Here is a 72,089-nt window from a genome sequence, read left to right on the forward strand (position 1 = left end):
TGACATGGATCGAGAACTGGTTGGCAGACAGGACACAAAGAGTAGGAATAAATGGGTCCTTTTCAGAATGGCAGGCAGTGACTAGTGGGGTACTGCAAGGTTCAGTGCTGGGACCCCAGCTATTTACAATATACATTAATGGTTTAGACAAAGGATTTGAATGTAATATCTCCAAGTTTGCAGATGACACTAAGCTGGGTGGCAGTGTGAGCTGTGAGGAGGATGCTAAGAGGCTGCAGGATGACTTGGACAGGTTAGGTGACTGGGCAAATGCATGGCAGATGCAGTATAATGTCGATACATGTGAGGTTATCCAAGTTGGTGGCAAAAACAGGAAGGCAGAATATTATCTGAATGGTGACAGATTACGTAAAGGGGAGGGGCAACGAGACCTGGGTGTCATGGTACATCAGTTATTGAAAGTTGGCATGCAAGTACAGCAGGCGGTGAAGAAGGCAAATAGCATGTTGGCGTTCATAGTGAGAGGATTTGAGTATAGGAGCAGGGAGGTCTTATTGCAGTTGTACAGGGCCTTGGTTAGGCCACACCTGGAATATTGTGTACAGTTTTGGTCTCCTAATCTGAGGAAGGACATTCTTGCCATTGAGGGAGTGCAGCGAAGGTTCACCAGACTGATTCCCGGGATGGCAGGACTGACATATGAAGAAAGATTGGGTTGAGTAAGCTTATATTCACTGGAATTTAGAAGAATGAAAGGGGATCTCATAGAAATATATAAAATTCTGACGGGACTGGACAGGTTAGATGCAGGAAGAATGTTCCCAATGTTGGAGAAGTCCAGAACCAGGGGTCACAGTTTAAGGATAAGGGGTAGGCCATTTAGGACTGAGATGAGGAGAAACGTCTTCACTCAGAGGATTGTGAACCTGTGGAATTCTCTACCACAGAAAGCTGTTGAGGCCAGTTCGTTAGATATATTCAAAAGGGAGATAGATATGGCCCTTACAGCTAAAGGGATCAAGGGGTATGGAGAGAAAGCAGGAATGGGGTACTGAAGTTGCATGATCAGCCATGATCATATTGAATGGCGGTGCAGCCTGGAAGGGCCGAATGGCCTACTCCTGCTCCTATGCTTCTATGTTTCTACGAGATGCAGAGAGGGGCGGTGATTGTTGGCCCCTGGCACAATTCAGGGGGTCACCGCTGGGACGGATGACTGGGACATGAAGGAGTTTAGAAAGGTCAGCCTACAGCAGGCATGTTGGGGGCGGGGGATGTTGGCGAGGGAGAAGGATGAGTCTGTTGGAATTGTTCCTTTTGTGGCTATATAATTATGAGGTTCAAATCCAGTGCGTCAGGGTCAGCAATGTTTTCTGAAGGAATTCTAAACCAATATTATAGGTTATTGTTTGGAACATCCCATAACACAGACTGTGTGACATAATAAAGCTTTGGGGAGAACAGTTGATTAAATCAGTTTGTTTAACTGACTGTAACTAATATCTCTGATGGTCCCAGCGGCGGTTCCCCTTTGGTATAAGTATGAGCTCCTTTGACCGAATTTATACTTGTCATTAAGAGCCTGCTTGCCAGCGCCAAATAGAACGCTCCCACACACAGAACATGAGCTATGCAGTCATCTTTGAGATAGAACGTATTTACTACCCTCTCCTTGCAGCCGTTGGCATCACGGGTAAGGAAATGGAACCAGTTCCTGTGTAAATGGGTCTAACTGCTGTTGCTGTTGTCCTTGTGCGATAATCGTCTATTTAATTGAATCAGTTCATTGCCTGGTATTTTTCCGTTTATTTAACAGCAATGTTTTATTGAAATTATAAACTGTGTTAAAATTTCGACCCAGGAAATCATGTCTCATTGTAGTTTTTTTTACCGTCTGCTGGAACGGACGTGTGCATTACATGGAGTATACATATTAGTCGGATTGTGACAAAGTGTAATGTTTAGAAATGTATGGAATTATGAACATGACCTTTGTATTACCAGTTACAGCTAGTAAGGGGTCAGCACTCAAGGTCAGGAAATGCTCAGCTCAGCTCCGCTCCGCTTGGTCATGAATTACCGCAAGTTGCCAGTTTCTGGATCAGACACAGTATCGCTCTGGGCTGTTGGATGGTGAATTCAACACATTGATTCACAGCCGCCTGTGCCATTGACAGCTGCGGTTCAGCAGAAGCACTGTCGCTTCTGAGTCAGAAGTTCGTGGGACAAGTCCCACTCCAATTAATTGAGCACAAAAACTATGCAGCACTCCAAGTTCAGTACACCGTCAGAAGTGCCGTCTTTGGATGGATAGGAAGGTTAGCAGGATACTATTCTGTGAAGATTGATGTAAAGTTCTGATTTAATACCTCAGGCATGCCCTCTGCATCCGCAAAATAATCGCCTTTTTGTTCATAATGGGTCCAGCCTTCCTCGAACTAGCGTTTTACTGCATATATTCTTAATGTTGACTGTGGGGTCCCTTTTATGTTGGCCGACTCCTTATCCTGAGACTATTCTATTTGCTCGTCTTATTACCGTTTGTAATGCTGCAGTAGTCTCTTTGGTCAATACTGCCAGCCACAGCCCTATCTTCTGTGAATATCTTGTAGCCAAGGCAATACGTGGACAACCTCCCCCTCCTTGAGCCAGGTCTCCGTTATTGCCGCTATATATGAATCACATGGAGAAAGTTGTGCCCGCAGCTCAGTCGCCCTGTTTACCAGGTTCGGTGCATTAATGTGGATATCTGGCCTCTGCACATAAGTCGGATCCGAAACACCTTGAAACGTGAACCAGGTCCATGGGCACATGCTGTTATTCTGCCCCGTGTCACCGAGAAACTGACCAGGATTGTTGTCACATAAGCACCTGTGACACGCCTTGGGACGTTTTACTACGTCACAGGCGCTATATAAACACAAGTTGTTGTTGTTGTTGATTTCCTTCAATGTGAGAAACTGCTGTTTATCCTCTTCCAATCATAATCACTAACCACCTCCCATCACTCGGAGCCGGGCTGTATCGGGTGGACACACTCAGTATTCAGCCCGTCTGTCGCTCAGCAATCGCCCGCTCACCAGGAAGTCGGCGGAAACAGCCGTGGGTTCCCCAGAACACCACCGTCCGTCTCAAGGAGCGGATTTGGGTCAAATGTGAAAGCCTTGTTCTACACTGCGACCCAACCGGGAAATCCCCCGAGTTGCAGGACTGGACGTTTGTGGGTGATGAACACCAAGGGGGAGGCGCAAACTCCGGGGTCTGTTGGATCTCAGCATCTCCGAGAGCAGGGAACTCAGACAAAGAGAGACAGGGAGCAGTGAACTCAAACAGAGAGAGACAGAAGTCGAGAGCAGGGAACTGAGACACAGAGACAGAGAGCAGGGAACTGAGACAGCGAGAGGCAGGGAGCAGGGAACTCAAACAGAGAGAGGCAGAAGACGAGAGCAGGGAACTGAGACACAGAGAGAGACAGAGAGCAGGGAACCGAGACAGCGAGAGGCAGAGACCGAGGGTACCGGTAAGCTGAGTGGAGGAGCTTGAAGACGAATCAAAAAAGAGAATAAAATGCGGCTTGGAAACATTGTGAGAAAGTTACCTGATTGAACCTTTGTCCCGCTGTTTAATCGCCTCTTTAATTAAAATTCGGATTCTGCCTCAAACTGGAGTTATCGGCCCTCTGCTCCTCACCGCTTCCCCTCTCCTCACTTCCTCACCCCTTCCCCTCCTCTCTCCCCTCCATCACTCTCCCCTCCATCACTCTCTCATCCACCACTCTCCCCTCCTCTTCCTCATCCCGTCACCTCCAGATCCTCGTCCTTCTCTGCATTCCTCTACACCTCCCCTGCCCCTTCCATCGCGCTCCCTATCCCTCTCCATCCAATTCTTCTTCCCCTCATCCTCTCATACTTTACCCCCTCCCTTTATCTGGATTTGCATCCTGATCTACATTTACCCTCAGGCTCTCTGCTTTGCAAAGTGCTTCTGGGTAGACATCTATTTGCTGAATATTATTTTCTTTTTTACCCTCCGATATCCCGATTAATTCTGGATCTCGATAAGGTACCACATAAAAAGTTGTTGCATAGAAACATAGAAACATAGAGAATAGGTGCAGGGGTAGACCATTCGGCCCTTCCTGCACCACCATTCAATATGATCATTGCTGATCATGCAACGTCAGTACCCATTTCCCGCTTTCTCTCCATACCCCTTGATCCTTTTAGCCATAAGGGCCACATCTAACTCGCTTTCGAATATATCTAGCAAACTGGTTTCAACAACTTTCTGTGGTAGCGAATTCCACAGGTTCACAATTCTCTGAGTGAAGAAGTTTCTCCTCATCTCAGTCCTAAATGGCTTACCCCTTATCCTTAGACTGTAACCCCTGGTTCTGGACTTCCCCAACATCAGGAACATTCTTCCTGCATCTAACCAGTCCAATCCCGTCAGATATTTAAATGTTTCTATGAGATCTCATTCTTCTAAATTCCAGTCAATATAAACCTAGCCGACACAGCCTTTGTTCATCTGTCAGTCCTGCCATCCCGGGAATCAGTCTGGTGAACCTTCGCTGCGCTCCCTCAATAGCAAGAATATCCTTCCTCAGATTAGGAGACCAAAACTGCACACAATGTCCTCACCAAGGCCCTTTACAACTGCAGTAAGATCTCCCTGCTCCTATACTCAAATCCTCTCGCTATGAAGGCCAACATGCTATTTTCCTTCTTCACCGTCTGCTGTACCTGCATGCCGACCTTCAATGACTGATGAACCATGACACCCAGGTCTCGTTGCACCTCCCCTTTTCTTAATCTGTCACCATTCAGATAATATTCTGCCTTCCTGTTTTTGCCACTAACGTGGATAACCTCACATTTATCTACATTATACTGCATCTGTCATGCATTTGCCCACTCACCTAACCTGTCCAATTCACCCTGCAGCCTCTTAGCATCCTCCTCACAGCTCACACTGTCACCCAGTTTAGTGTCATCTGCAAACTTGGAGATATTACATTCAATTCCTTTGTCTAAACCATTAATGTATACTGTAAATAGCTGGGGTCTCAGCACTGAACCTTGCGGTACCCCACTAGTGACTGCCTGCCATTCTGAAAAGGACCCATTTATTCGTACTCTTTGCTTCCTGTCTGCCAACCAGTTCTGTATCCACGTCAGTACATTACCCCCAACACCATGTGCTTTAATTTTGCACACTAATCTCTTGTGTGGGACCTTGTCAAAAGCCTTTTGCAAGTCCAAATACACCACATCCACTGGTTCTCCCTTGACCACTCTACTAGTTACATCCTCAAAAAATTCCAAAAGATTTGTCAAGCATGATTTACCTTTCATAAATCCATGCTGACTTGGACTGATCCTGTCACTCCTTTCCAAATGTGCTGCTATTATATCTTTAATAATTGATTCCAACATTTTCCCCACTCCCGATGTCAGGCTAAACAGATTATAATTCCCTGTTTTCCCTATCCCTCCTTTTTAAAAAAGTGGGGTTAAATTAGCGACCTTCCATTCCATGGGAACTGATCCAGAGTTCATGGAATGTTGGAAAATGTTGCAGAACTCACTCATTCACTCACCCACCCACTCACTCACTCACCCACCCACTCACCCACCCACTCACCAACTCATTCACCCACCAACTCACACTCATTCACTCACTCATCCACCCACTCACTCACTCACCCACCCACTCACCCACCCACTCACCAACTCACTCACCCACCAACACACACTCATTCACTCACCCACCCACTCACGCACCCACTCACCAACTCACTCACCCACCAACTCACACTAATTCACTCACTCACCCACCCACTCACTCAAACTCACTCACTCACTCACCCACCCACTCACTCACTCACACACCCACTCACTCACTCACTCACTAACTCACTCACCCACCCACTCACACCCATTCACTCACTTATCCACCCACCCACTCACTCACTCACTCACCCACTCACCCTCCCACTCACACCCATTCACTCACTCACTCACCCATTCACTCAAACTCACTCACTCACTCACCCACCCACTCACACCCATTCACTCACTCACCTACCCACTCACTTAAACTCACTTACTCACTCACCCACTCACCCACACACTCACACTCATTCACTCACTCATCCACCCACCCACTCACTCACTCACTCACCCACTCACCAACTCACTCACCCACCCACATACTCATTCACCAACCCACTTACTCACTCACTCACCCACCCACTCACTCTCACTCATTCACTCACTCCCACTCACTCACCCACCCACCCACTCACTCGCACCCACTCACTCACTCACTCTCCCACTCACTCACTCACTCACTCACACCCACTCATTCATTCACTCACTCACCCACCCACTCAATCACCCACTCACTCATTCACTCACTCTCCCACTCATGCACACTCACTCCGATGTTGTGGAAGTCCAGAACACAGTCTAAGGATAAGGAGTAAGCCATTTAGGACTGAGATGAGGAGAAACTTCTTCACTCTGAGAGTTGTTGACCTGTGGAATTCCCTACCGCAGAGAGTTATTGATGCCAGTTCATTGGATATATTCAAGAGGGAGTTAGATATGGCTAAAGGGGTCAAGGGGTGTGGAGAGAAAGCAGGAAAGGGGTACTGAGGTGAATGATCAGCCATGATCTTATTGAATGGTGGTGCAGGCTCGAAGGGCCGAAGGGCCTACTCCTGCACCTATTTTCTATGTTTCTATATTTCTAAGATAAAGGCTCATGGAGTTGGGGGTAATATGTTAGCATGGATAGAGGCTAGGGGAAGGACAGAAAACAGAGAGTCGGGATCAATGGGTCATGTTCAGTTTGGCAAGCAGTAAGAAGTGTGTTTGCCGTGTTTTCTGAAGAAATTCTAAACCAATATTATAGGTTATTGTTTGGAACATCCCATAACACAGACTGTGTGACATAATAAAGCTTTGGGGAGAACAGTTGATTAAATCAGTTTGTTTAACTGACTGTAACTAATATCTCTGATGGTCCCAGCGGCGGTTCCCCTTTGGTATAAGTATGAGCTCCTTTGACCGAATTTATACTTGTCATTAAGAGCCTGGTTGCCAGCGCTACATAGAACACTCCCACACACAGAACATGAGCTACGCAGTCATCTTTCAGATAGAACGTATTTACTACCCTCTCCTTGCAGCAGTTGGCATCACGGGTAAGGAAATGGAACCAGTTCCTGTGTAAATGGGTCGAACGGCTGTTGATGTTGTCCTTGTGCGATAATCCTCTATTTAATTGTATCAGTCCAGTGTCTGGTATTTTTCCATTTATTTAACCGCAATGTTTTATTGAAATTATAAACTGTGTTAAAATTTCGACCCGAAATCATGTCTCATTGTTGTTTTTCCTGCTGGAACGGACGTGTGCATTACATGGAGTATACATATTAGTCGGATTGTGAAAAAGTGTAATGTTTAGAAATGTATAGAATTATGAACATGACCTTTGTATTACCAGTTACAGCTAGTAAGAGGTTAGCACTCAAGGTCAGGAAATGCTCAGCTCAGCTCCACTCCGCTTGGTCATGAATTACCGCAAGTTGCCAGTTTCTGGATCAGACACAGTATCGCTCTGGGCTGTTGGATGGTGAATTCAACACATTGATTCACAGCCGCCTGTGCCATTGACAGCTGTGGTTCAGCAGAAGCACTGTCGCTTCTGAGTCAGAAGTTCGTGGGACAAGTCCCACTCCAGTTAATTGAGCACTCCAAGTTCAGTACACCGTCAGAAGTGCCGTCATTGGATGGATAGGAAGGTTAGCAGGATACTATTCTGTGAAGATTGATGTAAAGTTCTGATTTAATACCTCAGGCATGCCCTCTGCATCCACAAAATAATCGCTTTTGGTCCATAATGGGTCCAGCCTTCCTCGAACTACTGTTTTACTATTTATATTCTTAATATTGATTGTGGGGTCCTTTTTATGTTGGCCAACACATCCTGAGACTATGCCCCCTATTCTATTTGCTTGTCTTACTACCTTTTTAAAGAACTTTCTATCATCAGTTTGGTTCTCTGGTGTATTATGGACCTTATATTTGATATAAGCCTCCTTTTCCAATCTGCTGTCCAATTTGAATCTCTATATGTATCTTTGGTTGTCTTTCCTTCCACCCTCATGGGAATGTGTCTATTCTTTATAGGAACATAAGAATTAGGAGCAGGAGTAGGTCATATGCCCTTCGAGCCTGCTCCGCCATTGACTAAGATCATGGCTGATCATTGACCTCAACTCCACTTTCCTGCCCGATCTCCATTTCCCTGGATTCCCCTCGGGCCCAAAAATCTATCGATCTCAGCATTGAATATGTTCAGAGTCTCAGCATCCACAGCATTTTGGGGCACAGAATACCAAACATTCACAACCCTCTGGGTGAAGACATTTCTCCTCATCTCAGTCTTAAATGGCCAACCCCTTACCCTGAGACGGTGCCCCCAAGCCCTAGACTCACCAGACATGGGGAAACAGACTCTTAGCCTCTACCCTGTCAATCTCCTTCAGAATCTTATATCGTTATCCGAACCATAAACTCTTTGAAGGCCTCCGTTGTTCAATTTCTGTTATTCCGACCATTTTTTTGATTCCAATCCATCTGTCCAAAACCCATTTTCAACTTACTGAAGTCTACCCTCCTCCAGTTAATTAATTTTACGTTTGATTGTTCCTTGTCCTTTTCCATAACTGTTCTGAATAATATTATGATCACTGTTCTCCAAATGTTCTCGCACTGAATCATGTTCCACTGCCCCACTCCACAGAATTAGATCAGCACTGCTTCCTTTCTCATTGGGCTGAAACACACTGATCAACAAAGTTCTCTTGTACACATTTCAGGAATTCCTCCCGCTCTTTACCCTTTGCACTGTTACTATCCCATCTACATCAGGATAACTGAGATCACCCATTATCACGACTCTGTAGTTCTTGCATGATTCTGCAATTTGCCTGAACATTTTCTCCTCTATCTCCTTCCCACTATCTGGTGGCCTATAGTACACACCAGTAGTGTAACAGCTTCTCTATTGTTACTTTATTCTAAATACATAGATTACGTTTTTGACCCCTCAATTACATCACCCCTCTCCAGTGCTACAGTAGTCTCTTTGGTCAATACTGCCAGCCACAGCCTTTCATTTTCTACCCTATCTTCCGTGAATATCTTGTAGCCAAGGCAATAAGTGGACAACCTCCCCCTCCTTGAGCCAGGTCTCCGTTATTGCCGCTATATATGAATCACATGGAGCAAGTTGTGCCCGCAGCTCAGTCGCCCTGTTTACCAGGTTCGGTGCATTAATGTGGATGGATATCTGGCCTCTGCACATAAGTCGGATCCGAAACACCTTGAAACGTGAACCAGGTCCATGGGCACATGCTGTTATTCTGCCCCGTGTCACCGAGAAACTGACCAGGATTGTTGTCACATAAGCACCTGTGACGCGCCTTGGGACGTTTTACTACGTCACAGGCGCTATATAAACACAAGTTGTTGTTATTGATTTCCTTCAATGTGAGAAACTGCTGTTTATCCTCTTCCAATCATAATCACTAACCACCTCCCATCACTCGGAGCCGGGCTGTATCGGGTGGACACACTCAGTATTCAGCCCGTCTGTCGCTCAGCAATCGTCCGCTCACCAGGAAGTCGGCGGAAACAGCCGTGGGTTCCCCAGAACACCACCGTCCGTCTCAAGGAGCGGATTTAGGTCAAATATGAAAGCCTTGTTCTACACTGCGCTGGAACTGCGACCCAACCGGGAAATCCCCCGAGTTGCAGGACTGGACGTTTGTGGGTGATGAACACCAAGGGGGTGGCGCAAACTCCGGGGTCTGTTGGATCTCAGCATCTCCGAGAGCAGGGAACTGAGACAGAGAGAGACAGGGAGCAGGGAACTCAAACAGAGAGAGGCAGAAGACGAGAGCAGGGAACTGAGACACAGAGAAACAGGGAGCAGGGAACTCAGACAGAGAGAGGCAGAAGACGAGAGCAGGGAACTGAGACACAGAGACAGAGAGCAGGGAACTCAATCAGAGAGAGGCAGAAGACGAGAGCAGGGAACTGAGACACAGAGAGACAAGGAGCAGGGAACTCAAACAGAGAGAGGCAGGGAGCAAGAAACTGAGACAGCGAGAGGCAGGGAGCAGGGAACTCAAACAGAGAGAGGCAGAAGACGAGAGCAGGGAACTGAGACACAGAGAGACAGGGAGCAGGGAACTCAAACAGAGAGAGGCAGAAGACGAGAGCAGGGAACTGAGACACAGAGAGAGACAGGGAGCAGGGAACTCAAACAGAGAGAGGCAGAAGACGAGAGCAGGGAACTGAGACACAGAGAGACAAGGAGCAGGGAACTCAAACAGCGAGAGGCAGGGAGCAAGAAACTGAGACAGCGAGAGGCAGAGAGCAGGGAACTCAAACAGCGAGAGGCAGTGACCGAGGGTACTGGTATGCTGAGTTGAGGAGTTTGAAGTCGAACCAAAAAAGAGAATAAAATGCAGCTTGGAACATTGTGAGAAAGTTACTGATTGAACCTTTGTCCGTTATGTATTGATGCTTGGGGTCACTAGACACCAGGGGGCGCCACTGTCGGAGGTCATTGGCCTGTACGCGCTTGTGCTCGGGACCTGGTATATAAGAGCAAGTACCATGTCATGTGTATGATTTGGGCGCGAATACAGTTGTACCAGGTTGACACCTGAGTGAGCAGTAACAAGTCTTTCGAGTTATTATATACGTAACATTTGTCGACGAGGTAACTTAAGAACCTTTGCATGCACAATGGGCACCATTGGAATTTTAGAGAGATTCATGGATGGTGAGGATTGGACGGATATTATCGACTGCCTGGATCAATGCTTTGTGGTCAGCAAAATGGAGGAAGCTCGTGACACAGTTAGGCGCAGGGCAGTTTTCCTCACTCTTTGTGGTCCAATAATTCATGGCCTTATAAAGAGTCTTTTCTCACCTCCACGTCCAACGGACAAAGACTACGAAGAGTTGTGCACTCTAGTGCGTAAACATCTCAAGCCAAAAGAGGGGATCATCATCTCACGCTATCGCTTCGACACACATGTTTGTGCTGAGGGCCAGGATGTGTCGGGATTTGTCGCCGACCTAAGATGTCTGGCTGAGCCGTGTATGTTTGGAAATGCATTGGAAGACATGCTTGGAGATTTCTTCATCACAGACATCAACCATGATGTGATCCTTCGACAATTATTGGCTGCAGAAACACTGGATTTGAGCCCAGGCATGCATGGCGACTGAAGATAATTTAAGGCAGATATCATCGAGATTCGGAGCTCCATGGCAAGCACTGTAAACAAGAATGTGTCGTCGCCTGGCAGAGCAGTTTGTGGCAGGGCCTACTTGACTGCTTATGTGAAACCTGTAGCTGCTCAAAGTCCACCAACTGGTACGAATCCGATTTCACCCTGTTGGCATTGTGGGGGCAATCATCGGCCTCATCAGTGTTGGTTTAAAAAGTACATCTGTAACAGCTGTTCGAAAGTGGGCCATCTTTAGCGAATGTGCCCACAACTGAGCAAGGATGCTGCTGGTCATCACATTGGTGACAAAGGCCTGTCTAGTGCTGGCCCGGATATGCAATCCGAAATATCCGAGGAGGAAGTGTATGGTCTGTATTCGTTCCTGACAAAGAGCCAACCAATAATGGCTAATGTAAAGCTAAATGGCGTGCCTGTATCAATGGAGCTGGACACGGGAGCGAGTCAATCGATAATGAGCCAAAGAACATTCAACAAGCTGTGGGACACTGAGGCTGTGAAGCATAAGCTGAGTCCAGTCAATGCCAAGTTGGGTATTTACATTAAGGAACTCATACTGCTGATTGGCAGTGCAGTAATCAAGGTGTCGTATGATGGTGTGGTTCATAATTTACCATTATTGATCATCCCAGGCAATGGTCCAACACTGTTCGGCAGGAATTGGCTCAAAAAATCAAATGGGACTGGAATGATATCAATACATTGTCTTAGGTGGATGGCACTTTGTGTGTTCAAGTGCTGAAGAAGTTTCCTTCTTTGCTTGAACTGGACTTTGGCAATTTTGCTGGTTTCACCTGGATTCTGATGCAAGACCGGTCTATCACAAAGCTCGGTCTCTTCCGTACATAATGAGGGAGAAGGTTGAAATTGAGCTTGACAGACTCCAATGTGAAGGGGTCATATCACCGACAGAATTTAATGAATGGGCCAGTCATTTGTTCCTGTGATAAAGAATGATGGCACTGTTAGGATCTGTGGAGACTATAAGGTTACGATCAACCAATTTTTGAAACAGGATCAGTATCCACTACTGAAGGTTGATGACCTGTTTGCAATGCTAGCTGGTGGAAAGTCGTTCTGGATCTGATGTCGGCCTATATGACACAGGAGCTTGTTGACACTTCGAAGAAACTCACTTGCATCAACACCCATAAAGGACTGTTTGTCTACAAGAGGTGTCCTTTTGGAATCCGTTTGGCTGCTGCCATATTTCAGAGGAACATGAAGAGTCTACTGATGTCCGTTCCTAGAACCGTCGTGTTTCAAGATGACATTCTGGTCAAAGGTGGCAACACTGCTGAACATCTGAACAATCTTGAAAAAGCCCTACATCGTTTGGACAAAGTGGGACTCAGGATGAAACGATCGAAGTGTGTCTTCATGGCAACTGAAGTTGAATTCCTGGGAAGGATGATTGCTGCTGATGGTATCAGGCCCACCGATTCGAAAACCAAGGCCATAAAAATTGCACCCAGAACTCAGTATGTGATGAAGCTGTGTTCATTCCTTGGGCTACCCAACTACTTCAATAATGTTTTACCCGGATTAAGCACCTTACTAGAGCCACTGCACATGCTGCTCAGACAACTGGGTCTGGGGTGTATCTCAAGATAGAACTTTTGAGAAAGCTAAGAATCTGCTCTGTTCAAACAAACTGCTTGTTCACTGTGATCTGTGTAAGCGTCTTGTATTGGCCTGTGGTACTTCATCATATGGGGTTGGCTGTGTACTCATTCCAACAAACAAATGAGTCGGGTAAGCTACAACCTGTTGCGTGTGTTTCGAGCAGTTTGTCAAAAACGGAAAGAGCTTACAGCATGGTAGAAAAAGAAGCTTTGGCCTGTGTATATGGGGTCAAAACGATGCATCAGTACCTGCTTGGTCTTCATTTTGAAATTGAAATGGATCACAAGCCACTCATTTCATTGTTTACGGAAAACAAAAGTATCAATACCAATGCATCGTCCCATATTCAGACGTTGTCTGCCTATGATTATGTCATTCGCCACAGACTGGACACTGAGAATTGTGCCGATGCACTGAGTCATCTGCCTTTGCCCACACCAGATATGGAGATGCCTCAACCTGCAGATCTACTGCTAAGAATGGATGCTTTTGAGAAAGAAGGTACCCCTGTCACTGCTCAACAAGTTAGGATCTGGACCAGCCATGACCTTATTTTATCGGTTGTGAAACGGTGTGTCCTCAGTGGTGATTGGTCTGCAATAACTATGGAGTTGTGTGATGAGATCAAAGCTTACAACCGTCGCAAAGATGAACTGTCCATTCAGTCAGATTGTCTACTGTGGGGCAATCGTGTTGTTATGCCTAAGAAAGGCAGAGAAAAATTTGTAGATGAACTAAGTAGCACTCATCCAGGCATTGTCATGATGAAAACCATTGCTAGGGCTCATTTTTGGTGGCCTGGAATTGACTCTGATCTGGAATCATGTGTGCATCATTGCAATGCCTGCATGCAGCTAAGTAAAGTACCAGCAGAATTTCCGCTGAGTCTTTGGTCGTGGCCATCTAAACCATGGTCGAGGATACACATCAATTTTGCAGGCCCTTTCCTAGGAAATATGTTTTTTGTTGTGGTGAATGCACATTCAAAGTGGGTAGAGTGTATTATTATGTCATCCAGTATGTCTGCAGCTACTATTGAGAGCCTTGGTGTCATGTTTGCTACTCATGGTTTGCCTGACATTGTTGTGAGCGATAACAGATCATGCTTCACAAGTCTGGAGTTTCAGGAGTTCAGGAAACTCAATGGTATCAGACATATAAGGTCTGCTCTATTCAAACCTGCTTCTAATGGTCAAGCAGAGCTAGCAGTTCAAACGATCAAGCAAAGCATGAAACACGTGACCCAGGGTTCATTGCAGACTCATTTGTCACGTATATTGCTTAGTTACAGGACAAGTCACCACACACTTACCGAGGTCTCCCCTGCTGAACTACTGATGAAGTGAAGTCTCAAGAACAAGCTTTCTCTTGTCCATCCTGATTTGAATGATCATGTTGAAAACAGACATCAAAATCAGCAATGATATCATGATCATGCTGCAATGTCATGTGACATCTTGGTCAACGATCCAGTTTATGTGCTGAATTATGGGCAAGGTCCAAAGTGGATCGCTGGTACTGTTACGGCCAAGGAGGGTAACAGAGTGTTTATTGTCGTGCTCAACAATGGGCATATATGCAAGAAACATGTTGATCAGATAAAACTGCGGCACACAATGAATTGAAACCATTTGCGGAAAATGCAGTCAGTGACCAGCCAGCCAATGTTCCTTGATCAGAATACTCTGCTGTCACTACTGAATCTGGACTTTCAGTCTCTGACATGGTCATCACCACTCCCATCAGACCTCCAGTCATAACTGACTCAGAACGCTCGCCCAGAACTGAGACGATCAACTCAGGAGCAGAAAGCCCCAGACCATCTTAATTTGTAAAGATCTTGAAGGGGGATGTTGTTATGTATTGATGCTTGGGGTCACTAGACACCAGGGGGCGACACTGTCGGAGGTCATCGAGGTGTACGCGCATGTGCGCAGGCCCTGGTATATAAGAGTGAGTACCATGTCATGTGCACACTTTAGGCACGAATAAAGTTGAACCAGGTTTACACCTGAGTGAGTTTACAGCAACAGGTCTTTCGAGTTATTATATACATAATAGTCCTGCTGTTTAATCAACTCCAATTAAAATTTGGACTCTGCCGGAAACTGGAGTTATCGACCCGTGCTCCTCACCACTTCCCCTCTCCTCACTTCCTCCCCCCTCCCCCCTCATCACTCTCCCCTCCATCAGTTTTCCCTCCTTCACTCTCCCCTCTCCATCACTCTCCCCTCTCCATCACTCTCCCCTTCATCACTCCCCTCCATCAATCCCCCCTCCATCACTCTCCCCTCCATCTCTCTCCAGCTCCATCAATTTTCCCTCTATCACTCTCTTCTCCATCACTCTCCCCGCCATCACTCTCCCCTCCCCTTCCCCATCCCGTCACCTCCACATCCTTGTCCCTCACAGCATTCCTCTTCACCTCCCCTCCCCTCATCCTCCCTCTCCCTCTCCATCCAACTCTTCTTCCCCTCATCCTCTCATATTTCTCCCTCCCCCTGTATCTGCAATTGCATCCTGATCTACATTTCACCTTCAGGCTCCCTGCTTTGCAAAGTGCTTCTGGGTAGAAATCTATGTATGCTGAATTTTATTTTCCTTTTTTACCCTCCGATATCCTGATTAATTCTTGATCGCGGTAATGTACCACATGACAAATTGTTGCACAAGATAAAGGCTCATGGGTTTGGGGGTAATATGTTAGCATGGATAGAGTATAGAGGAAGGACAGAAAACAAAGAGTTGGGATCAATGGCTCATGTTCAGTTTGGCAGGCTGTAGGAAGTGTGTTTGGACCTCAACTAATTTACAATATGTATCAATTACATAGATGAAGGCACGGAGAGTAATGTATCCAGGTTTGCTGACGATACACAGCTAGGTGGGACAGTAACTCTGAGGTGGATACAGAGCCTGCAAATGCATATATTCAGGGTAAGCGAGTGGACATTAAGTGGCAGACAGAGTATAATGTGGGGAACAGTGAGGTTATTCACATTGGTAGGAAGAATAGAAAAACTGAATATGTTTTAAATGGTGAGAAATTATTCAAAACCGCTGTTCATAGAGATTAGGGTTTTAAATGGTTTATTGATCTGTTTGGAATGGATTGAACTGTCTGGTTGCATTATCCGTTCAGTGAACAATCTGATGCGTTATTCCAATTCCCTCAGTTTCTAATTTTCATATTTTAATGAGCTTTTTACCTGTATTGATTATTTAAACTAGCGGCGCAGGCTTGACTTTAAACAAGTTAATATTGTGGCAGGTGGGGAAGGGGCTTTTCTCACTTGGTATTTTGTTAAACTCAGACTTTTTGGAGAGTCTGGTTGTAACTTTCTGATTGTCCAATTTTTTACAGTTAACTTGGTGACGATTGTGATCCTGTCCCGAGGAAAGTGCGGCCTCTCCAAATGTATCGCTCGCTACCTGCTGGGAATGGCAGCGGCCGATCTGTCACTGGTTATCATTGATGTGATACTGAAGCGAATGAATAGTATTTATTTCCCAATGAATTTCTTGTACATCACTCCGATATGTTCCCTCATTCTTGTCCTGTACATCGCAGCACGGGACTGCTCGGTTTGGTTCACAGTCGCTTTCACCTTCGATCGCTTTGTAACAATTTGTTGTCACAGGTTCACAGCGAAATATTGCACCGAGAGGACAGCCGCTGTGGTTTTATCAGCCGTGTGGGCAGTGGCTTGTCTAAGGAGCCTTCCCTTTTACTTTTCATACCAGCCCTCCTTTATAACTGATGGTGTTGCGTGGTTCTGTGTCACAACTGATGACTATTACACTTCGACTTTTTGGAAGGCTTACGAGTATATCGATAGTATTATAACCCCTTTATTTCCCATCTTCCTCATTCTGTCCTTCAATGCTCTAACCATCAGGCATATTATAGCGGCAAATAGAGTCCGCAAGAGGATCCGGAACACTGAGAATCAGAGAGACCCAGAGATGGAGAACAGGAGGAAGTCCATGGTTTTGTTGTTTGCCCTCTCTGGCAATTTCATTCTCTTCTGGATGACGTATGTTGTACATTCCTTAATATGGGAATTGCAGAATTACGAATATACAGACAGACACTACAGTAATCCTGTCTACATCGCCCAACAAATGGGATTCATGCTTCAGCTCCTGAGCTGCTCCACAAACACGTGTATCTATGGCCTGAGTCTGACTAAGTTCAGAGAGGAGCTGAAGACAGGGCTGAAATATTTGGTTACACTCAATGGGAAATTATGTAACTTACCACCAGTTTTAAAACATTAAACTGGACGGAATTCGTTGCCTGACAATTCCAGTTTATTTCCTATTCCACAAGTCTCTGTGGGCAGGCTGTCCTAGAATTGGGTCGTTCTTACTTACACGTTAATATGTAATCCTTGAAATAATAGGATTCAAAGTATTTATTGTTGATGTTCATAGGAACAAAGCATGTCATTATTATAGGCAATAATTAAGCATTCACATCACAGCAGCTCTTATGACAAAACCCTGCGAGTTCACCAGGGAATCCAAAACATGTTGCGGTTCCCAGATTGATTCGAATTCCAAACAATTTGGTCCAGCGCCCATTCTTTAGTTTGTTGTCTTCACCCTGGTATGTGGCAATTGACATGTTTCTACATGATGTAAGTCACGTTTATCATTCACTGACTTGCCGGTCCTGTCCCTGCAGCAAAGATCCGCGCCCGCTCCCTAACCTGACTCACACTCACTAATTTCACAGATCCAGGATATTTCTCAAGCAGCTGCTTCTTTAAGGCGGGAAGGACCAAAGCTAAAGATTATGTCGGTTCTGAGTCTGTGCAGTAACTCTACTTTAAATGTACTCACTCGCACCTGAAAAGGATGATGTATACACATGTTCCCAAATCAGAACGTGTTATCCACTATAGCTCTCTTGCTCGAATGTTTTCTAATTAGATTCACTCTCCAAACTGACCGTTGCCCTCGACTGCATTCTTCAGTAATAAAATAGTGTTTGCCTTATGATTACAGGAAACCTGTGTATAATCTAATCAGATCCTGTGTTAAGTTGGTTAGTCGGCAGTCCTGCCACATCCAGTCGTGAATGGTGGTGGACCATTAAATAACTAACAGGAGGAGGAGCCTCCATGAATATCCCCATCCTCAATGATGGCGGAGCCTAGCACGGGTTGGGGTGGAGTGTAGACTGTTGCGGTGCAGGGGATGTCGCAGTTGTGTGGGACGGACTAGTTGGGCCGGACGCTCTTTACCTTTCTGCCATTGTTCATTGTTCATAGGTTTATATGTAACCTTCAGGGCTGCTGACCGAGGGACGTGCGACTCTTTGTCGGCCGGCACAGATAAAATGGGCCGAAATGGCCTCTTTCTGCACTATAGATTCCTATGTTTCTTTCTGTGCTACCCTGGCCAATTTGCTTTGTCCAATTAGTATGAAGGTTAAAATCGCCTATGCTTATTGCCATGCATTTTTTACAAACCTCCATTATTTCTTGATTTATGCTCCGTCCAACAATATAGCTACTGTCCGGGGACCTATAAACTACGCCCATCAATGACTTTTCCCCCTTATTATTCCTTATCTCCAACCATACTGATTCAACATCTTGATCTTCTGAGCCAATATCGTTTCTCACTAATGCACTGATATCATCCATTATTAACAGAGCGACCCCACCTCATTTTCCTTTCTGTCTGTCCCTTTGAATTGTCAAATACCCCTGAATAATTAGTTCCCAGTCCTGGTCACCTTGCAACCACGTCTCTATAATGGCTATCAAATCGTATCTATTTGTGCCATCAGCTCATCTATTTTGTCACGAATGCTGCGTGCATTCAGATAAAGAGCTTTTAAATTTGTTTTTTTGCCATTTTTTCCTGCTTTGACCCCACTTTCTGATTCACCTCTATGTTTATACATTCTGTTCCTTTCTGTTATGCTCTGGTTTTCATTTCCCTCAGTGCTCCCCTGCACTATTGTCTTCTCCTTATTCTTTGAGTTTTTAAATTTGCGCTCACCTGAACGCCCCCCCACTAATTAGTTTAAAGCCCTCTCTACAGCCCTTGTTATTCAATTCACCAGGGCCCTCGTCCCAGCACTGTCCAAGTGGAGTCCGTGACAATGGAACAGCTCCCTCTTACTCCACTACTGGCGCCAATTTCCCACAAACCAAAACCCATTTTTTCCGCTTCATCTTACTCCCTATCTCTGTCGTCATCCAGGGAGCTCGGGCTGTGGTTTCCCCCTTGTGGGAATGTACCTTGAGTGTACCCAAACCACAGAATCATAGAATCATAGACACTTACAGCACGGAAGGAGGCCATTTCTGCTTCCGCATTCAGCTGCTTTATTCTACTGTTTCTACACTGAAAGCAAAATGCAGAAAATAATCAGCAAGTCAGGCAGCATTGGTAGAGAGTGAAACAGAGGTAACGTTTCAGAAACGTTGTCAGAACTGAACAATATTACAGATGAAATAGTTTTGAAGCAATTGCAGTGGCGGGGATAGGGGCAGGGGAGGAAAGAAGAAAGGGAAGGTGTGTGATCGGGTTGAAGCAGGAGGGATGGAACGAGAAAAGGGATGATGGTGCGAGGCAAAAGGGGTGGTAATGGGACAAGCAAAGGAACAAATGATGGGTCAGGAGGAGCTGGTAATGGGAACAGCACAATCAGTGCCAGCGCCTGCCGTCCGAAAAGCCAAGTGATTTCTGCTCAAAGATCTTTGTGTCCTTCTGCGCGTGCGAGCGTTGGACCCCGGCCCTTTTCGCGCATGCGCAGTACGATATATGAGGCAGTCGAAAGCGAGGCGGAAGCAGGTTACCGAGCCTGAAGTTGCTGCTCGAGCCTGAGCCTGCGAGTAGGGCTTTTGGGTTATCTTTCTAAAATCAATGACTGCACTAAAGGAGCCCCCGGGACATCTGCCGAGAATATCGCTGCGATTTACTGCACCATTGGTGGACAAAATAGGCCATATCCTGCCAGCCAAGTCATTCTATCCGGCCCGCTGGATGTGGCAGAAATAGAACGCGAGCCGGAGCTTGAGCTGCACATTGTTTTATCCACTTTCATCTCTCATGGGTCAGAGACAGACCCGAACTTCAGCCAATGTAAAACCGTTGTAATACTTCATTCAAATACATAATTCACAAAAGCGATTCTTTCTGGCCCGATTTTGAAAGGATCGTTCCTCGATTCTGGGCCCCAATGGTGGGCGTCCGTACCCAGAATGCAATGTGGACTAGAATATGCCCTATTCATGTTAGAGTGAGTCATGGCTGCTCATCTCCACAAATATTTCACCAAATGAAGTGACTCGCGCTGCATCTGTCGTCTCCCGGTACCCAGAGTATGACAGCAGGGGAGTTCTCACCTGGCGCCAATTGGGACGACATTAGTAATCTTTGCAGAGGGACATAAGAACATAAGGAATAGAAGCAGGAGTCCCTCGAGCCGGCTCCGCCATTTAATAAGATCATGGCTGATCTGATCATGGACTCAGCTCCACTTCCCCGCCCGCTCCCCATAAACCTTCGCTCCCTTATCGCTCCAAAATCTATCTCCACCTTAAATATATTCAATGACCCAGCCTCCACAGCTCTCTGGGGCAGAGAATTCCACAGATTTATAACCCTCTGAGAGAAGAAATTTCTCCTCATCTCAGTTTTAAATGGGCGGCCCCTTATTTTAAGATTATGCCCTCTAGTTCTAGTCTCCCCCATCAGTGGAAACATCCTCTCTGCATCCACCTTGTCAAGCCCCCTCATAATCTTATATATTTCGTTAAGATCACCTCTCATTCTTCTGAATTCCAATGAGTAGAGGCCCAACCTTTCCTTATAAGTCAACCCCCTCATCTCCGGAATCAATCTAGTGAACCTTCTCTGAACTGCGTCCAAAGCAAGTATATCCTTTCGTAAATATGGAAACCAAAACTGCACGCAGTATTCCAGGTGTGGCCTCACCAATACTCTGTCTAACTGTAACAAGACTTCCCTGCTTTTATACTCCATCCCCGTTGCAATAATGGCCAAGATTCCATTGGCTTTCCTGATCACTTGCTGTACCTGCATACTAACTGTTATGTACATAAACCTGTAATTATCATGTCTAACCACCATAGGGCTTATCCCCTGGAGTCCCAAAGGATCCCATAATCCCTTGGGAGCACCTGTATATAAGGAGGCCTCACAGTCTGGAGAGGCCACCCTGAGATCTGTAATAAAGGACTACGGTCACACCCACTTTGAGCTTGCGGTATCCAGTCTAACTCTTTATCCAAGACATAACAACTGGCAATAAGATACAGATAAGGAACCCCAATGCAACATTGCAGAGAACTGTGGACATCCTGGAGAAATTTTAGGAGGGAGATTATTGCGAAACCTTCGTGGAGCGACTTGACCAATACTTCGTGGCCATTGAGCTGGAGGGAGAAGTGAACGCTGCCAAACGAAGGGCGATCCTCCTCACCGTTTGTGGGGCATCAACGTATGACCTCATGAAAAACCTGCTCGCTCCAGCAAAACCCACAGTCAAGTCAGCGTCGCAAATAGGACATCTGCCTTTGGTAGCGGGTATTGATTCTGCAGCGAGAAACGATTGATAGTTACTTTGTAATCACCACAGATTCTGATTGTGCCATCTTCCTTGAGGACTGGAACAATCGGATTGGCCCATATATTGGCACGGGACCGACATCAGCAAGCTTTCCATTTTCCTCTGGAATATCGCCGCGGCCAATGGAATCCCAAACGGGCATCTGTTGTAAACGAAAAGACCTTTGTGAATGTTGATGCAGGTGAGGCCTTTCAAGGATTCCTCCAGCTCCTGTGTCATATAGGCTGAGGTCAAGTTCAGCTTCGTGAATGTTTATCCTCCTGCCAGCGTCGCAAATAACACGTCTGCCTTTGGTAGCGGGTATTGATCCTGCAGCGAGAAACGATTGATAGTTACTTTGTAATCACCACAGATTCTGATGGTGCCATCTCCCTTGAGGACTGGAACAATCGGATTGGCCCACACATTGAATTCGATTGGTGAAATGGTGCCCGCTCGTTGCAGCCTGTCCAGCTCAATCTCCAACCTATCTCTCATCATGTACGGTACCGCTCTCACCTTGTGATGGATGGGTCGTGCTCCCAGAATCAAATAGATCTGCACTTTTGCTCCTTGGAACTTCCTGATGCCTGGTTCGAACAGCGAGGGGAACTTGCTTAGGCCCTGGGCACATGACGGACGAAAGCACCCGGACACTGTCCTAGCTCCAGTGTATCTTTCCCAGCCAGCTCCTGCCAAACAGCATGGGTCCTTCGCCCGGCACCACCCAGAGTGGTAACTCATGCACTGCTCCATCGTAGGAGACCTTTACGGTAGCACTGCCAATTACGGGAATCAGTTCCTTTGTATATGTTCTAAGTTTGGTACGAATGGGAGTCAGGACAGGCCTTGAAGTCTAGTTGCACCACAACTTACCGAAAGTCTTTTTGCTCATTATGGACTGGCTTTGCTCATTATGGACACCGGGAGTCAATTTAATTTAACCTTCAGCATTATCGGGGGACACTTTGTAGTAAATGTGTGCATCCCATATACCTCTCCCTCTTCAGTCTGAGGTTCTGGTTCTTCATGATCCACCGTGGATCTGTCCTCCTCTGCAACATAGAAACATAGGAAATAGGTGCAGGAGCAGGCCATTCAGCCCTTCGAGCCTGCATCACCGTTCAAAAGATCATGGCTGATCATTCACCTTAGTACCCCTTTCCTGCTTTCTCTCCATACCCCTTGATCACTTTAGCCATAAGGGCCATATCTAACTCCCTTTTGAATATATCCAATGAACTGGCATCAACAACTCTCTGCGGTAGGGAATTCCACAGGCTAACAACTCTCTGAGTGAAGAAGTTTCTCCTCATCTCAGTCCTAAATGGCTTACCCCTTATCCTTAGATTATGTCCTCTGGTTCTGGACTTCCCCAACATTGGGAACATTCCTCCTGCATCTAACCTGTCCAGTCCCATCTAAGCCAGTGTCCAATGGTCAGGCAGAACGAGCAGTTCAAACAATCAAGCAGAGCTTGAAAAGGGTAACTGAAGGCTCACTGAAGACTCGCTTATCCCGCGTCCTGCTTAGTCGCACAAGACCTCACTCGCTCACCGGGGTCCCTCGTGCTGAACTGCTCATGAAAAGGACACTTAAGACAAGGCTCTCTTTAGTCCACCTTGATCTACACGAACAGCTAGAGAGCAGGCGGCTTCAACAGACTACATATCATGATCGCGCAAATGTGTCACGTGAAATCGAAGTAAATGATCCTGTGTTGAACTATGGACAAGGTCCCAAGTGGATTGCTGGCACTGTTTAGGCCAAAGAGGGGAGTAGGGTGTTTGTGGTCAAACTCGCAAATAGACTTACCTGCAGAAAACAACTGGACCAAATCAAACTCAGATTTACGGACTATCCAGAACAACCCACAATAGACTCTACCTTTTTTGACCCTCTAACACACACATAAGTGGCAACTGACCCAGCGGTTGACCACAAAGCAGAACCCATCACCCGCAGCAGCCCAGCAAGGCTCACCACCCCCAGCAGTCCGGCAAGGCCAGCTGCACAGCAGCCCAGCGAAGGCCCAACAAACGATTCACCAATGCCAGCATTTTCTCCGAGATGATTAACCAGGGAAAGGAAGGCCCCAGATCGACTCACATTGTAAATAGTTACACTATTGACTTTGGGGCGGGAAACATAGAAAATAGGTGCAGGAGCACGCCATTCAGCCCTTCGAGCCTGCACCGCCATTCAATATGATCATGGCTGATCATGCAACTTCAGTACCCCGCTCCTGCCTTCTCTCCATACAGGGGGGAGTGTTATGTATGTAAACCTATAATTACCATGTATAACCACCAGAGGGCTTATCCCCTGGAGTCCCAAGGGATCCCACAATCTCTTGGGAGCACGTGTATATAAGAAGGCCTCATAGGCTGCAGAGGCACTCAGAGATCTTTAATAAAAGACTACTATCACACCTACTTTGAGCTTGCAGTATTTAGTCTAACTCTTTATCCAAGACATAACACTAACCTTTTATGTTTCATGCACAAGTATCCTCAGGTCCCACTGTACTTTGCAATTTTTCTCCATTTAAATAATAACTTGCTCTTTGATTTTTTTCTGCCAAAGTGCATGACCTCAACTTTTCAACATTATATTCCATCTGCCAAATTTTTGCCCACTCACTTAGCCTGTCTATGTCCTTTTGCAGATTTTTTGTGTCCTCCTCACACATTGCTTTTCCTCCCATCTTTGTATCATCAGCAAACTTGGCTACGTTACACTCAGTCCCTTCTTCCAAGTCGTTAATATAGATTGTAAATAGTTGGGGTCCCAGCACTGATCCCCATGGCACCCCACTAGTTTCTGATTGTCAACCAGAGAATGAACCATTTATCATGACTCTCTGTTTTCTGTTAGTTGGCTAATCCTCTATCCATGCTAATATATTACCCCCAACCCCGTGAACTTTTATCTTGTGCAGTAACCTTTTAGGTGGCACCTTGTCAAATGCCTTCTGGAAGTCCAAATACATCACATCCACTGGTTCCCCTTTATCCACCTTGTTCGTTACATCCTCAAATAATTCCAGAAAATTTGTCAAACGTGACTTCCCCTTCATAAATCCATGCTGACTCTGCCTGACCGAATTATGCTTTTCCCAATATCCTGCTACTGCTTCTTTAATAATGGACTCCAACATTTTCCAACCACGGATGTTAGGCTAACTGGTCTATAGTTTCCTGATTTTTGTCTGCCTCATTTTTTAAATAGGGGCATTACATTTGCAGTTTTCCAATCTACTGGGATCGCCCCAGAATCCAGGGAATTTTGGTAAATTACAACCAATGCATTCACTATCCCTGCCGCTACTTCTCTTAAGATCCTAAGATGCAAGCCACCAGGTCCAGGGGATTTATTTGCTTTCAGTCTCATTATCTTACTGAGTACCACCTCCTTAGTGATTGTGATTGTGTTAAGTTCCTCCCCCGCTACAGCACCTTGACTATTCACTTTTGGGATATTGTTATTGTCCTCTACCGTAAAGACTGATACAAAATATTTGTTCAGAGTTTCTGCCATCTCCATGTTCCCCGATCTTGTCCTCTAAGGGACCAACATTTACTTTAGCCACTCTTTTCCTTTTTATATACTTATAGAAACTCTTGCTATCTGCTTTTATATTTTGTGCTAGTTTACTTTCATAGTCTATCTTCCCTTTCTTAATCATTTTTTTAGTCATTGTTTGCTGGCTTTTAAAAGCTTCCCAGTCTTCTGTCCTCCCACTAGTTTTGGCCACTTTGTATGCCCTTGTTTTTAATTGGATGGCTATCTTTTCTCTTGCACCCTTTCCTCCTCACTGGAATATATTTTTCTTGAGAGTTGTGAAATATCTCCTAAAATGTACACCACTATCCATCAACCATCCTACACTTTAATCTATTTTTCCAGTCCACTTTAGCCAACTCTGCCCTCATATGTTCATAGTCTCCTTTATTTAAGCTCAGTATGCTGGTTTGAGATCCAACTTCCTCACTGTCCATCTGAATTTGAAATTCAGTTGTGCTATGATCACTCCTTCCATGGGAATCCTTTACTTGGAGATTGTTTATTAATCCTGTCTCATTGCACAGGACCAGATCTAAGATAGTCTGCCCCTGGTTGGTTCCGTTACATACTGCTCAAGGAACCCATCCCTTATGCACTTCCTCAAGGCTACCCTGATCAATTTGATTTGTCCAATCAATATGGAGTTTAAAATCACCCATGATTATTGCTGTCCCCTTCTTACAAGCCCCCACTATTTCCTGGTTTATACTCCGACCAACAGAATTGCTACTGTTAGGGGGCCTATAGACTATGCCCACCAGTGACTTTTTCCCTTTATTATTTCTTATCTCCACCCAAACTGTTTCAACATCCTGATCATTTGAGCCACTATCGTTTCTCGCTATTGCAGTGATTCCATCCTTTATCAATAGAGCTACCCCACCTCCTTTTCCTTTCTGTCTGTCCTTCCGGATTGTCAATTACCCCATAATATTTAATTCCCAGTCCTGGTCACCTTGCAACCACGCCCCTGTAATGGCTATCAGATCATACCCATTTGTCTCTATTTGTACCGTCAACTCATCTATTTTGTTACGAATGCTACGTGCATTTAGACAAAGTGCCTTTAAATTTGTTTTTTTTACCCTTTTTTCCTGCTTGTTTCCTGCCTCCTTCAAACTCACTTTCATTATATTTAATTTCTAATTCCAGCTTTTCTCTCCTCCCTACTGAATCTATTTTCAGGTTCCCATCCCCCTGCTAAGCTAGTTTAAACCCTCCCCAACAGCACTAGCAACCCCCCGCCACCCCCGTCAAGGATATTGGTCCCGGCTCTGTTGAGGCGCAACCCGTCCGGCTTGTACAGGTCCCACCTCCCCCAAAAGCCATCCCAATGCCTCAGGAAACTAAAGCCCTCCCTCCTGCACCATCTCTCCAGCCATGTATTCATCTGCTCTATCCTCCTATTTCTGTACTCACTTGCTCGTGGCACCGGGAGTAATCCTGAGATTACTACCTTTGAGGTCCTGCTTTTTAATCTCTCTCCTAGCTCCCTAAACTCTGCCTGGAGGACCTCGTCCCTCTTTCTACCTATGTCATTAGTCCTGATATGGACCATGACCTCTGGCTGTTCACCCTCTGCCCCCAGAATGTCCTGCAGCAGCTCGTGACATCCTTGACCCTGGCACCAGGGAGGTAACATACCATCCTGGAGTCACGTCTGCGGCCACAGAAACGCCTATCTGCTCCCCTGACTGTCGAATTCCCTACCACTATTGCTCTTCCATTCTTCTTCCGCCCCCCTGTGCAGCTGAGCCACCCGTGGTGCCGTGGATTTAGCTCTGACTGCACTCCCCAGAGACACCATCACCCTCACCGGTACTCAGAGCAGAATACCAGTTGGAGAGCGAGATGTACTCAGGGGACACCTGCCCTAGCTGCCTAGTCCTCCTCTTCTGTCCGGCGGTCACACAATCCCTATCTGCCTGCACACTCTTAAGCTGCGGGGTGACCACCTCTAGAAACGTGCTATCCACGTCTCTCTCAGTCTCACGGATGCACCACAGTGACTCCTGCCGCCGATCAAGCTCCAAAACACGGAGCTGGAGTTGGTGCAGCTGGAGACACCTCCTGCACAAGTGGTCGTCCCAGCTGCGCCAAGCATCCAGGATTTCCCACACGCCACAGGATGTGCAATCCACGGGACTAAGCTGCCCTGCCATCCCTCTAGTTGCACTCGGAACTATCGAGTAGAACTAAACTCTAAACCTTAGCAAAACACACCCAGCCGCTACTCAGCAAACATTATCATCTTAAAGCATGTTATATTATGGACACTATTGCCTCGATGTTCTCCTACTTTTACTTCTCTTATCAGCTCTGGTTCATTCTACATTACTGGATTTAATAGTGACTCCTTCCTTGTTGGGCTTTTTATATATTGGGTTAGAAAGGAGTCCTGTACACATTGTATGAACTCTATTCCATTATCCCCTTTACCTACCTCTTCTGTCCAATTAATATCGGGGTAGTTGAAATTCACCAGGATTATTATTCTATGATTTTTACTCATTTCCCTAATTTGTCTACATATTTCTTCCTCCACTTCCCTTTCACTATTAGGTAGTCTGTAGACTACACCTATTAGTGTGATTGATCCTTTATTATCTTTTATCTCTATCCACATGGATTCCATTTCTGTCTTTCTGATAGCTGCGTCACTTTTTCTACTGCCATTATGTTATCCCTAATAAGTACTGCTCCTCCACCTCCCCTTTTTCCCGCTGTATCTTTTCTAAATATGTTGTACCCTGCAATGTTTAATTCCCAGTCCTGATTTTTCTGGAGCCATGTCTCAGAAGTCCCTACTATGTCTGCTTCCTCACAACGTATGATTGCCTTCAGCTCCCCTGTTTTATTATGGACACTGTGTGCAATGCTGTACAGGCAGTTTAACTCATTTTTAATAGGATTTCCTCTCACTTTATGTTTAACCATCTTTTTAGATTCCTGTTCTGTAACTCTATTAATTCCCTTGCCATCAATGTCCTCCCTTACTTTATTCTTTCCTGTGTTCTTTTTTCCTGTTTTATTTATAGTTAGGCTGGTTCCATTTCTTGTAGATCCCTCCCCACTTCTTACTAGTTTAAAGCTTTTGCCACCTCCCTATTTACCCTTTCCGCTTGGACATGGGTCCCATCCCGGTTAAAGTGGAGCCCTTACCATCGGTACAGCTCTATAAGAAAAAAATAAATAAGAGCAGGAGTAGGGCATTTGGCCCTTCGAGCCTGCTCCGCCATTCAATAAGATCATGGCTGATCTGATCCTGGCCTCAACCCCACTTTCCCAGCTCCTTCCTGTCCTAGAACTGGTGCTGGCGTCCCATGAAAAGGCAGCCCTCATTCCCACATCAGCCACAAATCATTTAAAGTTGCAACACAGGTTAACAAAACAATTTAAAAAATGCAAACAAAGCACTGGGGTTCATTTCCAGAGGAATAGAATTGAAAAGCAGAGGGGGGTTATATTAAACTTAAATCGAATCTTGGTGAGACCACACTGGGCAGGCACACTGTGACAGTTCTGGTCCCCATATTACAAAAAGAATGTTGAGGACTGGAGATGGCACAAAATATTTTTCAAGGATGAAAGTAGAACTGAGAGATTTTAACTACCAGGATAGACTGAACAGGCTGGGACCCTTTTCTCTAGAAAAGAGAAGGCTGAGCACTGACCTTATCAAGGTCTTTAATACTATGAAGGGGTCCGATCGGGTTGACAGAAAGATGATTTGCCTAATTGTGGAGGTCCAAGGGCTAGAAATTCTGTCGCGCCCCAATTTGGACGTTAACTTTTGCAAAGTAGTGTCAGGAAATTCAGCTTTGGTGCTCCGAGGGAACTGGAGCACGAAATCAGTTGCTATAAACTCCTCTTCGGGCGCTAAAGTCCAAGAGTGGGGTGGTGACGGCAGAGCGCTGAATAATTTGTAGCTCATTGCTAACGGTATCAGAGGTTGCTTCCCAAGCTTAAAGGGTAGAGCCTATGATGGTGCACAATCTACTTGTCAGGAATTCTATATTGCAAGGCAACCTGCGTGACAGCCATTACTGCCCCAAGTACTCCCACACAGTGGAGAGCTTGGATATTTTGCACCAGTGAAACAGCAAAAACTTTCAGCAGGCACCAGACTGGTGCAGATCATAAAGGTTGGCCTATCTGAAAGCCATTCCCTTTAATTAGCGCTCCCCAAGCAGCCAGCCATGTTGACATCGCCTCCTCTTCCTGCCGTTGTTGATGCCCGGCGATACAGCAGCGGGCAGGAGGTAATCTCACATCCCGGGCGGTAACGGGGTGCTGAGCACTTTATGACGTCACGATCTGCGAGGCGCTGGAGGCCCAGGCGGTGAGAGTTCGTGCCAGTGCTAAACCGGCACTGAAGTCTGCCAGCATTGCTGAACTTGCTGCACCCGGTCACTGGTCTCTCAGCACCCCGCTGGCGACCCCACCAGGCACCAATGGGAGGCACGAAGGAGCCGAATTACTCCACCACACCAAAAGTGGAGAGCATCAGTATAAGACAGTCATTGGTCAATACAATAAGCAATTCACGATCAATTTCTTTACTCAGAGAGTGGTTAAAATGTGGAACTCGATATACCTGGAGTAATAGAGGCCAATCACATCGAAGCATTTAAGAGGAAACTAGGTACATGAGGGAGAAAGGAATAAAGGTATATGGTGATAGGGTTAGATGAAGAGTGCTGGAAGGAGGCTGATGTGGAGCACAAACATTGGCATTGACCAGTTGGGCTGATGGTCTGTAAATTCTATGGGGGAGAAATTTGAAAGTTGAGAAAATGAGCAGCAGGCACTAATGATTTTCAACTTTAAAGAAACTGTGTTTGTGCTCCAGGAAGGAAGTGGAACGTTAAATCAAACCCTCAACTTTCTTCCTAGAGCGCAACAGGACGCAGGCGGGGTGGTAGTGGTGCAGTGCAGCCCAATGGGCCGAACAACGCTGTCACCTTCACAGGCTCCTCCCTCCCTTAAAGGGAAAGGCCATCGCTGCTGGCTCTGCACTGGGACCGATGAGCTGGCTCCTGAGGGCAGCCCCGATCTGGCCCGATCCGGCCCAATCCATCCCGATCCTCCCGACCCTTCCCGATCCCTCCCGATCCGCCCCAATCCATCCCGATCCGGCCCGATCCAGCCCGATCCGCCCCGATCCATCCCGATCCATCCCGATCATGCCCGATCCCCCCGATCCGCCCCGATCTGTCCCGATCCATCCCGATCTGTCCCGATCCTGCCCGATCCGGCCCGCTCCAGTCTGATTCATCCAAATCCGCCCCGATCCGGCCCAATCCATCCCGATCCTGCCCGATCCGGCCCGTTCCAGTCCGACTCGTCCCAATCCAGTCGATCCACCCTGATCCATCCCAACCCGTCCCGATCCATCCCGATCCAGCCCAATCCATCCCGATCCTGCCCAATCCACCCTGATTCATCCTGATCCTCCTGATCCATCCCGATCCTCCCGATCCATCCCATCCAGCCTGAAGCCCGGGCTGATAGATCGCAGCCGAAGAGGAATCTGAAACAATGAGCAACACCACTGTTGAAATTTCCTTACTTACTTCGGCCGCCTCACCTTGATGTTTCGCCCCCAAAGCTCCTGATCTTCCAATCCACGCCTCCTGCAGCTGCCGATGTTTCTCGCCCGACGATGCTCAGGGGGCGGTACCCAAGTTTCGGTCCGGGATGTTGCCGGTGCAATGTGCATGGCAATGACATCACGATCTTCACTGCCGCAAACATCCCGCTGAAGTTACCGGGTGTCGTTCATCTCAGTAATGAAGAAGAAAGCTGTAGACTGCAGGAAGATATCAATGTACTGGTCAGATGGGCAGAACAGTGGCAAATTGTATTCAATCCGGATAAGTGTGTGAGGTAATGCATTTGGGGAGGTCTAATAAGGCAAGGGAATAGACGTTAAATGGTGGGACAGTGAAAAGTGTAGAGGGACAAAGGGAGCTTGGAGTGCAGGTCCACAGATAGTACTGTGTGTAGTTCTGGTCACCACATTACAGGAAACATGTGATTACATTGGAAAGGGTGCAGAGCAGATTTACAAGAATGTTGCCTGGACTGGAGAATTTTTGTTGTGAGGAAAGATTGGAGATGCTGGGTCTGTTTTCTTTGGAACAGAGGAGGCTGAGGGGAGACCTGATTGAGGTGTATACAATTATGAGGGGCCTGGATCGAGTGGATAAGAAGGACCTGATTCCCTTAGCAGAGGGGTCAACAACCAGGGCCCATATTTTTAAAGTAATTGGGGGGGAGGTATAGAGGGGATTTGAGGGGAAATGTCTTTACCCAGAGGGTGGTGAGGGTCTGGAACTCACTGCCTGAAAGGGTGGTAGAGGCAGAAACCCTCACCACATTTAAAAAGTACTTGGCGGTGCATTTGAATTGCCATTACCTACAGGGCTACGGACCAAGAACTGGAAAGTGGGATTAGGCTGGAAAGCTCTTAGTCGGCCGGCGCGGACACGATGGGCCGAAATGACCTCCTTCCGTGCTGTAAATTCAATGATTCTGTGCTTCTATGATTCCGTCTTGCCACACCCAGTCGGTAAGTGGTTAGATAGATGCAGTAACAGGAGGTGCTAACGAAGCCAATGTCTCGGCCTGTGTAATTCTCTGTAACGAACAATAATTAATCACAGTCATCAGGTCTTTCATAACATTGCAGATATTGAAGTAATTTATTTATCAAAGCATTATTCAGAGTTTATTAGTGTTGTTTACTGCCCCCAGATTGATCTCTGTATTATAAAAATCCATGACGTAGGTTCTTTAGTTATACGTGTCTCTTGCAGGGACAAACCTCATTGAGCTAGGGGCAGAGATCGCTGCCGGTTACCTGTGTAGAGACTCAGAATGATAGATAAACTGGTCTGTCAAAATTAATCAGCTACAGAAGTAGAATAATCAATAACCACAGCCCAATATCCATCCTGTCTAATAGACAGATCGTAAAATTCAGCACTAATGATGCACAGATTCTTAAGAGCATGTTGACAAAGTTGATTAATCAGCAGCAAAACAAATCTAGTGTTTAGAGTAACTATACTTAGAGTAAGAATAGGTTATTATACAAAGGATTCAAATACTGTAACATGCATTGAAATCATGCATTGCGAGGAACCAGACATAATAAGGATTACTGAGACATATCCATAAATATGTGACGAGAAAAAGATTAATGAAAACAAACGTAGGTCCCTCGCAGTCAGATTCAGGTGAATTTATAATGGGGAACAAAGAAATGGTGGACCAGTTAAACAAATACTTTGGTTCAAAAAGGAAGACACAAATAACCTTCCGGAAATACTAGGAGACCGAGGGTCAAGAGAGAATGAGGAATTGAAGGGAATCCTTATTAATAGTAAATTGTGTTCTGGAAATTGATGGGATTGAAGGCCGATAAATCCCCGGGGCCTGATGGCCTGCATCCCAGAGTATTTAAGGAAGTAGCCCTAGAAATAGTGGATGCATTGGTGATCATTTTCCAAGTTTATCGACTCTGGATCAGTTCCTATGGACTGGAGGATAGCTAATGTAATGCTACTTTTTAAGAAAGGAGGGAGAGAGAAAATGGGTAATTATAGACCGGTTAACGTGACATCGGTAGTGGGGAAAATGTTGGAATCAATTATTAAAGATGAAATAGCAGCACATTTGGAAAGGAGTGACGAGATCGGTCCAAGTCAGCATGGATTTATGAAAGGGAAATCCTGCTTGACAAATCTTCTAGAATTTTTTGAGGATGTAACTGGTAGAGTGGACAAGGGAAAACCAGTGGATGTGGTGTATTTGGACTTTCAAAAGGCTTTTGACAAGATCCCACACAAGAGATTGGTGTGCAAAATTAATGCACATGGTATTGTGGGTAGTGTACTAATGTGGATGGAGAACTGGTTGGTGGACAGGAAGCAGAGAGTCGGGATAAATGGGTCCTTTTCAGAATGGCAGGCAGTGACTAGTGGGGTGCCATAGGGCTCAGTGCTGGGATCCCAACTATTTACAATATACATTAATGATTTGGATGGGAGAATTGAGTGTAATATCTCCAAGTTTGTAGATGACACTAAGCTGGGTGGTGGTGTGAGCTTTGAGGAGAATGCTAAAAGGCTGCAGGGTGACTTGCACAGGTTAGGTGAATGGGCAAACACGTGGCAGATGCAGTATAATGTGGATAAATGTGAGGTTATCCATTTTGGTGACAAAAACACAAAGGCAGAATATTATCTGAATGGCGGCAGATTAGTAAAAGGGGAGGTGCAACGAGACCTGGGTGCCATGGTACATCAGTCATTGAAAGTTGGCATGCAGGTACAGCAGGCGGTGAAGAAGGCAAATGGCATGTTGGCCTTCATAGCTAGGGGATTTGAGTATAGGAGCAGGGAGGTCTTACTGCAGTTGTGCAGGGGCTTAGTGAGGCCTCACCTGGAATATTGTGTTCAGTTTTGGTCTCCTAATCTGAGGATGGATGTTCTTGCTATTGAGGGAGTGCAGCGAAGGTTCACCAGACTGATTCCCGGGTAGATGGCAGGACTGACATATGAGGAGAGACTGGATCGACTGGGCCTGTATTCACTGGAGTTTAGAAGAATGAGAGGGGATCTCATAGAAAAATATAAAATACTGATGGGACTGGACAGGTTAGATGTCGGCAGAATGTTCCAGATTTTGGGGAAGTCCAGAATCAGGGGACATAATCTAAGGATAAGGGGTAAGCCATTTAGGACTGAGATGAGGAGAAACTTCTTCACTCTGAGAGTTGTTAACCTGTGGAATTCCTTACCGCAGAGAGTTGTTGATGCCAGTTCATTGGATATATTCAAGAGGGAGGTAGATATGGCCCTTATAGCTAAAGGGATCAAGGAGTATGGAGGGAAAGCAGGAAAGGGGTACTGATGTGAATGATCAGCCATGATCTTATTGAATGGTGGTGCAGGCTCGAAGGGCTGCATGGCCTACTCATGCACCTATTTTCTATGTTTCTATGTTTCAATGAGACATGGCAACAGAAAAATAAGGATTACACCTTGCAATATATAACATATTTAAAAAAGATAGAGAGGAGAATAGGGGGAGGTGTAGTAGCTGTACTTATTAGGGATAACATAATGGCATTCGAAAAAAGTGATTCATTTATCAGCAAGACAGAAATAGAATCCATGAGACACTAATGAGACACTGTGGAAAAATTGAGGGTAAGGAAAGAGACATACATTAAGCACATGGATAGCAGGGGAGAGCATGATAAAGGAGAATATGAAGAGATTAGGAGGAAGTAAAAAAAAACACAATTAGGAAGACAAAGAGGAACTATGAAACTAAATTAGCAAGGCACATTTAAAAAATAGTAAAATATTTTACAGGCACGTCAATAAAAAAAAGGAAGGTCAGGGTGGGAATAGGACCACTGAAGGATGGGGAGGATAATACCACAGGCAGCAATAGAGAGACGGCAGAAATATTAAATAATTACTTTGCTTCAGTATTTAGCAGGGAGACAGAAAAGGTGGACGGGACATCTGATAATGAGATTAGAAATGAGATTACTATATTTAAAATAATAAGAGGAGATTTATTAAATAAACTAATCAAACTCTGAAGTGGAGTATTTAAAATAAACACTCGATACCAGGTCAGTGTTCGAAGATTCAAGCAATCTTTATTCCCACCGGTGTGGGGTGACCGGCTTCAGGTCTAGCCAGGTCACCGTCCAACAATATGTAGTTTCAAACAACCTTTTATACACTTAAACATACATGCACAACCTTGTGCACGATCGTCTGGCACAATTTGATTAGCCTAAAGCCCACTTGCACAGTGGCTGATTAGTTACTTCCTTCCGCGTCACATAAAGTCACTCGCCTCTGTTTTATGCCGAGCTTGCGTAACATTAAGGTACCGCTTCCATTACCGGAAGAAGCACCTGACTGATGTGGCCACAATCTATTGTTGTTAGCCTGACCTTTGCTCAGGCCCGGTGGTATCCCGTTAACGGTTTACTTCTGCCCCATTGTTCTGCTTTACCACGCTCCTGGGCCTCTGTGGTTCCATTTCTAAGTCACGCAGCTTACCTCGGGTAGTTCTTGCAAAGTCAACATGTTATTCTCAGCACTGTCTCAACTGCTTATTAAGCGATCTAAACGCTGATCACTGCAAACAGCCCGTTAATTCATTTGAGTCCTGAGAGCCCTTCTTAACCTTTTAATTATAGCAGAGCTCAAAAGCCTCACTTCAAACTCAAAGCAGATAACACCTCTGGTCCGGATTGATTACATCCCTTTAATCTATTTTCCCAGTCCACTTTAGCCGACTCTGTCTTCATACCTTCATAATTGCCTTTCTTTAAGTTTAGGGTCTGAAATTGCCGCCCTCCTTCAGGCCTGTAACCCCCGAATATCGGCGGCCACGCTGCGGGGGAGTGGCTGCCGACTTTGGTGGAATGGCTGTGGCTTGCCCAATTGTCCTCCCGAGGTTTTCTGGCCACTCCCACCAGTGACTTCTTTCCCTTACTATTTCTTATCTCCACCTAAACTGATTCTACATCTTGATCTTCCGAGCCAATATCATTTCTCACTACTACATTTCTCACTACTGATCTCATCCCTTACTAACAGAGCTAACCCACCTCCTTCTCCTTTCTGTCTGTCCTTACGAAATGTCAAATACCCCTGAATATTCAGTTCCCAGTCCTGGTCACCTTGCAACCACGTCTCTGTAATGGCTATCAGATCAAACCCATTTATTTCTATTTGTGCCATCAACTCATCTATCTTGTTACGAATGCTGCGTGCATTTAGATAAAGAGCTTTTAATTTTTTTCTTTTAACCATTTATCCCGACTACTTTCTGTTGCACTCTTATGTTTATCCGTTCTGTCCCTTCCTGTCGCCTTCTGGTCATCATTATCCCTATTGCTACCCTGCACTTTCCCTTTGACTTTTTACATTACCCCTCACCTGAACACCCCCCACGGCCCCGCCTCTCCCCCAACCCCGCCCCCCACTATTTAGTTTTAAACCCTCTCTACAGCCCGAGTTATTCGATTCAGCAGGACACTAGTCTCAGCCTGGTTCAAGTGAAGCCCGTCCCAAAGGAACTGCTCCCTCTTATCCCAGTATTGGTGCCAGTGCCCCATGAATCAAAACCCATTTCTCCCTGACCAATCTTTGAGCCACGTGTTTAACTCTCTGATCTTATTTACCCGATGCAAATTTGCTCGTGGCTCAGGTAGTAATCCAGAGAGTATTACCTTTGTGGTTCTGCTTTTTAGTCCCTAGCTGCTCACACTCCCTCTTTCTTTGTCCTACCAATGTCGTTGGTACCCACGTAGACCACGACAACTGGATCTTCCCCCTCCGACTCCAACTTCCTCTCCAGCCCAGAGGAGATGCCCTTAACCCTGGCACTGGGCAGGCAACACAGCCTTCGCGTCTCATGCTCTCGGCTGCAGAGAACTTTATCTATCCCCCACTACTACTACATTTCTTTTTACTCCCCCCACTTGAATGGCCCCTGTACCATGGTGCAGTGGTCAGTTTGCTCATCCTCCCTGCAGTCCCTGCTCTCGTCCACACAGGGAGCAAGAGCCTCGAACCTTTTGGACAAGAGCAAGGGCTGAGGCTCCTCCATCACTACCTCCTGAGTCCCCATACCTGCCTCACTCGTAGTCACACCCTCCTGTCCCTGACCATGGATCAAATTTGAATGAATGAAAGAGCCGTGATTCCAGATTAAAAACTATACAAACATAATTTGATATTTCAAACTTGACAACCTAATTCATTAACTAAAATACACTCGAGATGGCGGGGTGGGTGATGTGTTGCAGATGCAGCGTGTGGGAGCTGGTGGACACCAGTGTGATCCACGGCGACCACATCTGCAGCAAGTGTTGGCAACTCGAGGAACTTTGGCTTCGTGTTGATGAGCTGGGGTCCGAGCTTCAGGCACTGCGACACATCAGGGAGGGGGAGAGTTACCTGGACACTGTGTTCCAGGAGGCAGTCTCACGCCTTAGGCATGGATAAGGACTTCAGCAGTGAATAAGCTGAGGCAGGGGACGGAGATGGGCGATGTTATGGTGGTGAAAAGCTGTGAGGGGAATGCTAAAAGGCTGCAGGGTGACTTGGACAGGTTAGGTGAGTGGGCAAATGCATGGCAGATGCAGTATAATGTGGATAAATGTGAGGTTATCCATTTTGGTGGCAAAAACGTGAAAGCAGAATATTATCTGAATGGCAGCAGATTAGGAAAAAGGGAGGTGCAATGAGACCTGGGTGTCATGGTACATCAGTCATTGAAGGTTGGCAATCAGGTGCAGCAGGCATTGAAGAAGGCAAATGGCATGTTGGTCTTCATAGCTAGGGGATTTGATTATAGGAGCAGGGAGATCTTACTGCAGCTGTACAGGGCCTTGGTGAGGCCTCATCTGGAATATTGTGTTCAATTTTGTTCTCCTAATCTGAGGAAGGAAGTTCTTGCTATTGAGGGAGTGCAGCGAAGGTTCACCAGACTGATGCCCAGGATGGCAGGACTGACGTATGGAGAGAGACTGGATCGACTGGGCCTGTATTCACTGGAGTTTAGAAGAATGAGAGGGTATTTCATCAAAAAATATAAAATTCTGATGGGACTGGACAGGTTAGATGCAGGAAGAATGTTCCCGATGTTGTGGGAGTCCAGAACCAGGGGACACAGTCTAAGGATAAGGGGTAGGCCATTTAGGACTGAGATGAGGAGAAGCTTCTTCACTCAGAGAGTTGCTAACATGTGGAATTCTCTTCCGCAGAGAGTTGTTGATGCCAGTTCATTAGATATATTCAAGTGGGAATTGGATATGGCCCTTATGGCTAAAGGAATCAAGTGATATGGAGAGAAGGCAGGAAAAGGGCACTGAGGTGACTGATCAGTCATGATCTTATTGAATGGTGTGCAGGCTTGAAGGGCTGAATGGCCTACTCCTGCACCTATTTTCTATGTTTCTATTTACAGCGTAGCAGAGAACGTACCGATATTTACAGAGGATGCTAAGAATGTACTGATATTTACAGGGGACACAGAGAATATACTGATATTTACAGGTTAGCAGAGAATGTACTGATATTTACAGGGGACATAGAGAATGTACTGATATTTACAGGGGACATAGAGAATGTACTGATATTTACAGGTTAGCAGAGAATGTACTTATATTTACAGGGGACATAGAGAATGTACTGATATTAACAGGGGACATAGAGAATGTGCTGATATTTACAGGGGACATAGAGAATATACTGATATTTACAGGTGAGCAGAGAATGTACTGATATTTACAGGGGACATAGAGAATGTACTGATATTTACAGGGGACATAGAGAATGTACTGATATTTACAGGGGACATAGAGAATGTACTGATATTTACAGGGGACATAGAGAATGTACTGATATTTACAGGGGACATAGAGAATGTACTGATATTTACAGGGGACAATGTACTGATATTTACAGGTTAGCAGAGAATATTGCCTCCTCAACCGTCTTCTCCCTGTGGCCGAGAAGCTCCTCCCGGTGTCACAGTGCTGATTTCGACCCCTACGGGGTACAACGGACATGATTTTTACAGCACGGCAGCTGCAAGAAAAATGCAGGGAGCAGCGCCAGCCCTTAAACGTGGCTTTCTATGACTTACAAAGGCCTTTGACACTGTCAACCAAAAGGGTCAATAATGTGTCCTCCTCCGTTTCAGATGCTCCCAAAAGTTCATCACCATCCTCTGCCTGCTGCACGACGACATGCAGTCCGTGATCCTTACCAACGGATCTATTACAGACCCAATCCATGTCCGGACCCGGGTCAAATAGGGCTGCGTCCTCGCCCCAAACTTCTTCTCAATCTTCCTCGCTGCCATGCTCCACCTCACAGTCAACAAGCTCCCCGCTGGAGTGGAACTAAACTACAGAACCAGTGGGAAGCTGTTCAACCTTCGCCATCTCCAGGCCAGGTCCAAGACCACCCCAACCTCTGTCATCGAACTACAGTACACGGATGACACCTGCGTCTGCGCACATACAGATGCTGAAACTCCAAGTCATTGTCAACGTATTTATTGAGGCGTACGAAAGCATGGGCCTTACTCTAAACATCCGCAAGACAAAGATCCTCCACCAGCCTGTCCTCACCGCACAGTACTGTACCCCAGTCATCAAGATCCACGGCACGGCCCTGGACAATGTGGACCATTTTCCATACCTCGGGAGCCTCTTATCAACAAGAGTCGACATTGACAATGAGATTCAACACCGCTTCCAGTGTGCTAGTGCAGCCTTCGGCTGCCTGAGGAAAAGAGTGTTTGAAGACCAGGCCCTCAAAACTGCCACCAAGCTCATGGTCCACAGGGCTGTATTAATACACACCCTCCTGTATGGCTCAGAGGCATGGACCATATACAGTAGACACCTCAAGTCGCTGGAGAAATACCACCAACGATATCTCCGCAAGATCCTGCAAATACCCTGTGATGACAGATGCACCAACGTTACCGTCCTTGACCAGGCCAACATCCCCAGCATTGAAGCACTGAACACACTTGATCAGCTCCACTGGGCAGACCACATTGTCCGCACGCCAGACACGAGACTCCCACAGCAAGCGCTCTACTTGGAACTCCTTCACGGCAAACGAGCCAAAGGTGGGCAGAGGAAATGTTGCAAGGACACCCTCAAAGCCTCCCTGATGAAGTGCAACATCCCCACTGACATCTGGGAGTCCCTGGCCAAAGACCGCCCTCAGTGGAGGAAGTTCATTCAGGAGGGCACTGAGCACCTCGAGTCTCATCGCCGAGAGCATGCAGAAACCAAGCGCAGGCAGCGGAAAGAGCGTGCGGCAAACCAGTCCCACCCAACCCTTCCGTCAATGACTATCTGTCCCACCTGCGACAGAGACTGGTTCTCGTATTGGATTGTACAGCCACCTAAGAACTCATGTTAAGAGTGGAAGCATGTCTTCCTCGATTCTGAGGGACTGCCTATGATGATTATGATTTACGGGGGACACAAAGAATGTCCTGATATTTACAGGGGACAGAGAATGTACTGATATTTACAGGAGACACAGAGAATGTACTGATATTTCAGGGTAGCAGAGAATGTACTGATATTTACAGGGGACACAGAGAATATACTGATATTTACAGGGGACAGAGAATGTACTGATACTTACAGGGAACAGAAAATGTACTGATATTTACAGGGGACATAGAATGTACTGACATTTACAGGGGACATAGAGAATGTACTGATATTTACAGGGGACATAGAGATTGTACTGATATTTACAGGGGACACAGAGAAAGTACTGATATTTACAGGGGACAGAGAATGAACTGATATTTACAGGGGACACAGAGAATGTACTGATATTTCAGGGTAGCAGAGAATGTACTGATATTTACAGGGTACACAGAGAATATACTGATATTTACAGGGGACAGAGAATGTACTGATACTTACAGGGAACAGAGAATGTACTGATATTTACAGGGGACATAGAATGTACTGATATTTACAGGGGACATAGAGAATGTACTGATATTTACAGGGGACAGAGAATGTACTGATATTTACAGGAGACACAGAGAATGTACTGATATTTACAGGGGACATAGAGAATGTACTGATATTTACAGGGGGCAGAGAATGTACTGATATTTACAGGGGACAGAGAATGTACTGATATTTACAGGGGACATAGAGAATGTACTGATATTTACAGGGGGCAGAGAATGTACTGATATTTACAGGGGACAGAGAATGTACTGATATTTACAGGGGACACAGAGAATGTACTGATATTTACAGGGGACAGAGAATGTACTGAGATGCTGAGAGGTTGTTTCCCAAGGCTGGAGTGTCTAGAAGGAGAGGGCACAGTCTGAGGATAAAGGGTCGGCCATTTAAGCCAGAGATGAGGAGGAATTTCTTCACTCAGAGGGTTGTGAATCTTTAGTATTCTCTGCCCCAGAGGGCTGTGGATGCTGATTCTCTGAATATATTCAAGGCTGAGATCGGTAGATTTTTAGGGTCTCAGGGAATCGAGGGATATGGGGATTGGGCGGGAAAGTGGAGTTGAGGTCGATGATCAGCCGTGATCTTATTGAATGGCGGAGCAGGCTCAAGGGGCCGTATGGCCTACTCCTGCTCCTATTTCTGCTGTTGTTATGTTCTTACAGGGGAAGCTGATAATGTATTGATATTTACAGGGGAAGTAGAAAATGTAACAATAATAAACTAATAATGTGATAATTACAGACAATTACATTACTTGTAATTACAGGGGCAATAGGAGACAGTGCTAATATTTAAAGAGGGACCAAGGGTGTGACCGAACATCTGCAGTGCATTCTACGGTGAGAGGGAGAACAGTCAGAGGTCGGGGTCCATATCAGTGTCAATGACATAGGCAGAAAGAGGGATTAGGTCCTGCAGGCAGATTTTAGGGAGCTAGGAGTGTGAATTACTTCCGGTGCCACGAGCTAGTGAGGACAGAAACAGGAGGTTAGAGCAGCTGAATGCGTGGCTGGAGAGATGGTGCAGGAGGGAGGGCTTTAGATTCCTGAGGCATTGGAATCGTTTCCGGGGGAAGTGGGACCTGTACAGGCCGGATGGGTTGCACCTCAACAGAGCCGGGACCAATATCATCGTGCGGTGGGGGGGGAGGGGTTGCTAGTACCATTGGGGAGGGTTTAAACTATCTTGGCAGGGGGGTGGGAACCGGAGAGTAGATTTGAAGGGAGAGAAGCAAAACAGGAGTTGGAAAGCAGAAAAGTAGAAAGTGAATTTGGAAGACAGAGGAAACAAGGGCTGGAAAATAGACAACAAGGAAGTTTGGCAGTGCTAAATGGTATATACTTCAATGCAAGGAATACAGGGAATAAGGCAGATGAGCTGAGAGCACAGATAGACACTTGGGAGTACGATATTATAGCTATTACTGAGACATGGCTGAAAGAAGGGCAGGTATGGCAGCTCAACATTCCTGGTTACAGGGTTTTCAGACGGGATAGAGAGGGGGGTAAAAAAGGAGGGTGGGGTCGCAGTATTGATTAAAGAAACAATTATAGCTGTGAGGAGGGATGATATGTTAGAGGGGTCATCAACTGATGTTATATGGGTTGAATTGAAAAACAAAGAGGGGTGATCACACTACTGGGAGTGTACTATCGACCCCCAAACAGTCAGAGGGAGAGAGAAGTGCAAATATGTCGGCAAATTGCTGAGAGGTGCAAACACTTTTGGGCAGTAATAGTAGGGGATTACAGCTATCCTAATAGTAACTGGTATAAAATTAGTTTGAAGGGTATAGAGGAGGCGGAATTCCTAAAATGCATTCAGGAGAACTTTGTTAACCATTATATTACAAGACAAACAAAGGAGGGGGCGGTTCTGGAGTTAGTTTTAGGGAATGAAGCTGGGAGAGGTGGAAGGGGTATCTGTCGGAGAGCATTTTTTAGATATTGATGATAATTCAGTTAGATTTAGGGTAGTTATGGAAAAGGACAAAGATAGACCAGGAATAAAAGTTCTCAATTGAGGAAAAGCCAAATTTTGCTCAGCTAAGAAGGGATTTAGCCAAAATGGACTGGAAACAGCTACTGGGAGGTAAATCAGTGTCAGAGCAGTGGGAGGCATTCAAGGAGGAGATCCTTAGGGTTTAGAGCAAGTATGTTCCTTTAAAGAAAAAGTGTGGGACTAACATCTAGAGCCCCCTGGATGTCAAGGGATATACAGGGTATGATAAAGAAAAAAACAGAGGCTTATGACAGATACTGAGGGCTCAATACTGCAGAAACTCTAGAGGAGTACAGAAAGTGCAGGGTACAATTTGGCCTCCTTCCGTGCTGTCAATCTCTATGCTTGTATTACAATTGAGAGACAGTGGAGGGTCGAGAGAGGTGGAGGTGAGGTAGGGCTGGGTGTCGACAATGTGCATTTGGAAAGTGATGTTGTGTTTTTTCGATGATGTCACCAAGGGTCAGCATAATAGGAGAAGTAGGAGGGCTGGGACATCTTGCACCCATGAAACAATAAAAAACTTTGTGCAGGCACCAGATTAGTGCAAATAATAAAGATTGCACTGGCTGGAAACTATTCTCTTTAATTACCCAAGCAGCCAGCGACTTCACAACACATCCCCGTGTTGACGTTGTGACGCAAGGCGATACATTCAGGGGCAAAAGTCAATTTTACATCCTGGGCGGTAACGGGCACTGCGCACTTTATGATGTCACGATCTGCGAGGCACGAGAAGCCCAGGCACTAAGAGTTAGCACCAGGGCTAAACCGGCACTGAAGTTCGTGGCCGTTGCTGCATTCGCCACGCCTGGGCGCTAAACCCCTTCACGCTGTAAGGGGAGGTGGGAGGTGGGTGTTGTTTGTGGTCTCTATGAGGGGGTCAGGTTCCCTTCTGACCAACTTGAGCGGTTTCGAATCGCTCCCCCTCCCTTGGGTTCTGCACTCTGGATTTATTTGGGGGGTGTGACAAAAGTGCAGAGAACACTGGTTTGATGCAAAGAACTTTGGTTTTATTACAGTCAAAGTAATACAGGCTTATTACTCTCGTAAGAAAATACACGGCCAAACTTACAATCACTCTAATAAAGAACAAGACAAGGAAAGGTACAAGGTCAAACTTAGAATCACAGTAATAAAGTACCATACACTACACATTCAAAGGGGGTTGCAGTAAAATTATACCTCCCACCTCCCAATACCTAATTCTAGCTCGGTTAGACTCCAGGGCAGGGGCTTATGTTTACCAATCCTTTTGATAGTTAATGGTAGATGGTGATGTTCTTCCTTCCTTCAGGACTTCGAGGCTGGAGAAGTTAGTTTTACAACTGTCACGTTGGTTTCTCTCCTTGTCTTGATGAGGTAGTAGCGACCACCTCTCTCCCCCACTCTCTCTCTTCGTCTTCTCATCTCTCCAACCTCTGTTGAAAACAGTGGCCAGTTATACGATTTCAGTGTTCTAATCTTGCCGCCCAATCTGTTCACAATCCTTTGTATCATTTTGGCGGGCTTGGTTCTTCTTTGTAATATTTTGTCGGGCTCGTTAAAGTTGATATGTCTTGGGTGGGTTGATCTTCGAAAAACTGTTTCCTGATGGAAAAATTAGTTTGGTAATTGCAATGTCCTTTTGTGCTTAGTCTTTCGCATACAGGCTGGATTGGGCCTCTTCCTGATGTATATGCTGAAATGGTTTGTCCAGACCCATGTTGATGGGGAGTTATCTCTGGGTGATACTATGATGGTAATGTCTCTTGTGGAGGAAGATTTCCAAATACTCATTCTTCCAGACAGGTTAACTCAGTTCTCACACCCAGACAGTTCCAATAATCAAATGGGCTTCTTTTGTTCCATAGGTCCGCCCACAGGCTTGAATTTGTCTTGTAAAAGTTCATAATTCTATTTAAGTTCGTAGTTTCTTCCATAAGCACTTTAGAGTTCCAAACTTTTCGGTAGATAGTCCCAAATTAAATTTCCTTTCGAATGAGCCCAAACACGGGGGGAGGGGGGGTTTCTGGTGAATTTTGCTCTCTGCAGTCCCCCCTGTTGACACTCTACACTCCTTGAGTGTCAATCAAGGTAAGCAAAATTCCTGCTCCAGAGAGTCAATCTTCCCTCCATTTATACTGGCGAAACATTACCCTGCATCTGCCGTTGAAATGCAATGCAATATCCAGGCGAATACAGTCGTTACAATTCGGTTATAGCATAGAGAGGGTATGATGTCCCTCTTTTACTGGGTTTCCACAGTAAAATAACAGGATACAGTCATACACAACTTCAAGTAAAGTAAAATCAAAAGACATAGTAACACATTTTCAAATAGTATAAAGGTCCATAGTCAAACACGTTTTAAGTTCAGTAAAATAAAGTTACATCGTCAAAACATTTAAATAACACTCTTACAACACTCGTGATGTTGCAGTTTACAGCAGATAAAATCAAACACAAATTAAACATGGTAGTATGGTGTCACCCCTCCCTACGCGATTCCCAAGTTTGGTCAAGGAGCGTAGAGCATCCTTTGGTGCCTGACCTGACGGCCTCTGCATTTCACTCAGCAAGTGAGACACCATAAGTAAAGTATAATCGCGAGTTGACAAATAACGAAAGTGTGGGAAGCGATTCGGATCCAGACTGGGACCTCAATATTTTTGAAAAGGTCCCACCAAGGCGGAATGGTGATCTCAAGAATCTTTTTCCCGATCTCAATGGTTTTCTGTTCTCGAGTATAGAAGTGTTTTTGTGAGATAATTAAGCCTTTCAGCAGAGCGGTAAGATGTTCGGGTAGAGGGGGAATTGCATAGCCAAAATGTACAACATAATCCTGCAGGTTTGTAATGTTTTCCTTCACAGTGCGGTGGACAGTGGAGGGTTCAGGAATGGGGACAATCCGTTCCTGGGCTACTTGAACTGATGCCTCAGGTTTGAAGCAAAAACCGCTGGCACTTTCCGGACACCAGAAGTGTCCATGTTGGTAGTGGGACCCATGGTGGTGACACAATATGTCCCAGCCCCTATGTATGCTACCTGTGGAGGGACCTGGGCTTGTGTCATTACCTCCATGGTGCAGTTAATAGGCTGTGCACCAGCAGCTTTAACCCCACACTGTGACTTTGAATGGGCACTGAAGTACCGGGGACACAGTATTACGTGTGCACCCCGGCTCCGACACCCGGAGAGGTCAGTACCCGTTACAGCGTGTTCCCACTTTATGACATAGGGTGGGACCGCTGTGAAATGAATATGTGCACCCCACTGAATAACTCCAATGTTCTCCACCCGGTATACCGGTGCGGGTCAGGCTGTCCCACCCATGACCAGCATCCTGAATACTATCCCCATAATAGTGTGGTTAGATTTCCCACAGTCTACTGGGACAGGGTAGGCTTCAGAGGCTAGGCGGAGCTGGCACGGGCTTAGTGAATTGCTGTACGGGTGGAGGGCTGCGAGTTGCTTGTTCCTGATCCAAGAGGAGACTACACCTCATTTTAAATCCTCCAGGTTGTTGTGGCCCTCGCCCAACAACCATACCCCATATAGCACGCACACCTCGTTCTGTGCAGCCTGGTCAGAAGCGTTTCTATCCTCCCGTATAAGTGCATTCACTGTCTGTGCATGTTTTTCCAGCTCAGCTACTATTTCTTTTAAATGGACAGTCATCGCCCAGTCCTCATGTAGTTCTGATCCTACTATGGTATTCTTCTTTCAGGATTTTTCTCAGTTGGGTCTTTAAACTGTTTATCTGTGTTTGCAGCTCTATGTCATCTGGGCTATTTATTACAGAGGATGCTGTATTGTAGGTAGTGAAAACGTCGTTTATGGTTCTCCTTCTAGGTTTCCCTGAGTCCATGGTGTCGCTAGCATTTAGGGTGTATAGGTCTCCTTTGTCTACATTTCCAAAGTCTAACTCATAACATTTCTTGAACATGTCTCCACGTAGGGCCTGGTATAGAAACATAGAAACATAGAAAATAGGTGCAGGAGCAGGCCATTCGGCCCTTCGAGCCTGCACCGCCATTCAATGAGTTCATGGCTGAACATGCAACCTCAGTACCCCATTCCTGCTTTCTCGCCATACCCCTTGATCCCCCGAGTAGTAAGAACTACATCGAACTCCTTTTTGAATATATTTAGTGAATTGGCCTCAACAACTTTCTGTGGTAGAGAATTCCACAGGTTCACCACTCTCTGGGTGAAGAGGTTTCTCCTCATCTCGGTTCTAAATAGCTTACCCCTTATCCTTAGACTGTGACCCCTGGTTCTGGACTTCCCCAACATTGAGAACATTCTTGCTGCATCTAACCTGTCTGAACCCATCAGAATTTTAAACGTTTCTTTGAGATCCCCTCTCATTCTTCTGAACTCCAGTGAATACAAGCCCAGTTGATCCAGTCTTTCTTGATATGTCAGTCCCGCCATCCCGGGAATCAGTCTGGTGAACCTTCGCTGCACACCCTCAATAGCACGAATGTCCTTCCTCAAGTTAGGAGACCAAAACTGTACACAATACTCCAGGTGTGGCCTCACCAAGGCCCTGTACAATTGTAGTAACACCTCCCTGCCCCTGTACTCAAATCCCCTCGCTATGAAGGCCAACATGCCATTTGCTTTCTTAACCGCCTGCTGTACCTGCATGCCAACCTTCAATGACTGATGTACTATGACACCCAGGTCTCATTGCACCTCCCCTTTTCCTAATCTGTCACCATTCAGATAATAGTCTGTCTCTCTGTTTTTACCACCAAAGTGTATAACCTCACATTTATCCACATTATACTTCATCTGCCATGCATTTCCCCACTCACCTAACCTATCCAAGTCACTCTGCAGCCCCATAGCATCCTCCTCGCAGCTCACACTGCCACCCAACTTAGTGTCATCCGCAAATTTGAAGATACTACATTTAATCCCCTCGTCTAAATCATTAAAGTACAATGTAAACAGCTGGGGCCCCAGCACAGAACCTTGCAGTACCCCACAAGTCACTGCCTGCCATTCTGAAAAGTACCCATTTACTCCTACTCTTTGCTTCCTGTCTGCCAACCAGTTCTCAATCCACGTCAGCACACTACCCCCAATCCCATGTGCTTTAACTTTGCACATTAATCTCTTGTGTGGGATCTTGTCGAAAGCCTTCTGAAAGTCCAAATACACCACATCAACGGTTCTCCCTTGTCCACTCTACTGGAAATATCCTCAAAAAATTCCAGAAGATTTGTCAAGCCCTTTCACAAATCCATGCTGACTTGGACCTATCATGTCACCTCTTTCCAAATGCGCTGCTATGACATCCTTAATAATTGATTCCATCATTTTACCCACTACCGATGTCAGGCTGATAGGTCTATATTTCCCTGTTTTCTCTCTCCCTCCTTTTTTAAAAAGTGGGGTTACATTGGCTACCCTCCACTCGATAGGAACTGATCCAGAGTCAATGGAATGTTGGAAAATGACTGTCAACGCATCCGCTATTTCAAAGGCCACCTCCTTTAGTACTCTGGGATGCAGACCATTAGGCCCTGGGGATATATCGGCCTTCAATCCCATCAATTTCCCCAACATAATTTCCCGACTAATAAGGATTTCCCTCAGTTCCTCCTTCTTACTCGACCCTCTGACCCCTTTTATATCCGGAAGGTTGTTTGTGTCCTCCTTAGTGAATACCGAACCAAAGTACTTGTTCAATTGGTCTACCATTTCTTTGTTCCCCGTTATGACTTCCCTGATTCTGACGGCAGGGGACCTACATTTATCTTTACTAACCTTTTTCTCTTTTCATATCTATAGAAGCTTTTGCAGTCCGTTTTAATGTTCCCTGCAAGCTTCCTCTCGTACTCTATTTTCCCTGTCCTAATCAAACCCTTTGTCCTCCTCTGCTGAGTTCTAAATTTCTCCCAGTCCCCGGGTTCGCTGCTAATTCTGGCCAATTTGTATGCCACTTCCTTGGCTTTAATACTATCCCTGATTTCCCTTGATAGCCATGGTTGAGCCACTTCCCTTTTTTGTTTTTACGCCAGACAGGGATGTACAATTGTTGTAGTTCATCCATGCGGTCTCTAAATGTCTGCCATTGCCCATCCACTGTCAACCCTTTAAGTATCATTTGCCAATCTATCCTAGCCAATTCACGCCTCATACCTTCAAAGTTACCCTTCTTTAAGTTCTGGACCATGGGGTCTCTGAATTAACTGTTTCATTCTCCATCCTAATGTAGAATTCCACCATATTATGGTCACTCTTCCCCAAGGGGCCTCGCACAACGAGATTGCTAATTAATCCTCTCTCATTACACAACAGTATAGCGCTCTGTTTCCTTCGGGCACCATGCAGTCAGGTGTACCTCGGTAAGGTTTAATATTACTGTCGCTGCTGCATAATGTACCCCCTGATATAACACCTTTTCGGTCGGTACCAATACTAATCCGTTGCCAGGTCCCTTGGTGGTGGTAGGATACCTTTCTATTACTGTGCGTATTGGTGGGGTTGTGGGCAGGGGTTTCTTAATGTGTGCTCTTAGTTCGGTGGCGTTAATTGGGAGTGGGGATTGTGGGACCGCACATCCGTGTAGGCTAGAATCCCACCCCATCCCTTCCCCTTCATCATGCCATTGCCTGGCGAAGACGATCGATATGCCTGCGGGACAAATATTCTCTGATCCTCACATGCAAACATAAATTCCTTGTTCGGATTCTCACCGTTTGTCCCAACACAATTTGTCCCCATGATGGTGCGGTACGTATCATTTCCGAGTCTTTCCCAGTCCGATTCCTGGTCCCATGCGTACTTGCTGAGTTTTCTGAGCCACCACCATCTTCCCAGGGGAATGTTTCCTTTGCAAGTCAAACAAACCTACACGTTTCCCCTCTGTAACACTGACTCGGGCAGCGATGATCCGCATCCGGGGACATGGAAGTGAGGCCTCCCCGTAGGTAAAACCTTCCTGGCTGGAGTAGCGGGTAGAATTAGATCCCAGCCACCCTGACCATCTTCCCTCGTGGGCATAAACGGCGAGTTCTTCCACATCTCGGGGGCCACCTCCGGCGGTTACGATGGGTACTCTTCCTCCTGAACACCCGTAAATAAGGGATTCTTCCACGTCTCCTCAGTCGCCACAGCTCATCCTTATCAGGGTGAGCAGGAACAGGAGCCTTCTCATGCTGCTCTCTTTCCTGTAGGGGCACATAAAACAGATTGTCTAGCCCTGAGAAAGTTCTCTGGCTGGACAAAGGTGAACGAGTTCCAAGTTGGGCTCATGGTCTTTAATTGACCGGCTGTCTTATTCAGTTCCTTGTGGACTGATTTCTGCTTTTATTTTTATCTCATAGCCGCTCTGCTTGTTATCTCACCGGTGCTTCCTTAATAGCCATACCGGTAGATTCTTCTTACTCCCGGGTGTTACCTGGCCTGTGCTTCTTTTAACAGCTGCACAGGTAGATTCTTTTCCTTACCCCGGTAACTAATACATATATATTTATCATTACACAGATAAATCTTACACTATTCTAAACTTATTCACTAAACATACTTAAATTCATATCGCTAAACATCCTTAAATTCACATCACTATATATGTACATCTCTCACCCGTCTCCGGGAGGCCAGGTTAATTCCTGCCTTCTCTCTTTCTTCTTCTCCCGCCGGGTGTCCAGCGAGGTAGGTGATAGGTCGGTCTGCAACGTCTAACCCTAAGTACCCTGACTGGACGTGGGTTTGAGTCCCACACTATCGGGGGAACGTCCCCTCCGGTGCTGCAGCACATCGCTCCTTTGGGGGTGGCTGCCTGGTTCATTTCTTCCCCCGGGGGTTCTGCCTGGCTGAGGGCTATGGACTGGGGACTCTCACTTGGTGGCTGGTCCACCACTATCCCTTCTGGGGGTCCCTTGTTGCCCGAGGCTACCGGCTGGGTGCCCCTGGGTTGTAAAGTTTACACTGATTTAAGTGGAACCACTATGTTCGGCGGGGCAATTTTATGGCATAGACCATGGGGCTTGCCTTGTCGACAATGTGGTAAGGTCCCATGTACAGTGCCTCAAAGACCCCTACTCTCGCGTAGTTCCGTACCATAACCTGGTCCCCTATTTCCCACTCATGGTGCTTGCGGGGTTCTAGCAGCAGTCGGTTGCTCCGATGCTGTTTTCCCATGTTGTTAGCAGCCTGCCAGTGAATCTGTTTAAGGTGTTCATACAGATTGCTGACAAAACTGTCCCAGCTCGCTTCCCTAAGCTGACCTTCCATGAGTACCGGGGCTAACACACGGGTGGGGGTTCGCATGGCTCTGCCAATCATGAGCTCGTACGAGGAGTACCCTGTGCTCTTTGACTGGCTGGCCCAGATCCCCATGAGGACTAGTGGTAGGACCTCTACCCATCTCTTGGGTGAGTCCTTGTCTCTTTGCGGAGCCTTTCTTTGACGGTGCGATTTAAACGCTCCACAGGCCTGGATGGCTGCGGGTTGTGGGTGACATGCCATTTCCCTTTGATGCCGAGTACCTTAAGGGTCTCCTGCATCACCTGCCCGGTGAAGTGACTCCCTTGGTCGGACTCCACATATTGTGGTCATCCCCATCGAGGGAACACTTCTCTGACCAGGATCCTGGCTTTTCCCAGGGCAGTGGCTGTTCGGCATGGGAAGGCTTCCACCCATTTGGTGAATACGTCCACTAATACTAGGCAGTATTTGTAACCTCCCTGGGCAGTGGGTAGGGGCCCGATGTAATCAATCTGGATCGACTCCCAGGGTCCCTCTACTCTCCTGATATGTCCCGTAGACACCTTTCTTTTCTGGGGGTCAGGGTTGTTGGCCGCGCACACCAGACAGCTAGCGCAGAATTCGCGGACATCTTCCCTGAGTCCCGGCCACCACCCTGCCTGTTCTACTCGTTGCCAAGTGGTCTCAGGTCGGGGGTGTCCTGCTCCTGGACCCTCGTGGGCCAGCTGGAGGAATTCTCTCCAGTGTTCTTACGGTACTACCCATTGCCTTCTTTAATGGCAATTGCTGCGGTGCTGTACGGGCCATCTACCCTCTCCCCTTTTGCTAGCGTCTTCAGGACAGTTTTGAGGACGGGGTCTTGGGTCTGAACCGTTTTTAGGTCCGGGGGCACAGCTATCCCTGCCTTCCCTGCCATCCCTATCCTGCCCCTGACTGCTGCTATGGGTCCTGAGTTGTGTGGATCCCAGAGCTTGCCCGTGCGGGCCCCTTGCTTGGCTAACATGTCAGCCTGCTGGTTTCCCTCGCTACGGGTTTCTGTGGTTGAATGTGCCTTCACCTTATTTATGTCGATATTCCCTTTGTTCCCTACGGCTTTCATAATCTTTTCCAGTAGGGGTTTAATTGCCAGGGGTCTCCCGTCTGCGGATGTGTATCCGCGGCGAGACCAGATAGCCAGGTACTCTATACACGAATTGCATGTGAACATACTGTCCGAGCAAATCGTGTATGGACTAGGGAATTCTTCGGGGTGTGTGACACCACAGCAGACAGTTCAGCGTGCTGTGCGCTCATAGTGCTGGGGAGTTTAATCGCCAGGGCAGTGCCTGCCTCGGGGTCATAAACTCCGCAGCCTGTGAGTCGTTCACCCGCAGATACTGTGCTTGAACCGTCTACATTGATCTCTCGGCCTGTGGGGTGTAACCCAGCCCGAAAGCCTATGTCAATTTCCCATACCCCTTCTATGGAATACCGGTGGGCAGTCCCTGGATAAATCATGTTGGTCGCAGAGACCCTTTACCTTTAGGTCCATTTGAGAGAGGAGCAGGGTCCAGCGAGCAATGCGGGCACTGCTCACTGTCCCGTCCTTAATTCTCCCATCCAGGAGCATTTGGGTGGGCGTATGGTGGGTAAGGAGTGTGATAGGGGACCCCCCTGTGAAGATCAGTGATCTTTTCACAGCCCAGTGAGTGGCTAGGAGGTGCCGCTCACAGTTGGAGTATCCCTTCTCCACCTCTGTGAGTATCCTGGAGGAGTAGACCACTGGTCTCAGCCGGCCGTGCCGCTCTTGGAGCAGTACTGCACTCAGGCTGTCCCCACTGGCTGCTACCTCCAGGAAAAACTCTTTACCCCCATCTATGGCCCCTAGAGCTGGCGCGGTCTGCAGGTCTTTCTTGAGTTGGATAAATGCTGCCTCGTAACCTTTGTCCCATTCCCACTCCACTCCCTTTTGTAGGAGTCGGAGCAGAGGGGCTGCTGTGGCTGCATAATCCTCAATGAGATCTCTGCAGTACCCGGTTAGCCCTAGAAAAGATCTTACTCCTGTTACTGTGTTGGGGGCGGGTAACTTCTGCACTGCTTCCCTTCTAGCTTTGTCATTGGCCCTTTCTCCAGTGCACACAGCCAGGCCCAGGAATTTTACTTCCTTCAGGTCGATCTGTGCCTTCTTGGGGTTTACTTTAAATCCCTCTTCTTTCAGCAGCTCCAGCAGCTCAGCCAGCAGTGGGCCATGCTCCTCCCCCTCATCGGTGAACAGGAGCAGGTCATCTACATACTGTAATAATTGCTGGGGTCTGCTGAAACACTTTAAACAGTTGGCCATACATTGATGGAAAATACTGGGGCTGTTGTGGAAGCCCTTGAGGGAGACAGTTCCAAGTGTATTGCTGCCCTTTAAAGGTAAAAGCAAACTTGTACTGATCTTCCCTTCTTAAAGGTATGGACCAGAACCCGTTGGAAATATCCAGCACCGTGAAGGTGGTCGCGGAGGCTGGGATACTTCCAATGAGGTCGGCGACAGCAGCAACAGTGGGTGCACAGGCGGGGATGTTACGATTGAGTACTCGATAGTCCACCGTGGCTCTCCAGGAGTTGTCCGGTTTCTTAACCGGCCAAATTGGAGAGTTCACATGGGTAGCTATTGGTCTCAATACCCTCTGTTTAACCAGCAAACCCAAGGCTGTTTCCATGTCTGCCACCACCTCCCTGGGGAAGTTGTACTGTTTCCGTGGTCGGGTCATGGGGTCCCCATCTTTGCTAACCTCGACCCCATTTATTCTCCCACAGTCATGTTTGTGAGTGGCAAAAGCTGCAAGATTTTTTCTCACATACTCTTGATATTCTACAGGGGTGTTACTGACCAGTGATTCAAGGTCGTAACCCTCCTTTGGTTTCATGGTGCACACCGTCCCTTTTCGCTGTTTTCTTGGGATAACCATCACCTCACTCTCCTGTCCCATACAGACTGACCCCCAAAGACAGTGGTTTCTTAAATCCACCAGGATCCCGTGGCCTAGGATGAAGTCAGCCCCCAGGATCCCTCTCCCTTCCTGCTCCCACTTCATCAGGACACAAGTCCACTTAGTGTGGAGTGTACCAAAATGAATGGAGAGTGGAACGGAGAATGAACCAGTCTGTTCAGTGCCCGTGAAACCCACCAAGCTGTAGGGGACCCCGTTAGACAGAGGTGAGGCGGCGGGGTTAGTTGCAGAGACAAGGGTGCTTGAGGCACGGTGTCCAACAGGTAAGTCCCTTTCACCTTTTCCACTTCCGTCTGTACGGTCGGTCTCCCCCATGCACCATACTCGAGGGCACACAGGTGGATGGGCTGTGCCTGTCCTAGTCATGGTTTTGGTTGGGAGGGGGCAGATGGGATTTCGGTACCAGTGGCGGTGGCTACCTTTCCAGGGCCATCTAACATGGCTCGGAGTGCAGTTAAAAAGGTGTCGAATGAGTGGGGAGGGACTGGTTTATCTGTCTCGGTCTTTTGGGCAGGGGCTGGAGAACTCTTTCCTGCTCTATCCAAGGATTTTTACAATCCCTTCTCCAGTGCCCACTCTTTCCGCACCCAACACGGGGACGTTTTGTATCGGAGGAGTTGCCCCCCTCGTGATGCCATTCTCTCTTGTCTTGGTTAGGTCGGATTTCGTGAACCCTTCCCTTTTGTGGGTGCTCCTCTGTCCCACTGCCGTTTCTGTAAGCTAGGGTCAGCTGCCCTGTTCTGTGACTTGGGAATCTCTGGGATCGAACCAAGCCTCAGCCTTGGGTCTTATTCTGCATAAACCGTTAGCTACTAGTCTTCGGAGCCTGTGTGCTAATTTGTCCGGGTTTAAGTGATCTCTGTCTATGCCCCCACTACAGGTGCTTTTGTACACCGGCCACAGTCAGTCTGCGAAAGCCTGTGGGGGTTCTCCTGTGAGCTGCACCGTTTTCTCTACTCTCGAGAAGGGACTCCCGTCATTGCAGCCCATAGCTTCTAAAATGTCTTTCTGGATGGCAGCAAGTGTTTTCTGTCCTCTTTTGCTCTCAGTAGAGAGGAACTGGTCCAGTTTGCTGTCTCGAGATAGGAGAAGCATCTTTGCCATTTCTGCATCATCGCACCCATTAATATTCCCGGCCTGTTCCACTTCCACAAAGTGAACCGAGGGGTCTCCCTTTGGAGTTAGCTTTCCCAGGTGGCTTATCATGGCCCTAAGCTGGTGGGGAGTGTGGGGGACCACAAACTGACTTTCCAGGGGCCCGAGACCCCCGTTAAGAGTGGGCGGGCCAAACTTCTGTTGCTGGACCGGGCACATTGGCCCTGGTTCTGGCTCTCCCTGTTCTGGCTCGCCTCCCTCTCTTCCCTGCGTCCAAGCCGAGCTGAAACTCAGTGCCACAGGAGGTGGTGGTTGACTATCCCTGTCCGGCCCGCAACTGATTTGCCCCCCCTGCTGCTGCACCGGTGTAGTCACTGGTGCCACAGGTGGTGGCCGGGTTGTTTCTTCCTTCTCTTCCAGGTTTACCTGGGGCGTACCCGGGCTTATTAGGCATACCATGCCTATTGCCTTGAAAAGAGCAAGGTTTAAACTTTTAATTTGTTGCTGGCAGGGACCGTGGTCTCCTGATTCAAACCCATTAGTGCTAGCTATTTTATACGCTGCTTGCACATCTTTTAATCTTTCCTGGAGCTCTTTTACTTGTAGGGTGAAGCGAGTGCTTTCCTCCCTCAGTGACTTTTCATTACTTTTGGCCTCGGTAACCTGACATTAAAAATAGCCCTGACTGTTTTTAAACCTTTCCATTATTTGGGTCCTTTCCTGTTTTAGCTGACGGAGTTCTCCTGATAATCTTTCTTCTGACATAACCCTTTCCTGGTAGCTCTCTGCACATTCCCATAACCCTGCCTGCAATGTTTCATTCATTCTGTCTAGCAGTTAGACCTGTTGCTGTAGACAGACCAACCAAATTGCTTTCTCTACTGCTTCTTTGTGATCTTTACTTGCTGTCCACTGGGCTGCAGCGTCAGCTGGACGCTCAGCGCGCAATCGACTAAGCACCCATTCCTTAGTTACATTCACTTTCTTATACACATAGGAGGAAATCCTCTCTTCCATTTTGGTTCTTTGCCCCAAACCAGCAATCTCCACATCACACCCCGTGTACCAGAGTCCTGCCGCAGTCGTCATTTTGTAAGGGGAGGGGGGAGGGGGTGGTGTTTGTGGTCTCTGAGGGGTCAGGTTCCCTTCTGACCAACTTGAGCGGTTTCGAATCGCTCCCCCTCCCTTGGGTTCTGCACTCTGGATTTATTTGCGGGGGGGGTGACAAAAGTGCAGAGGACACTGGTTTGATGCAAAGAAGTTTGGTTTTATTACAGTGAATGTAATACAGGCTTATTACTCTAGTAAGAAAATACACGGCCAAACTTACAATCACTCTAATAAAGAACAAGACAAGGAAAGGTACAAGGTCAAACTTAGAATCACTGTAATAAAGTACCATACACTACACATTCAAAGGGGGTTGCAGTAAAATTATACCTCCCACCTCCCAATACCTAATTCTAGCTCGGTTAGACTCCAGGGCAGGGACTTATGTTTACCAATCCTTTTGATAGGTAATGGTAGATGGTGATGTTCTTCCTTCCTTCAGGACTTTAAGACTTCGAGGCTGGAGAAGTTAGTTTTACAACTGTCACGTTGGTTTCTCTCCTTGTCTTGATGAGGTAGTAGCGACCACCTCTCTCCCCCACTCTCTCTCTTCGTCTTCTCGTCTCTCCAACCTCTGTTGAAAACAGTGGCCAGTTATACAATTTCAGTGTTCTAATCTTGCCGCCCAATCTGTTCACAATCCTTTCTATCATTTTGTCGGGCTTGGTTCTTCTTTGTAATATTTTGTCGGGTTCGTTAAAGTTGATATGTCTTGGGTGGGTTGATCTTCGAAAAACTGTTTCCTGATGGAAAAATTAGTTTGGTAATTGCAATGTCCTTTTGTGCTTAGTCTTTCGCATACAGGCTGGATTGGGCCTCTTCCTGATGTATATGCTGAAATGGTTTGTCCAGACCCATGTTGATGGGGAGCTATCTCTGGGTGATAATGTGATGGTCATGTCTCTTGTGGAGGAAGATTTCCAAATACTCATTCTTCCAGACAGGTTAACTCAGTTCTCACACCCAGACAGTTCCAATAATCAAATGGGCTTCTTTTGTTCCATAGGTCTGTCCACAGGCTTGAATTTGTCTTGTAAAAGTTCATAACGCTATTAAAGTTCGTAGTTTCTTGCATAAGCACTTTAGAGTTCCAAACTTTTCGGTAGATAGTCCCAAATTAAGTTTCCTTTTGAATGAGCCCAAACACAGGGGGGGTTCTGGTGAATTTTGCTCTCTGCAATGCCCATTCATGCTCCCATCTGGCGCTAACAGGAGCTGCTAATCTTTGAATTTCTAGCCCCTAGAAACTGAAAGTATAATAGAGCAGTCAGCACGGATTCCACAAGCGAATCCAGAGACTGTACCAATACTTACAGAGGGTCCTGAGACTGTACCAACACTTAAAGAGGGCACTGAGACTGTACCAACACTTACAGTGGGTCCACAGGCTGTACCAACACTTAGAGGGTCCAGAGACTGTACTAACATTTAGAGGGTCCAGAGACTGTACCAACACTTAGAGAGGCCAGAGACTGTACCAACACTTAGAGGGTCCAGAGACTGTACCAACACTTAGAGAGGCCAGAGACTGTACCAACACTTCGAGGGTCCAGAGACTGTACTAACACTTACAGAGGGTCCTGAGACTTTACCAACACTTACAGAGGGTCTAGAGACTCATTAGCCTCGGTCCAAACATGGACAAAAGAGCTGAAATGCAGAGGTGAGGTGAGAGTGACTGCCCTCGACATCAAGTCAACATTTGACCAAGTGTGGCATCAAAGAGCCCCAGTAAAACTGGTCAATGGGAATCAGGGAAAACTCTCCACTGTTTGGAGTCATACCGAGCACAAAGGAAGATGGTTCTGGTTGTTGGATCATCACAGCCCCAAAACATTGTTGCAGGAGTTCCTCGGGGCAGTGTCCTTCATCAATAACCTTCCCTACATCAGAAATGGGGAAGTTCACTGATGACTGCACAGTGCTCAGTCCATTCACAGTCCGTGCCCACATGCGGGCAAGACCTGGAGAACATTCAGGCTTGGGCTGATAACTGGCAAGTTACATTTGCACCACACAAGTGCCAGGCAATGACTATCTCCAACAAGAGACAGTCTAACCACCTCCTCTTGGCATTCAACAGCCGAATCCCCCACCATCAACATCCTGGGGGTCATCATTGAGCAGAAATTTAAGTGGACCAGCCACATAAATACTGTGGCTACAAGAGCAGGTCAGAGGCTGGGTATTCTACACCGACTGTCTCACCTCCTGACTCCCCAAAGCCTTTCCACCATCTACAAGGCACAAGTCAGGAGTGTGCTGCAATATTTTCCACTGGCCTAAATGAGTAGAACTCAAACAACACTCAAGAAGTTTGACCATCCAGGACAAAGCAGCCGCTTGATTGGCCCCCCATCCACCACCTTAAACATTCACTCCCTCCACCACCGGTGCACCGTGGCTGCAGTGTGCACCATCTACAAGATGCACTGCAGCAACTCAACAAGGCTTTTTCAGCAGCACCTCCCAAACCCGCGAACTCCACCACCTAGAACGACAAGGGCAGCAGGCGCATGGGAAAACCATCACCTGCAGGTTCCCCTCCCAGTCACACACCATCCTGACTTGGAAATATATCGGCCATTCCTTCATAGTCACTGGGTCACAACCCTGGAACTCCCTCCCTAACAGCACTGTGGGAGCACCTTCACCACATGGACTGCAGCAGTTCAAGTAGAAGACCCACCACAACCTTCCCAAGGGCAATTCGGGATGGGAATAAATGCTGGCCTTGCTGGCGATGCCCACATCCCATGAATGTATACATTAAAAGTTTAAAAATTATTAACAGAGGATCCAGTGACGGTACTAATATTTACTGAGACGTTATTATAATTTACAGGGGTCCAGAGGTGGTACTAATATTTACAAGAATTACATAAATTGCATTTATATTTAGTGGATCTAGAGACATATTTTCATGGAAACCTGAGTAGGTACTAGTATTAACAGAGAATCTAGAGATTGTACAGAGGAGCTGTTAATATTTACACAGGATCCAGAGAAAGTGGTAATATTTACAGAGGATTAAAAGATGGTACTAATTGTTGTATATGCAGACTATGGATGTACTCTCTGTGTAGTCACTGTGTGGTTACATAATATGGAGACTTGGTTACCTGATGTATTATCAATAAGGTTTGCATTGTGTATTTCCATGCTGGCACCACTAAAGGGTGCAACTGGTGGAGACCAGGGGTTTCCTGCCCTGGTGGCAGCTCCCAGTATAAAAGGCCGCACACCATGTTTGTGCCGACTCTGGAGTTTGGAATAAAAGACCAAGGTCACTACAGTTTGAGTACAACACATTGCCTCGTGGAGTCATTCATAAGTACATTATAGACATAACACTAATATTTAGAGGCGATCTAGATAAAGAAATAATAGGTACAGGTTATGCAGAGACAGTGCTAATAATGACAGAAGGTCCAGAGAAGGTGCTGATGTTTACACAGGGTGCAGAGATAGTTTTATTATTTACAGGGGACCCGGAGACTGTGCAAATAGCAACAGAGGATCCAGAGACTGTGCTAATAGCAACAGAGACTCCAGACACGGTCCTAATGTTTACAGGTTTTCCAGAGATGGTACTAATATTTACACTGGGTCCCAGCATGATGTATAACATTCCTGTTATGTCCTTGCCTTACAGTTAACCTACTGACGATTGTGATCCTGACTCGGGGAAAGTGCGGTCTCTCCAAATGTGTCACTCGTTACCTGGTGGCCATGGCAGCAGCGGATCTACAGGTCGTTATCCTCGACCTGATATTGAGGCAAATTCCAGTTCGTTTTTCGAGTCACTTCCATTTCGTGATGCCCATTCCTGTGTGTAATATCCACGCCGTCCTGCTGTATGCAGCCACAGACTGCTCTGTCTGGTTCATTGTCACTTTCACCTTCCATCGATTTGTGGCCATTTGTTGCCAGAAGCTGAAATCAAATATTGCACCGAGAGAACAGTGGCTGTGGTTCTGGGAACAGTGACTGTGCTGAGCTGTTCAAAGGATATTTTCTGGTATTTTATGTTAACGGGTAAATATTACCTCGACAACGATCCCTGGTTTTGTTGTAGACGAGATGGTGTTGTTGGTTCAACAGTCTGGGCAATAATCGAACTCCTTCATTATATTCTCAACACTTTTGTCCCATTTGTTCTGATCCTGCTGCTCAATGCTCCCACCGTCAGACACATTTTAGTGGCCAGCAGAGCTCGCAGGAGACTCCGGGGTCCCAGCCATGGGGGTGGTCCCAGAGACCCTGAGATGGAGAGCCGCAGGAAATCTGTCATTTTACTGTTTGTTATCTCGGGGAATTTCATCCTGTTATGGTCAATGTATGTGGTGTATTCTATATGTAACCGACTGTGGTACATTGGATTTAATGCTGTATCTCTACCTCTCTGTGTACAAGAGCTGGGCTTCATGCTGCAACCCCTGAGTTGCTGCACCAACACTTGTATTTATGCTGTGACCCAGACTAAGTTCAGAGAGCAGTTAAAGAATGTGAGGAAATATCCCTTTAATGTAATTGTCAAATGCATTAAACAATAAGAGCTGAAGATTTTCCAGCATCAGAACTGAATCCTATCTTATATTTTCACCAACCAGCTCACCCTGTGATATAGACACAGTGGGTCTGCTCTCCCCGGGGTCTGTGATACACAGTGGGCTCGGTCTGCTCTCCCCGGGGTCTGTGATACACAGTGGGGCCGGGGGGGGGGTCTGCTCTCCCCCGGGGTCTGTGATACACAGTGGGCCCGGTCTGCTCTCCCCCCAGGGTCTGTGATACACAGTGGGCCCAGTCTGCTCTCCCCCCAGGATCTGTGATACACAGTGGGCCCGGTCTTCTCTCCCCCCAGGGTCTGTGATACACAGTGGGCCCGGTCTGCTCTCCCCCCAGGGTCTGTGATACACAATGGGCCCGGTCTGCTCTCCCCCCAGGGTCTGTGATACACAGTGGGCCCGGTCTGCTCTCCCCGGGGTGTGTGATATACAGTGGGCCCGGTCTGCTCTCCCCCGGGTCTGTGATACACAGTGGGCCCAGTCTGCTCTCCCTCCGGGGTCTGTGATACACAGTGGGCCCAGTCTGCTCTCCCCCCGGAGTCTATGATACACAGTGGGCCCGGTCTGCTCTCCCCCCGGGGTCTGTGATACACAGTGGGCCCAGTCTGCTCTCCCCCCGGGGTCTATGATACACAGTGGGCCCGGTCTGCTCTCCCCCCGGGGTCTATGATACACAGTGGGCCCGGTCTGCTCTCCCCACGGGGTCTGTGATACACAGTGGGCCCAGTCTGCTCTCCCCCCAGGGTCTGTGATACACAGTGGGCCCGGTCTGCTCTCCCCCCGGGGTCTATGATACACAGTGGGCTCGGTCTGCTCTCCCCCGGAGTCTGTGATACACAGTGGGGCAGGGCGGGAGGGGATCTGCTCTCCCCCGGGGTCGATGATAAAACAACAACTTGTATTTATATAGGGTCTTACGTGGTAAAATGTCCCAAGGTGCTTCATATAGCGTTATCAAACAAAATTTGACACTGAGCCACGTAAGGCGATAGTAAGGCTGTAATATATACTTCCAACCAGTGAACTACTGCTCCACCGAGTAGATTACTGTGGTAATGCAGCCATTGCTGTTTATACAATAAAAGCATCAGGTGACTTGGTCACCTGACAACTTGCTGAGTTGAAGCCATCTTGTAAGTGTGTGTTTGTGATGTCATAGTGAAGATCCCATGTTGGTGACGTAGGATCAGATTTCTCGATACCGTAGCTGAAATATTTGTTGGTGGATGATCCCAGCCAACAACAGAGAGACTAGCGAGGCCCTTTCTGTTGCAGCACAACTAAAAATCCCAGATAAATTACAAGCACATTTGGCTGAACTGAAGAGTCCAGATGGCCATGCCTATGGGAATAATAGGACGCTTTGGTGAGTTCCATCATGACCGAGAGATGTTTGGAGCATATGTGGCGGCTAGAAAAGTTTTTCATCGCAAATAGTATCATCGAACTCCCCGATAATGAAAACCGTAACCGGGCGGTGTAACAAAGGAAACGGACTATTTTCCTGACTGAAGCAGGCCCCGAGGTGTATGAAACCCTGAAAAATGTCCTTGTTCCCATCATGTCAAAGGACACATCACTTACGGAGATTCTAACCAATTTAGAACATCACTACCATCCTGAGCCCCTGGAGATTGCTGAAAGTTATTATCTTGGAATATGAGATCAATTAATTGATGAATGTATCAGTGAGCACATTTTAGCATTAAAAAGCTAACTATTCGCTGTCATTTCAGAAACTTTCAGGACTGAGCATTACATGTTTTTGGGCTGAAAACTGAAGCAATCAGAAGAAAGTTGCTGATACCCCTACTTGACTTTTGATTTTGCTTGTCAGACAGCTATGTTAATGGATATAACGGACCAGTACTCCCCAGAATTTTGTACCATTTCCAGTCGTCAGGCAACCGAGGTGAATCACCTGCAGGTTAAAAGAAAAAGGCAGTTGGGCCCCAAGGCCTCAGCACCTGGCCAAGGTAACAGAGCATTGAAGTTGTGCAATTGGTGCCTGGAACAACACATAGCTCAAAGTTGTCCACATGTGAAGGCAAAGTGTTTATTCTGCAAGAAAACTGGGCATCTTGCAAAGGCATGCCAACTGAAGAGTAAATCAACTTTCAAGACTATAAGTAGAAATCCACAGAGATTACATTGCATAGAAGAAAAGCAACCGGTCAAAGAGATACATGTCATCAGAAGCACAAGAGTATCGAACAACGATTCGAAAAGTATCGTCATCCAATTAGATGTTACAGGAACCAAGATACTCATGGAAATTGACACTGATGCATTCATGAGCACAGTCCCGGAATTGCTATGTCTCGACAAGTTGAGTGATTTTCCACTGGAGAAGTCAAAGATAGAGCTGTGAGGCTACTCAGGAGAGCAAATCCCTGTGGTAGGATGTATCACCATACTGGTGAAAAACAAGGATCAGTTTCAGAGCTTGCCTCTCTTAGTAGTGGCAGGAGACAAGCCTGCATTACTAGGTAGAAATTGGTTGGGATCACTGAAGTTGGATTGGAATGAGATTTTTCAAGTTGAAACGCGATTTGCATCGAAAGATGATGTCCTGAAGAAGTATTCGAAGGAGTTCTGCAAACCAGGCAGTCCGATCCAAGGCTTCAAAATGAGTGTCAGAGTACAGAAGGATGTTCGACCAGTTTTTTTCAAGCCATGTCCCGTACCATATGCACTCAAGGAGAAAGTTGAGCAAGAACTCAAAGGCCTAGAGACTGAGTACATTATCTCAGAGATAGATCAATTTAATTGGGCTACACCCATTGTTGTTGTACCTAAGACAGATGGTAAGGTAAGGTTGCATGGTGATTATAAAGTAACTGTAAACCAGGCTCTCGAGGGTAATTGCCCCAATACATTGCCAAATGTAAAAGATTTGTTCATAACACTGACAGGTGGTCAGATGTTCTCAAAGTTGGATCTTACAAATGCCTACTTACAACAGGAGCGAGATGAGGAGTCCAAGTCATGCAGATGTTGTATTCAGGCCCCCTCCTACAGATGTTGAATTATGTCCCCTTTATATATTTGGAATTGATTCCCTCTCCTACAGATGTTTAATACTGACACACTCCTACAGATATTGAATTCAGGACCTCTCCTACAGATGTTGAATACTGACACACTCCTACAGATATTGAATTCAGGACCTCTCCTACAGATGTTGAATACTGACACACTCCTGCAGATATTGAATTCAGTACCTTTCCTACAGATGTTGAATTTGGAACGCATCCGACAGATGTTGAATCCAGGCTCCCTCTAGATATTCTCTGGATTCTGGGGCAGTCCCAGCAGACTGGAAAACTGCAAATGTAACGCCCCTATTTAAAAAAGGAGGCAGACAAAAAGCAGGAAACTATAGACCAGTTAGCCTCACATCTGTGGTTGGGAAAATGTTAGAGTCCATTACTAAAGAAGCATGAGCAGGACATTTGTAAAAGCATCATTCAATCAGGCAGAGTCAGAATGGATTTATGAAGTGGAAGCCAAGTTTCACAAATTTCCTGGAATTCTTTGAGGATGTAACGAATGGGGCAGAAACATAGAAACATAGAAACATGGAAAATAGGTGCAGGAGTAGGCCATTCGGCCCTTCGAGCCTTCACCGCCATGCAATAAGATCATGGCTGATCATTCCCTCAGTAACCCTTTCTTGCTTTCTCGCCATACCTCTTGATCTCTTTAGTCGTAAGGGCCATATCTAACTCCCTCTTGAATATATCCAATGAACTGGCATCAACAACTCTCTGTGGCAGGGAATTCCACAGGTTAACAACTCTCTGAGTGGAGAAGTTTCTCCTCATCTCGGTCCTAAATGGCCTACCCCTTATCCCAAGACTATGTCCCCTGGTTCTGGACTTCCCCAACATCGGGAACATTCTTCCCAAATTTAAGCTGCCCAGTCCCGTCAGAATCTTATACGTTTCTATGAGATCCCCTCTCATCCTTCTAAACTCCAGTGAATACAGGCCCAGTTGATCCAGGCTCTCCTCAAATGTCAGTCCAGCCATCCCAGGAATCAGTCTGGTGAACCTTCGCTGCACTCCCTCAATAGCAAGAACGTCCTTCCTCAGATTAGGAGAACAAAACTGAACACAATATTCCAGGTGAGGTCTTACCAAGGCCCTGTACAACTGCAGTAAGACCTCCCTGCTCCTATACTCAAATCCCCTAGCTATGAAGGCCAACATACCATTTGCCTTCTTCACTGCCTGCTGTACCTGCATGCCAACTTTCAATGACTGATGAATCATGACATCAAGGTCTCGTTGCACCTCCCCTTTCCCTAATCTGCCGCCATTTAGATAATATTCTGCCTTCGTGTTTTTGCCCCCAAAATGGATAACCTCACATTTATCTACATTATACTGCATCTGCCATGCATTTGCTCACTCACCTAACCTCTCCCAGCCACCCTGCAGCCTCTTAGCATCCTCCTCACAGCTCACACCACCACCCAGTTTAGTGTCATCAGCAAACTTGGAGATATTGCACCCAATTCCTTCATCTAAATCGTTAATGCATATTGTAAAGAGCTGGGGTGCCAGCACTGAACCCTGCGGCACTCCAATAAAGAAGATTATGGTCACACTAAGTTTAGTTCACGGTACTCAGCCTCGTGGAGTTGTTCTATACACTATAATTGGCGACGAGTAACAGAATACGAACCTTCACGCAACCATGGCTGCTGTTGGAATATTAGAGAGATTCATAGAGCGTGATGATTGGGAAGCCTTTGTCGAGTGTCTCGACCAGTATTTCGTGGCCAATGAGCTGGAAGGAGACACTAACATGGCCAAGTGCAGGGCGGTTCTCCTCACCGTCTGTGGGCCTAAAACATACGGCCTCATCAAGAATCTGCTTGCACCAACAAAACCAACGACGAAGGAATATACAGAGTTGTGCACGCTGGTTCGGGACCACCTCAAGCCGAAGGAGAGTATCCTTATGGCCAGAAATCGTTTTGACACGCACCATCGCTCCGAGGGCCAGGACGTGGCGGATTATGTCACCGACCTGAGATGCCTTGCGGGACCTTGCGATTTTGGAGCTGCGTTGGGGCAAATGCTGCCGGACTTTTTCATGCTAGGCATCAGCCCGAAGTCATTCTTCGAAAGCTGCTGGCTGCTGAAACCCTAGACCTGAGCAGGGCCATCGCGATCGCCCAGGCATGCATGGCCATGGACGATAACACCAAACAGATATCTTCTCAACATCGAAGCTCACCGGCAAGTACTGTGCATAAAATGACGTTGCTAGCAGGCCGAACTGCACATGGCAGGGCCTATACGTCTGCGGCTGCAAGACCTGTGATGACTCAGAGTCCTCCATCGGGGGTGAATGTGAATCCATTAGCACCGTGTTGGCACTGCGGGGGTAATCATCGGGCCCAGCAATGTCGATTCAAGCACTACATGTGCAAAGGCTGCGCAACGATGGGGCAGTTCCAGCGAATGTGCAAACGTGGCAGAGGATGATCGATCCGGCGCGGATCACGCAGCACAGGCAACTCAACCCAGGAAGAAGTGTATGGGGTACATACCTTCCCCACCAAGAGCCCTCCTATAATGCTGAAAGTCAAATTAAATGGAGTTCCAGTATCCATGGAGTTGGACACGGGGGCGAGTCAGTCAATAATGAGCCAGAAGGCTTTCGATAAACTGTAGGGCAATAAAGCACAAAGGCCCAAACTGAGCCCAATTAATGCAAAGCTGCGTACCTACACCAAAGAGCTCATACCATTAATTGGAAGTGCGGCAGTGAAGGTATCGTATGATGGAGCTGTGCATGACCTATCATTGTGGATTGTTCCAGGCAATGGCCCAACGCTGTTCGGCAGAAGCTGGCTAGAAAGATTAGATGGAATTGGAACGACATCAAAGCACTATCTTCAGTGGATGACGCCTCGTGTGCTCAATTGCTGAGCAAGTTTTCCTCGCTATTCGAATAAGGCATCGGCAACTTCACAGGAGCCAAGGTACAGATCCATCTGGGCCCCGATGCACGGCCCGTCCATCACAAGTCTCAGGCGGTTCCGTACATGAGATTGAACTGGACAGACTCCAACGCGAAGGAATCATATCGCCAGTCGAGTTCAACGAGTGAGCCAGTCCAATTGTTCCGGTGTTGAAAAGCAATGGCACGGTCAGAATCTGCAGAGACTACAAGGTCATCATCATCATCATCATCATCATCATCATAGGCAGTCCCTCGAAGCGATGATGATTTGCTTCAACGCCAAAAAGGAATGAGTTCATAGGTGTTTCAATGAAGGACCTAATATTCCAGATCCTGAACTACATCTTGGAGAGTGAAAGATGCCTGTGCGTGGATTTTTTTAACGTGTGGTGGCCGTTGTACACCAGCCACCACACGGGCTTGACAGAGCTAGGTCTTGGTCTAGTGGCAAGGGGATCCAAGGCGACTGGAGACCAGCTCTGCTGCAAGGACCAAGTGCGCGCACATATAGTCTTCGCACTCTATGCTGAAGGTAATGGTAGGTGCCAGTGAGATGGGTTTAAGGATACAGTTGCTAATGGAGATGAGGCAGAGGCTATCTTTGCTCTCCAGGATGATCTTGACATAGTTGGTGGTTTTGTCAGCGAAGACAGAGGCCAAATAGCTTGATGTGATGTGCCCCAGTTACACGCAAGTCTTCACCCCTTGGATTTGATGGAGTGAAGATGGCAGCCATAGCGGTGAATGGCCAGGATGGGACACAGTGAAGATTTTACTGGTGACAAGGACATCAAAGATGGAGGAGAGGGAAACACTGAACAGACTGAAAGCTGCAAAAGTATCATGGTGAGTAGCTGAGCAGTTGGGAGTTTTAAAGTGCAATTGTAAGTGACCTTATTAAAACCTAGGACATTTTTGTTCCATTGAACCATATTTCACTTTTGGTCCCAGTTCGGATGTCAAAGCATTAAAGGGATGTAACTGTTGCCATGAATCAAGGCTCCTTTAGTAGATTACTGCATTTACAGTCAGCTGTCCAGCTGTGGCTGGATCATCATTACTCTCTTGTATCTCACATCTCCTACCCTTTCTGTGTTTGCCCCTGAAAAAATCATTTTCCCTCAAGTCACTACAAGGTAACGATTAACTGAGTCTCACTACAGGACCAGTACCCGCTGCCCAAAGCAGATGATCTGTTCGCAATGTTAGCGGGGGGGAAGTCGTTCACCAAGTTGGACCTAACCTCCGTCTATGTGACACAGGAGCTGGCTGAATCAACACGCACAAAGGGCTGTTTATATACCACAGGTGCCCTTTTGGGATTCGCTCGGCAGCCATTTTCCAGAGAAACCATGGAGAGTTTGCTGAAATCTGTTGTGCACCGTTGTGTTTCAAGACGACATCCTGATCACCAGTCGTGGCACCATCAAACATCTACACAACCTGGAAGAGGTTTTAAGTCGACTAGACAGAGTGGGATTCAGGCTGAAATGCTCCAAGTGTGTTTTCCTGGCGCCAGAAGTAGAATTTTTGGAGGAAGATTTCCGCAGACGGCATCAGGCCCACGGACTCAAAGACAGAGGCCATCAAGAATGCACCCAGACCACAGAATGTGACGGAGTTCCTGGGACTCCTCAACTATTTCGGTAACTTTCTACCCGGGTTGAGCACGTTGTTAGAGCCTTTGCACATGTTGCTACGTAAGGGTGATGACTGGGTTTGGGACAAATCTCAAGACACAGCCTTTGAGAAGGCCAGGAACCTGCTATGTTCAAATAAGTTATTTGTACACTATGACCCATGTAAACATTTAGTGCTAGCTTGGGACGCCTCATCATACGGGGTCGGCTGTGTGTTACAGCAAGCCAATGTATCGGGCAACCTCCAACCGGTTGCATACGCATCTAGAAGTCTGCATAAGGCTGAGAGAGCCTACAGTATGGTCAAGAAAGAGGCGTTAGCATGTGTATATGGGGTTAAGAAAATGCACCAATACCTGTTTGGACTTTGGTTTGAGCTTGAAACTGACCACAAGCCACTCATTTCGCTGTTTTCAGAGAGCAAAGGTATAAATACCAATGTTTCATCCTGCATCCAAAGATGGGAACTAACATTATCCACTTATGACTATGTTATCTGCCACAGACCATGCACCGAAAACTGTTTCCATTCTTTCTTTTGCCTAACCCATCCTTTAACTTCGTGCACTCTGCTCCCTACTACCGCCCCTGCGTCTGACTGTGCCTTGGACTCCCTGAGCTCTGCCTCGAACTTACCAACCTGCTCATCTAGCAGTTGGACTTGTCTTTGCAGACAGATGAGCCATATCGCCTTTTCAATACTGCGCCTATGCTCCTTGCCCTCCATCCATTCTGCCGCTGCGTCCGCTGGACACTCATCATGGAACAAGCCTAGCACCTATTTCTTAGTGATGTTCACCTTCTTAAATACATATGAAGAAATCCTTTCCTCCAGTTGGGATCTTTCAGCAGAAGCGCAGTCTATGACTGATTTACACTCCTTTTACCCGGGTCCTGCCGTGGTCACCATGAGATGTAAGCGGTTTTAATACTAGCCCAATTGCTAGACCGATGGTTCGAATCGCCCCCACCTTACGAAAATTCTATACCCCGGGATTTTTATTCAGAGTGTAAATAGAATAAGTCACGGACAGGAATGTTTCGGAAAAATCGTATTTACTTTATTTGGTCTAACATACACTGGCCAAAACATGCATTACTAAACAAAATCACTGTCTCTGTGGAGAATAAAATCCAGGTTACAAACAACACACATACAATATAGGAATGAGACCTAGTAACATGCAGTAATTCCCTCGCGGATTCTAACTCAACCCCTACCAACGAATTACTCAGTCGAAGCTCACGCCCCAGAATAGCCCTGAAAAGCTTCACTTCTGAGAAAACCCTGAGCCCTTAGTCTCACCCAACTTGCCTGGGATATCTGGCTACTGGCTTGGGACACTAGCGACCATGCTCACCACCACACGCAGCCGGTTTCGATCGCTCTTCTGCGGAACTGCGGCTTCCTCTGTGGTGGAGTGAGAGCGAGAGGGAGAGAGAGCTCTCTCTAGATACAAGCTGCAAGCTGCCAGCTACAAGCTTCACTACAAGCTTCACTACAAGCTCCAAGCTCCAAGCTAAAAAATAAAGTGGAAAGACCCTGTTTTTATGGGAGTCTTGCTACCTACTATCTTTCCAGCCAATCTTTAAAACCCCTTTGTTTCTAAGCACGGGTACTTAGTCAGTGATGGGCCATCCAACCCATGTGTATTGGGCTGATGGCTCTTAATCTGGGCATTTCTCTCAGTCTTTGTGTTGGGAAAGACCTGGCTCCTCTTTGACTCTCAGGCTAGTGGGTTCATTGTTCTGCTTTCCTTCTGAGATGGAGGTGACAAGTGCTTTTGCATATTAGAGTGGCTTTGTCAGTGGTCCCCCCTTCCTGGCCGACAGCTCTTTTGTCAATATTCATGGCTCCCTTCCTTTAGCTGGGACTGGTGGGCAAACCTGTACTGGATGACTGACAGTTCGTTTGTCACAGCTAACTGCCGTGAGGTCTCTGGAGTTTTAAAGCCCCCCAGCTTTCTCACGTATCACGCAGGGTGAGCCCATCACAGGGACAATACCCTCAGAAAAACCCATAAAGTCCACAAAATATTTTCGACTGAGTCCATTCTTTAAACAGAGATTTTGCGATCTCTTCAAGCCAGGGACCAGGGACCCAAGGAGCCAGGGAGCCAGGAACCCAAGGAGCCAGGGACCCAGGGAGCCAGGGAGCCAGGGACCCAAGGAGCCAGGGAGCCAGGGAGCCAGGGACCCAGGGAGCCAGGGAGCCACGGAGCCAGGGAGCCAGGGAGCCAGGGACCCAAGGAGCCAGGGAGCAAGGGAGCCAGGGAGCCAGGGACCAAGGAGCCAGGGAGCCAGGGAGCCAGGGAGCCGGGGAGCCAGGGAGCCAGGGAGCCAGGGAGCTAGGGACCCAGGGAGCCAGGGAGCCAGGGAGTCAGGGACCCAAGGAGCCAGGGACCCAAGGAGCCAGGGAGCCAGGGAGCCAGGGACCAAGGAGCCAAGGAGTCAGGGAGCCAGGGAGTCAGGGAGCCAGGAACCGAAGGAACCAGGGAGCCAGGGAGCCAGTGAGTCAGGGAGCCAGGGACCCAAGGAGCCAGGGAGCCAGGGAGTCAGGGACCCAAGGAGCCAGGGACCTAAGGAGCCAGGAGCCAGGGAGCCAGGGACCAAGGAGCCAAGGAGCCAGGGAGCCAGGGAGTCAGGGAGCCAGAAACCGAAGGAGCCAGGGAGCCAGGGACCCAAGGAGCCAAGGAGCCAGGGAGCCAGGGAGCCAGGGACCCAAGGAACCAGGGAGCCAGGGAGCCAGGGAGCCAGGAAGCCAGGGAGCCAGGGACCCAAGGAGCCAGGGAGCCAGGAAGCCAGGGAGCCAGGGAGCCAGGGAGCCAGGCACCAAGGAGCCAGGGAGCCAGGCACCAAGGAGCCAGGGACCCAAGGATCCAGGGAGCCAGGAAGCCAGGAAGCCAGGAAGCCAGGAAGCCAGGAAGCCATGGAGCCAGGGAGCCAGGAAGCCAGGGAGCCAGGGAGCCAGGGAGCCACGGAGCCAGGGACCCAAGGAGCCAGAGACTAAGGAGCCAGGGAGCCAGGGAGCCAGGGAGCCAGGGAGGCAGGGACCCAAGGAGCCAGGGAGCCAGGGAGTCAGGGACCCAAGGAGCCAGGGACCCAAGGAGCCAGGGACCCAAGGAGCCAGGGAGCCAGGGACCAAGGAGCCAAGGAGCCAAGGAGCCAGGGAGCCAGGGAGCCAGGAACCGAAGGAGCCAGGGAGCCAGGGACCCAAGGAGCCAGGGACTAAGGAGCCAGGGAGCCAGGGAGCCAGGGAGCCAGGGACCCAAGGAGCCAAGGAGCCAGGGAGCCAGGGATCCAAGGAACCAGGGAGCCTCGGAGCCAGGGAGCCAGGAAGCCAGAGAGCCAGGGACCCAAGGAGCCAGGGAGCCAGGAAGCCAGGGACCCAAGGAGCCAGGGAGCCAGGGAGCCAGCGAATGTGATGGGATCCACTCACGCCTGCATTTAAATGGGACATGAACACTGCCATTTGTGACTGTGTCATGGGGCAGCAGACTGGCCTCACTGTGTCTATATATCGATCTATCCTTGGCCCCCTCCTAGTTTTCATCGACATGTTGCCCCTTGGCGACACCATCTGAAAACACAGCCTTAGTTTCCACATGTACGCTGACCTCACTACCACTTCTCTCGACCCTTCCACTGTCTATAAATTGTCAGGTTGCTTGGTTGACTGAATGAGCAGAAATTTCCTCCAACTAAATATTGGGAAAACCGAAGGCATTTTCTTCGGTACCCGTCACAAACGCTGTTCCCTGGTTACCAACTCCATCTCCCTCCCTGGCAACTGTCTGAGGCTCAATCAGGCTGTTCGCAACCTTCTGAGCTAGTGTGATATT

The 72,089-nt window shown here is 47.1% G+C and overlaps 1 protein-coding gene and 1 pseudogene across 1 annotated transcript; both read left to right on the top strand.

The window, feature by feature from the left end:
• The first annotated feature begins 7,104 nt into the window (after positions 1-7,104).
• LOC139252332 (probable G-protein coupled receptor 139) lies at positions 7,105-43,488 on the top strand. The gene is made up of 3 exons (XM_070873337.1): positions 7,105-7,174; positions 16,293-17,180; positions 43,268-43,488. Exons 1-3 carry the CDS (start codon positions 7,105-7,107, stop codon positions 43,486-43,488), a joined length of 1,179 nt encoding a protein of 392 aa, XP_070729438.1.
• Positions 43,489-50,935: 7,447 nt separating this feature from the next.
• LOC139252333 (probable G-protein coupled receptor 139) lies at positions 50,936-60,613 on the top strand (annotated as a pseudogene).
• The last annotated feature ends 11,476 nt before the right edge of the window (positions 60,614-72,089 follow it).

Source organism: Pristiophorus japonicus, unplaced genomic scaffold (genome assembly GCF_044704955.1).
Source record: "Pristiophorus japonicus isolate sPriJap1 unplaced genomic scaffold, sPriJap1.hap1 HAP1_SCAFFOLD_455, whole genome shotgun sequence".
In the NCBI taxonomy this organism is placed as follows: domain Eukaryota; kingdom Metazoa; phylum Chordata; class Chondrichthyes; family Pristiophoridae; genus Pristiophorus; species Pristiophorus japonicus.

What these genes read in the sequence shown, in the direction of transcription:
- LOC139252332 (XM_070873337.1), top strand. Translation starts at nt 7,105, where the DNA reads ATGAGCTACGCAGTCATCTTTCAGATAGAACGTATTTACTACCCTCTC. An exon ending in TGCAGCAGTTGGCATCACGG is followed by an intron (nt 7,175 to 16,292) that starts GTAAGGAAATGG and finishes AATTTTTTACAG; the next exon opens with TTAACTTGGTGACGATTGTG. An exon ending in TACACTCAATGGGAAATTAT is followed by an intron (nt 17,181 to 43,267) that starts GTAACTTACCAC and finishes TTACCCAAGCAG; the next exon opens with CCAGCGACTTCACAACACAT.